General features: G+C 44.4%; 2 protein-coding genes across 3 annotated transcripts in view; both read left to right on the top strand.

Annotated features, from left to right (window-relative positions):
• The first annotated feature begins 405 nt into the window (after window positions 1-405).
• LOC137436463 (actin nucleation-promoting factor WASL-like) lies at window positions 406-36853 on the top strand. 2 transcript variants are annotated; one of them, XM_078786448.1, is made up of 12 exons: window positions 406-700; window positions 11088-11222; window positions 15723-15806; window positions 17933-18023; window positions 18507-18672; window positions 21430-21472; window positions 23045-23201; window positions 24148-24348; window positions 24563-24792; window positions 28811-28910; window positions 31538-31615; window positions 33006-36853. In XM_078786448.1, the coding sequence occupies exons 1-11, from the start codon at window positions 596-598 to the stop codon at window positions 31594-31596; spliced, it is 1371 nt and encodes a 456-aa protein (XP_078642574.1). In that variant the 5' UTR covers window positions 406-595; the 3' UTR covers window positions 31597-31615; window positions 33006-36853. The 2 variants fall into 2 exon arrangements, with proteins under 2 accessions (XP_078642574.1, XP_078642573.1); XM_078786447.1 differs by having other exon boundaries at window positions 24563-24816; window positions 33006-33049.
• Window positions 36854-45814: 8961 nt separating this feature from the next.
• The window catches only part of LOC137436465 (mitochondrial import inner membrane translocase subunit Tim17-A), a 28986-nt gene continuing 13852 nt past the window's right edge, over window positions 45815-60948 (top strand). The window contains exons 1-4 of the mRNA XM_068130277.2: window positions 45815-45913; window positions 46305-46404; window positions 49740-49803; window positions 50543-50671. Of these exons, the coding sequence (XP_067986378.2) occupies window positions 45888-45913; window positions 46305-46404; window positions 49740-49803; window positions 50543-50671 (319 nt within the window). The 5' untranslated portion in view covers window positions 45815-45887. The remainder of the gene's footprint in view (window positions 45914-46304; window positions 46405-49739; window positions 49804-50542; window positions 50672-60948) is intronic.

Genomic DNA, 60948 nt, shown 5'->3' with positions numbered 1-60948 from the left:
AGTGTCAATTTGTTTTATACCATGTACCCCCTCCACTCCCCCCCACCCCCCACACATTTCAGCCCTCCCCCTTCCACAGATCTACCGACGTCCCTGTTCTCTACTGTTGTTGTACTGGTGTGCTTCCCTCTCGCTCCTCATCTTGTCTGCCGCTCCCTTTATTATATGTCTTATGTGTCCGTTTATGTTTTTTGTGTTTAATCATACATGAGCTCTTGCATGAGCCTCGATCTTGTATAAAAATAAAAATAAAAGGTGTGGATATTTCTCGAAGGATAGGATATTTTAGGTGACTCAAATCACATTATACACCATACCCAATCAAAGGAGTTGGCAAGCCAACCCATGGCAACATCGATAGTAGGACTACAGACCTTTGGTATGACATAGTTGTAAATTACCTGCAATCAAAGTGTGTGGGAGGACCAACCTTGCATTGCCCTTTGCCTCCTCGTTGCTACGCGGGTGGATGCTTGGTGGATGGTTGGTTTTTCTTTTTGTTTTCAAACTGACCCGTTTTGAGCATACAGGCCGGTAACTGGCTACCGGGTAACTGGCTACCGGGTAACTGGCTACCAGGTAACTGGCAAGGCGGATGGCTGCACCTCCTCGGAAGAAAAGGGAAGGGAATACCTCCTCGAGCCTACTCACGGCAGATGAAAACGATCTACTTTTTCGCTTAGCAGGGAAAGGGAATGTGGTAAGATTTCATTCTTATACAATACACATAGATGGGTCATTTGGAGATTTGATTTTGCTTAACTTCCATCAATTTTTGTGTTACATTTCTTTTTCAAGTTTCCTCAACTTCCATCTATTTTTTGTTTTACATTTCTTTCTCGAGTTTTCTCAACTTCCATCAATTTTTGTGTTACATTTCTTTTTCAAGCTTGCTCAAATCCCATCCTTTTTTTTACCTTTCTTTTTCAAGTTTGCTCAACTTCCATTCTTTTACCTTTCTTTTTTCAAGTTTTCTCAACTTCCATCTATTTTTGTGTTACATTTCTTTTACAAGTTTTCTCAACTTCCATCTATTTTTGTGTTCCATTTCTTTTACAAGCTTGCTCAACTTCCATCCATTTTTTTACCTTTCTTTTACAAGTTTGCTCAACTTCCATCTATTTTTGTGTTCCATTTCTTTTACAAGCTTGCTCAACTTCCATCCATTTTTTTACCTTTCTTTTTCAAGTTTGCTCAACTTCCATCTATTTTTGTGTTGCATTTCTTTTAAAAGCTTGCTCAACTTCCATCCATTGTTTTTACCTTTCTTTTTCAAGTTTGTTCAACTTCAATCTATTTCCGTGTTACATTTCTTTTTCAAGTTTACTCAACTTCCATCCATTTTTTAACATTTCTTTTTCAAGCTTGCTCAACTTCCATTCATTTTTTTCTCTTTCTTTTTCAAGTTTGCTCAACTTCATATATATTTTTTACCTTTCCTTTTCAGGGTTTCTCAATTTCCATCTATTTTTTGTTTTACCTTTCTTTTTCAAGTTTGCTCAATTTCCATCTATTTTTTGTTTTACCTTTTTTTTCAAGTTTTCTCAACTTCCGCCTATTTTTTTAAACTTTGTTTTTCAAGTTTGCCCAACTTCCATCTATTTTTAAAAACTTTTTTTTCAAGTTTTCTCAACTTTTCTCAACTTTCTCAAAGTTTCTCAACTTTTACATTTCACGTGCCTTCGATACGGTCTGGCACCCTGCTCTGCTCTCCAAACTCTCCTCCTTTGGTATCCATGGAAATCTCCACGCATGGCTGGCGGACTTCCTCTCTGGTCGTAGTCAACGTGTGGCCCTGAATGGGTTTCTCTCATCTCCTCTTCCTGTTCAGGCTGGAGTTCCCCAAGGTAGTGTTCTGGGCCCTGTGCTTTTTCTGGTCTTCATCAATGATCTCTCTGACTCTCTTGAAAATCCTCTCTATCTCTTTGCTGACGACTCTACTCTCTGTCGCTCCATTCCTCATCCCTCAGATCGGCAGTCTGCAGCCTCCTCACTCTCTGCAGACCTGGACAAAATCACAGACTGGTCAAACAAGTGGAACATGTCTTTCAATCCTGACAAATCTCACACTCTTACAATGTCTCTCCGAAAGGACCGACTGGACAACCCTCCCATCTACTTTCTCAACAATCCTCTCCAAGAAGTTCTGTCGCTCAAGCTTTTGGGTCTCACTATCTGCCATGATCTTTCTTGGGAAAACCACATTTCCAAGCTGGCCTCCAAAGCCAGTCGCCGACTGGGCATCCTCCGTCGTGCGAAGTCCTTCCTTGGCACACCTGAGCTCCTCACCACATACAAGGCTTTCATCCGCAGCTCAATGGAATACTGTTCCCCCCTCTGGGCTGGTGCTCCTGCCTCACACCTTGCTCAGCTTCACGCTGTTGAGGCCAAAGCTTTCAGAATCATTGGAATCTCCTGCGATGTAGTCAACGCCGAGGGCCTTTCACTCACTCACCGCAGGCAGGTTGGTGGTCTTTCTGTCTTCTACCGACTCCTCTCCGGCCTTGCTCCCCCAGCTCTCTCTGTGCTCTGTCCCCCCAATATTCCTTCAGGTCGCACAAGATCTGCCTGCAACCCTCTTATGGTTCAACTGCCAAAGTCTAGGCTCTCTGCTCACCTTCACTCTTTCATTCCCCTTTTCTCCCGCCTCTGGAGCAAACTCCCCCACTCCCTTCAATCCCACTCCTCCCTCCAGGTCTTTAAAACAGCTGCTCACCACCATCTCTTATCTTCCCCCATCGAAAACCTTGATCTTTTCTACCCCCGGTAATTCACCCCAGAGTCCTTGCAGTGTTCATATGTTTTAATCCTCTCCCACCTCCCCCCAAGTCCTCCCGATGTCCCTGCTCTCAAATGTTGTGTTTGTGTCCTTCCTCCTCTTCCCCCTCTCTTTTGTGTCCTTCCCCCTCTCTCCCCATCTTGTCTGCCGCTCCCCTTGTTTTTTGTGTTTTGTGTGTCGGTTTGTCTTTTTGTGTGATTAATGTTAGCTCTTTCACGAGCCTCGATCTTGTATACAAAAAAAAAAAAAAACTTCCGTCTATTTTTTAAAACTTTTTTTTTCAAGTTTGCTCAACTTCCATCTATTTTTTTAGTTTACCTTTCTTTTTAACGTTTGCTTAACTTCCATCTATTTTTTTTTTTACCTTTTTTCAAGTTTGCTCAACTTACATCTATTTTTTGTTTTACATTTCTTCCAAGTTTTGTCAACTTCCATCTATTTTTGTGTTACATTTCTTTTTCAAGTTTGCTCAACTTCCATCCATTTTTGTGTTACATTTCTTTTTCAAGTTTGCTCAACATCCATCTATTTTTCTTGACCTTTCTTTTTCAAGTTTGCTTAACCTCCATCTATTTTTTGTTTACATTTCTTTCTCAAGTTTTCTCAACTTCCATCTATTTATTGCTTTACATTTCTTTTTCCAGTTTGCTCAACTTCCATCTATTTTTTGTATACTAAGTCGAGGCTCATGTAAGCTAATATAACACATAATAAAGGGAGTGGTAGACAAGAGGGAGATAGAGAGACTGGACCACAACAACAATAGAGAACTGAGATATTGGGAGATCTGTGGAAAGGAGAGGGTTGGTGCAGGTTACAAAGGATAAACATGATGGACATTACAATGACTTTCAGGAAAAAAAAAAACAGAATTGGAGGGAGGTGGATTTCACTCGACATACAGACATACACACAAACATACAGACATGCATACACACACGCAACACTTACATACATACACACATACATATGCCCACATACATACATAGTACATACATACATACATATACTCATACATACACAAATACACATACATAGACACATGCATACATACATACATACACATACATACATTCATACATACATACATACATACATAGTACATACATAAATACACATACATACATACACATACACACATACACACATGCATACATACATACACACATATATACATACATACACACACATATACATACATATATACGTATATACATACATACATAGTACATACATAAATACACATACATAAATACACATACATACATACACACACATACACACATACACACACATATATACATACATACACACACATATATACATACATACACACACATATACATACATATATATGTATATACATACAGACATACATACATACATACATACACACATACGCAAATACACACATACACAAATACATACATACACACATACATACATACACACATACATAAATACACACACGCACATGTATATATACAGACACACACACACAAAAACACACACACGCACACACACACACACACACACACACACACACACTCACACACACACACACACACACACACGCTCACACACATACACACACACACACACACACACGCTCACACACACACACACACACACACACACACACACACACACACTCACACACACACACACACACACACTCACTCACACACACACACACACACGCTCACACACACACACACACGCTCACACACACACACACACACACACACACGCTCACACACACACACACACACTCACACACACACACACTCACACACACACACACACACACACACACTAAATCTTATCTCATACTCTCACTGCTCTTTTCAATAACAATCTCATTTCTTTCTTTAACAAACCACTTGAAGAGTTTTAGTCCCTCAAACGTTTGGGCCTCAACATCAGCCACAATCTCTCCTGGGCAAAACACACATCATAGTTGCCCTCCAAAACCAACCCCCAACTGGGCATCCTCTGACGTGCCAAGTCTTTCCTTGGCAAAATTCCAACTTCTAACAATGTACAAGCTAGGCCTCATTTGCAACTCGATGGAGTACTGCTTTCCTCCTTGGGATGGAGCCCCTGTCCAGCCGTCGAATTAACACCAGGTGGGTTGACTCGGCTTGTCATCCTTCCGAGGTCAGCAAAATGAATACCAGCTCACTGGTAAATTGGAGCACTGCATCAGCAGCACAGCTGCGCTTCCAGAATAATGATGCAACCAGCAGCCACAGGGTGCCTACAAAACAACAACTGTGAAATTTATAAACACTTTGCCATTGTGTAACTCAAACACCAAATATCTACACTACCGGTCAAAAGTTTTAGAACACCTAAATTTTACCAGTTTTTATTGAAATTTACGTAGTTTAATGTCTCAATGTAGTCTGAAATTAAGCATAGAACAATTAAACAATTGGAGATAAAAAAGAAATCATAGAATCATTTTGTTTAACAAAATTTAATTTTTTGACTCAGCAAAGTAGCCACCTTTTGCAGATATAACCGCCGATCACACTCGTGGCATTCTTTCCACAATGGAAATCAAATATTGTTCGGGAAGTTCTTCCCAACACTGTTGCAGAAGTTCCCACAAATGTGTTGCACTTGCAGGTTGCTTTGCTTTCACCCTTCTGTTCAGTTCATTCCAAACCAGCCCGATGGGTTTTAAGTCTGGAGACTGTGCTGGCCATTCCATGATTTGAAGCCTATCGTCTTGTTCTTTTCCTCGTAGGTAGTTTTGACATAGCCTGGAGGTGTGTTTAGGGTCATTATCTTGCTGTGGGATGAACCCCTGACCAATGAGGCATATACCAGAGGGTATTGCATGGCGCTGCAAAATGCTGTGGTAGCTCTTTTGGTTCAGGGTGCCAGTCACTCTGTGCAAGTCGCCGACTCTGGGTCCAGCAAAAGAGCCCCAGACCATCACGCTTCCTCCTCCATGTTTGACAGTTCGTGTCACACACTGAGGAACCATCCTTTCGCCTACTCGACAGCATCCAAAAACCCTGCGTGATGAACCAAAGATTTCAAATTTTGATTCATCGGTCCATAAAACCTTCTTTCAGTCTTCAGAAGTCCACTGGCGGTGCTTCATGGCCCAGGCAAGCCTCTTTTTCTTATTTTGGCATCTTCACAATGGCTTTCTTACTGCCACTCAACCTGTCAAACCTGTAGCTCGAAGTCTTCTCTTCACAGTTGAAACTGGGACTTGCTTACTTCGACCAGCGTTAAGCTGTGCTTGAAGCTGTTGTCCTGTGAGCCGCCTATCACGCAAGCTGTTGACTCTCAGAAACTTGTCTTCTTTTTTTGTTGTGGCTTTGGGTCTGCCAGACCTCTTCCTGTCAGAGTTTCCTCCAGTTTCCAATATACTACTTCCTGCAGTGCAATATTGTCCAAATAATGCTTCAGAGTGTGTAATAACAGTCTGTTCCAAAACTGCTTTTATACAGACAGGGGGTTTGTAATCAAGTAATCAGCAGAGGTTGGGACACCTGTAGGAATTGTTTGCATCAACTTTCAAGGCTTAATTTACTTACATTGCTGCAGAACAGCTGTAAGTTGTTAACCCATTACTTGTTCCCTGAAGAAGGCCTTTTTTAGCCGCGTCGCAGACGCTGCTATTAGAGTGCCCTCTGCTATTGTTGTTGTTCTTCTTGTTCTTCTTCTTCTTGTTCTTCTTGTTCTTCTTGTTCTTGCAGAGAAGACAAAACCTCAAAGCTCCACCCATTCTGGGAACCATAGCTCCACCCATTTTGGGAGAGGCTTCATATAAACAAATATCCACCATTTTATTAACTCGCATAGCTTTGAGGCCTGTTTTGTAGGCCCGTGGTGTCTTCCTCTCTCACACAGTTTTATTTCAAATCAAATTCGATATATCATTTCATTTTTCACAGTCGCTAACATAGTTTTAGACTCGGTTGAAAAAAAACGGGAAGAAAATCCGATGAAAGTTGCCCTTTATAGAACGAAATGAATTCTCAAAGGCCTGTAACTTCAAGTCCATTGAGATATATTTTTTTACAATCACGGCATGGTCAGTCATACACCGCCCGAAATAACAGACGGGAAAATGCCGAGATATATTAAAAATTCGTCCATTTGATGACAATCGTCACGATGAAATATTTAATTTATACGTCGTCAGAATAATGTGGAGAGAGGAGCATAGCTTCGTTCACGTGTCGCTACACACGAGAAATTGCCGAGATATATATTTTTTTACAATCACGGCATGGTCAGTCATACACCGCCTGAAATAACAGACGGGGAAAATGCCGAGATATATTTTCACTTTGCACAAAAATAACATCAAGTAATCGAATCAATAGGAATGTCCTGTGCCTATAACATCGACGTTATAGGCACAGCTGCATCTAGGCATTGTGTAACATCGACGCGGCTTTTGTTTTAATTAAAACTTTTTGTACTTGTTTTACAATATAACTGTGCAATTTACATTATTTTCCCGTTTTTGCTAACCTAAACTTTTTAAAATCCTCGAGCAGTTTACTGCTTACCTTTGTACCATTTCAGGTTATTCACTGGACTTGAATTGCTTAAATTTCAAAAAAACTGGAAAAATTGAGGTGTTCTAAAACTTTTGACCGGTAGTGTATGTCCTTGATTTCGGCAGCAGCCTCTCAGCTGTTTCTTCAAGTCCAGCTGCCATTTTGGTTATTTCTTCCCGAAGGAACAGTTTGCGCTGCAATCGAATGGCTGCCATGTATGCACAATTAATTAAACATTCAGGTGACACCACAAAGTCTGAAACAACCACTACATTGTGAATCCCTCTACGCAAGGAAAATACACTTTTTAACCCTTTAATTGTTTTCTTCATTTGATTATCATGTTTTTGTTGACCACAGACTCCTCTCCGAAAGCCCTGCAAATTGACATCATCAGCGCACTACTCTACACTCATGATATTTGCAATATGCTTTGCTTTTATACATCTAGTTGGATTTGAATTTTTCGTTTTCTGGGAAAAATGCTACTTCCACATAAACTATAGTTTGAAACTTTTTGAACGTGCACTTCAGAAAATTGAGGAGTTCTGGAGGTTCAAAGCCCACCGAGATTTCTCATTCATGGTTGTATGACCACTGAGGCTGAAACGCAATGCTTATGCGTGCCAACACCCGGGGTCTTTACTTGAAAAACAAAGTATAGAATTCCATCAACTGAACTTTCATTTCTCTGTTGATGCAACTTGTCCAAAGAGTGCAGAAATGGTAAATATTGCTCCTTGCTAAAGATCCATTTTATTAGTGTGGTTCATACATTTTGGCGTACGTGAGTCCACCGATGTCATATGTTATTGGCCATTTTAGCGCAGAAAGGGCCTAAGTTACAAGCCGGTGAATCTTGGGTAGATGGTCATACCAGTTTGCGTTTGACAATGTTTTCATACCAACACCAAACATATTCAAATAACCAACCCAAGATGTTTCAACCTCCTCTAGTAAGAGTTACAGTGACTCATCAAGTCACATTCTCAGACCTATTCTCTTCCTGGTTTACCTATCAATCTCCATGAAAAACACACAATCTATTTTGCTGACAACTTTGCTCTACCTGTCGTTGTACAGTGTGGCCTGAAAGTCGCTTTACCCCTCCCCAGTAAAGCATTCGTTCTTAAACTTTAAATATACAGTTTTATTGTGCAGTAATTACAAATTATTAATCAGTCATAAAGACGAGTTGGGGTAAAGCGACTTTCAGGCCACACTGAACAATCCTGCATTCAATAAATACATACCGTAAAAATGGGGGGAATAGGGACAGCAAGGTGAATAGGGACACAAACTGAAAAAAAGTTCGGAAACTCTTTTCGCTGAAAATTGATAACCATACTGATTTGTTGATATTTGGGTTGAAAGTGTTCTCTTGTTTTTAAAAAAAGCAACTTATAGTCCCTATTAACCCCATATATGGGTTAAATAGGAATAAGTAGGATTTTTATGGCTGTCCCTATTCACCCCGTTTTATGGGTGAATAGGGACAGTCACTAATACAAAAAAATAATAATCAAGAAACCATCCTGAGTTTCCAACTTATTGCTAAATTGATAGCTCAGATGGATACACATAATGTGCACCCATAATATAAACCACGGTGCCAATGAAAAAAAATATGGGATAAAAAGTTTCTCCAAACTGTCCCTATTTCTTGTTTCGGGAAACTGAGTAGCGTGCTGACGAGGAGGGGAGTGTCGTTGAAGCTGAAGGGAAAGGTGTATGCTGCATGTGTGAGAAGTGTTATGATTTATGGGAGCGAGACATGGGTAATGCACGTAGAGCAGCAACGAAGGCTGGAAAGGGTGGAAATGCGAATGGTTCGGTGGATGTGTGGAGTATCGTTGAGAGAGAGGAAGACAAATGATGAATTGCGAAAGATGATGGGAATAGAGCCTGTGATTGATGCTGTGAAGAGGAACAGTTTGAGATGGTTTGGTCATGTGTTGAGGAAGGATGAAAGTGACTGGTTGAGAAGAGTGATGGAAATGAATGTAGAAGGAAGTAGAGGACAGGGAAGACCGAGAAAGACTTGGCTAAAGATGGTCGAAGAAGAAATGCGGACAAGGAGGTTAACAAGGGGAGATGCAGAAAATAGGGCACAATGGAGAAGATTGTCATGGGGACCGCAAGGCTCACCCCCGCTCTTGCAGGGAAAATGGCCTTAAAATGGCTGTTTTGTTTTTTGTTGTATGGGGTTAATAGGGACTATAAGTTGGTTTTAAAAAAACAAGAGAACACCTTCAACCCAAATATCAACAAATCAGTATGGTTATCAATTTTCAGCGAAAAAAGTTTCCGAACTTTTTTTTCAGTTTGTGTCCCTATTCACCTTGCTGTCCCTATTCACCCCATTTTACGGTAACCCTCCCAAAACCCATTGCATCCCCTCCTTTCCGTGTTACTGTATTCCCCCTCCTCTCGGCTGCTTCTCTTTCCATTAGTATTCGCTGATGGACTAATTAGTCGACCTATTTGCCAAAATTAATGTATCCGTGCTAAGAGTGCTTCAACCTCAGCGTCGCCCAGGTAAAAATGGAATTGTAACACCATCTGCCACCACCACCAGGGGGCGATACACGGTATACATTTACATAGAGAATTATGCCTCCCGCCCGCCCTTCATACACCCGCGTAAGGCCGCGGCCATATAGCCAATGTTACCCTCCACGCAAAGTTGTAGTTGCACCCCAAGTTTGGAGTTTGTAACTTAAAAGATGTGGCTGTGCAGAGAATGTATACATACAGAGAGAGAGAGAGAGTTTTTTTCCTTTTAGAGGTACAGATATGAAAAACTGGAAAACCTTCACATGTTAAGTTTCGCATGCCCACTATGTGTTTAAAGAAAATTACCTAGACATTCCATCTTTCTTTAATTGAAATCAGCCATTTGTCAAGTTACAACTGCTGGAACTCATCATTTTCTTTACCAGCCACAACTTGTCTGGAGCTGCCCACATAGCAAAGAATCTCGTGCTTGTCCCAATACTGTGAAGAATTTTTTGTAACACCAAATATTTTCTCAATCCTCACCGTCAGCAGGAAAGATTGTCCCTCGCTGTATAATAATATTTTCCCTTACAAGGAATGCCAATTCAGGAGGAATCCATTCAGCCCATCACATCATGCCAACGTACAGTTGTTTGTCCTTGCTCTATCTTTTTTTAAATGCTGAGTATTAAGCAAGTGAGCAGCATGTACCATTTTTAAGTCTTTGGTATGACTCGGCCTGAGTTCGAACCACCGACCTCCAAAACTCAGAACAGATGCTCGAAGCATGACGCCAGGGAGTGTCAGTTGTCACGGACATGTCATCATGAGGATATGCCTATCATGCCAAGATAACAATTCGGTATCTCACAAGTGCAGGGTCATTGAAATCTCAAGCCAAAAGGAAGTGCCCCCACTTAACAACTCCTCCTTGAAGAGTTGAATAAGACAGGAGATGCGGTTATAAAGTTTCGCGCGGAGCAAGGGGAGTTAAATTCACCTCTCCATGACTATGGGCTGAGGACATCCCACAACCCAATTGGTGTTCTTTGATTATTGACTATTCATCCTGTAACTTAGCTCTTCAAATTACATTTTAACCATCAAACACATCACAGTGTGTTCATATTTACCAGACCAGTGATACATAGGTACACACTGTATACCTATATCTCAGACCATGCTAGGATGCTTTTCTTAGTTCACTGTTCTTGCCCAAGTCTGTCTAAGCTTTGTCTCTGTGATCTTTTTTCTACTTGTGCTCATGTTTTCAGGTTATTGCCTCCAGCATCGTGCAGTTACTGCAGGGTAACGCATGTTCATGGATAAAAAAGGACTGTGGGGTGGCATGTCTGATCAAAAACAATAACAAAAGGTCCTACTTCATATCTTTATTCAGCCTGTTCCAGGTAATGCTTTCAATCATATTTAATTAAGACACACATACAGAATGCCCCGCCATACCCGCACTTTATCACCTGCATGTACCTATTTCCTCCCCTTCCTTTATCCCTATCCACTCCCAACATCTTTCCGATTTTCTACTATTCATTCTCAATTACTTAAGTAATTGGTTCACTCTGTCTGTCTGTGTGTCTGTCTGTGTGTCTGTCTACAAATGCCAGTTTATGATCGAGGAACAACTTGATTTCAATTGAATGTTATATTTTGAACATGAACAGGAAAAGGAACCCGTACTGGTTTAGCCGTACTTTGGCTCTGAATCTATCCCGATCGTACATGTGCAGAGAGAGGAGTGAGATTATTTTTTTAGTCTGTCGACCTGTCTGGCAGTCAAACAAAATTGAAAATCATTCCAAACAGGAAACCTACTGTTAAGGACGTCATAAAGGACACAAACATCAGGCACAAATAACTAATGTGATGTGTTAAGTAAGATGGTGTAAATGATGCTGCATCAATGGCGGTAAACTTCCCAAAAAATTATTACAACCTACAAATTATTTTATTTCAATTTAATTACATTCTATGCTTGAATACTGTAGAACACAAATCGGCTTTTTACTTTCAAAATCCTTCCCTTTCGCAGCACTAAGAATAATATTCATGTACTGAGGGCAGAATAACTATGAGAAAAGCTATGAGAATCAGCGTTCATACCATCATGCCCTGAGGGCAGAATAACTATGAGAAAAGCTATGAGAATCAGCATTCATACCATCATGCCCTGAGGGCAGAATAACTATGAGAAAAGCTATGAGAATCAGCGTTCATACCATCATGCCCTGAGGGCAGAATAACTATGAGAAAAGCTATGAGAATCAGCATTCATACCATCATGCCCTGAGGGCAGAATAACTATGAGAAAAGCTATGAGAATCAGCGTTCATACCATCATGCCCTGAGGGCAAAATAACTATGAGAAAAGCTATGAGAATCAGCATTCATACCATCATGCCCTGAGGGCAGAATAACTGAGAAAAGCTATGAGAATCAGCATTCATACAATCATGCCCTGCGGGCAGAATAACTATGGGAAAAGCTATGAGAATCAGCATTCATACCATCATGCCCCGAGGGCAGAATAACTGAGAAAAGCTATGAGAATCAGCATTCATACAATCATGCCCTGAGGGCAGAATAACTATGAGAAAAGCTATGAGAATCAGCATTCATACCATCATGCTCTGAGGGCAGAATAACTATTTGAAATTCTGCATTCTGACAAATATGACGGCACATAGCACTGTGTGGTTACCATCACCCTTGTCATGCGAGGTTCACCAACAAAACGAACGTCGATCGTCCTCGGAAATATGAAGCAAGAGGTTAAAAGACCCCACCTATCTTTATCAAAAACTCTCTTCCTCACTCGCCCTGCACTGCACTCTCTCCACCTCACCCCCAGGAATACCTCTGGCTACGGCTTCCCCATCGCTCCCACCTCTTGTTCATATGTGTGTTGTACCGTCCACCAAACAGTGATGACTCCATCTACATCTCGCTGTCTGATGATATGGACCAACTTCTATCTACTCATCCCAACTCTCTCTTCCTCATATGTGGTGATTTCAACTGTCATCATGCCAGTTGGCTGGGTGTGGGTACCTCTCTCACCAGCCATGGCTCCTCAGCAAAGGACTTCTGCGACTCACTGGGACTGACACAATCTGTCAATTTCCCGACCCGGATCTCAGTCAACGGAACATCTTCTCTTCTGGACTTGGTTATGACTAACTTCCCTGGAAATGTCTGCTGCTCTTCTTCTGCTCCGATCGGATCATCTGATCATGTCCTTGTTAAAGTGGACATCTCTCTGACCATCCTCAGGGAGCCTGCTCAGCGTCGACGAGTCTGGCATTTCACTCAGGCCAACTGGCACGGTCTTCAAGCAGCCATCAATCATCTGGACTGGTCTCCCATCTCTACCACCTCTGACATCAACTCATCCTGGGAATTTTTCCAAAGTAAATTGCTCTCTCTCATGCACAGATTTATCCCATCTCGTCTTCAGTTGTCATACCCTTCCTCCCGTCCATGGTACGCGGAATCTTGTGGTGAGGCTGTTGCCCAGAAACAACTTGCCTTCGTCTCCTGGAAAGCAAATCCAACGGAAGGAAATCTCATTTCCTTTCACAAAGCCCGAAACAAGTGTGTGTCCACCCTCAGGAGAGCCAGGAAACAATATCTCTCCGTTCTCAAGACCGAACTCTCTTATCTGTCTCCCTCTTCCAAATCCTGGTGGCGTCTGGTCAAATCCGTTTCTGGTGTTTGTTCCCCCTCCATCCCCCCCCTTACCTCAAACGGCTACACAGCTGACTCCGCACGTGAAAAAGCTGAATGCCTCAACTCTGTGTTTGCCTCTAAATCTTGTGTCCCAAACCCATCCCTCTCTGTACCCACCATACCCAGTCGTACCCTGCTGCTCCTGGACTCCGTGTCCTTTCCTCCTGACAAGGTGGAAAAGTTTCTGTCAACCCTCGACTCTGATTCTGCAACTGGACCCGACGGCATCAGCCCACGGGTCCTAAAATCCTGCTCTGCTGCTCTATCTCACCCTCTCTCTGTTCTCTTCACCCTCTCTTTTGCTCAAGGTCAACTGCCATCTGCTTGGAAATCAGCCAACATCACCGCTTTGCACAAAAAAGGTGCAAAAACAGATCCTAGCAACTACAGACCAATCAGCCTTCTCCCAATTATCAGCAAAGTCATGGAATCCATCATTGCTTCGGATATGAAATCTTTCCTCTTCTCCAATGGCTTGATCTCTGATCATCAATTTGGTTTCAGACCAGGCCACTCTACTCTGGACATGCTGCTTCTGCTGTCTCAACAATGGATGGAGGTCCTCAATGCCAAACAGGAAATTAGAGCTGTCTCCCTCGACATATCACGTGCCTTCGACACGGTCTGGCACCCCGCTCTGCTCACCAAACTCTCCTCCTTTGGTATCCATGGAAATCTCCACGCATGGCTGCCGGACTTCCTCTCTAGTCGTCGTCAACATGTGGCCCTGAATGGGTTTCTCTCATCTCCTCTTCCTGTTCAGGCTGGAGTTCCCCAAGGCAGTGTTCTGGGCCCCGTGCTTTTTCTGGTCTTCATCAATGATCTCTCTGACTCTCTCGAAAATCCTCTCTATCTCTTTGCTGATGACTCCACTCTCTGCCGCTCCATTCCTCTTCCCTCAGATCGGCAGTCTGCTGCCTCCTCACTCTCTGAAGACCTGGACAAAATCACAGACTGGTCAAACAAGTGGAACATGTCTTTCAATCCTGATAAATCTCACACTCTTACTATGTCTCTCCGAAAATATCGACTGGACAACCCTCCCATCTACTTTCTCAACAATCCTCTCCAAGAAGTTCTGTCGCACAAGATTTTGGGTCTCACTATCTGCCATGATCTTTCTTGGGAAAACCACATTTCCAAGCTGGCCTCCAAAGCCAGTCGCCGACTGGGCATCCTCCGTCGTGCGAAGTCCTTCCTCGGCACACCTGAGCTCCTCACCACATACAAGGCTTTCATCCGCAGCTCAATGGAATACTGTTCTCCCCTATGGGCCGGTGCTCCTGCCTCACACCTAGCTCGGCTTCACGCTGTTGAAACCAAAGCTTTCAGAATTATTGGAATCTCCCGCGATGAAGCTATCTCTGAGGGCCTTTCACTCACTCACCGCAGGCAGGTAGGTGGTCTTTCTGTCTTCTACCGACTCCTCTCCGGCCTTGCACCCCCAGCTCTCTCTGTGCTCTGTCCCCCAAATATTCCTACAGGTCGCACAAGATCTGCCAGCAACCCTCTGATGGTTAAACTGCCGAAATCTCGGCTCTCTGCTCACCTTCACTCTTTCATTCCTCTTTTCTCCCGCCTCTGGAACAAACTCCCTCACTCCCTTCAATCCCACTCCTCCCTCCAGGTCTTTAAAACAGCTGTTCACCACCATCTCTTATCTTCCCCCATCCAAAACCTTGATCTTTTCTACCCCCGCTAATTCACCCCAGATCCACCTTGTTTGAAATTCCAACTTCTTTCCTGGAAGTCCTGGCAGTGTCCATATGTTTTATACCTCTCCCACCGCCCCCTTCCCACGCCCCCCCCCCCCCCAAAGCCCTCGCCCTCTCTCAGATCTCTCGATGTCTCCATCTCTCTCGGTCCCTGCTCTCAAATGTTGTGTTTGTGTCCTTCCCCCTCTCTCCCCATCTTGTCTACCGCTCCCTATGTTATATGTTTTATGTGTCGGTTTGTCTTTCTGTGTGATTAATGTTCGCTCTTTCACGAGCCTCGATCTTGTATACAAAAAAAAAAAAAAAAAACCATGTCCTTCTTCTCAAGATGTGTGTTATATCAACGGAGTAAGGTGTTCAACAAAACTGTGATCAATTTTATAATATAGGTACCTCCAACAAAACTGTGATTACAAAAATGTTCTGATCTTTCTTGTTTGTTGTCAGAGAAAATGCCTCTGGGAACAGGAATTCTACTTTGAAATGACGTATGGTACACCTCTACCCTATTTCCACACTATCGAAGGTGATGTAAGTATCTCAAGGATAACTAGAAAGCATCTGAAAATGCAATGCCAGTCCATGTTTGTTTGTATTCAGACGTCTTCTTCTTCTCCCACTTCTTCTTCTTCTTCTTCTTCCATAAACTCAAAATAACCAAAACAGTTTTAAAAAAATACAAAATGAAAATTGATGATTTTATGCAGTCTTGACCTTTGAGCTTTAAATCTAAAGAAGAATCAGCTTCTAGATTTTGATTGGTGAACCAATTCTGCGACGCAATATGCAAATTCTTAAAATTTCAGGTCATTTGGACAAAAATGGACAATTTTATGTAACATTCACCTTTGACCTTTTGATCGAAAAAGAAAAAACATATCGACTACTACCTTTTCATTGGTGAACCAATCCAGTGACCCAATATGTAAATTCTTAAAATTTCAGGTCAATTGGATGAATATTGACGATTTTATGTGATGCTGACATTTGACCTATTGACGAAATTATTAATTTGACTTTTCCATATCTTACTATAATTCACCAAATGTCCGTCCGTCTGTCTGTCTGTCTGTCCGTCCATCTGTCTGTCCATTTGAAGGTACCGCAAAAATGGCTGAACCGATCGCAACGATATTTTGGGTGGGTAATCGTGGGATCACATAGAGTAAAATAGGCTATATTGTTTTTCTAATTTCAGCTTTGGCCTCCAGCATTTTCAGGTTTGGACTCCCGCATAACGTCATTTTCCCGGGTGCCGCACAAACGGCTGCACCGATCGCTGCACGGCTGCACCGATCGGACTCAGTGACCTCAGACAAAGACCTTTCATAAGGACATGGGTTGAATCCCTGCTTGAGTGAATGCTAACCCCCTCCCCGCCATCACGTTCGTCTCTCCAACTCACAATCCCATGAGATATGCAGAAAGGACGACCCAAAACCAATTATCTTCTTCGTATATAAACATCATTAAAAGTAAATAATGATCTCGGCCAAAGTTCAAACGACGTCAGTTTAATCTCTACATGAGAGAATTCCACATAGCTATTTGGGCAGTGTATAAGCTAACAGATCGCTGTCTCCATTGATCTTGCCAAGGCCGTAACACCTATCGGCTCAAAATCCTTTTAACTGTTGACTTGGTAGTTTTTACAATGAAGGAAACACGTATCGGGAGTACATACAATATAGCGATTGTGAATGTGACAGCTCTGAGGCGTCTTTCGCTTCGCATCGCAGTGACGGCGAGCACCAACATGGCGGCTGTAAGATTAAAATATGGCTTCAAACCCCCTCACCTCACCGCCCAAAGCCTTCAACCAGACATATTAACACACTCCTCCCCCTTCATTCCCGTTCTTCAAAGCAAAGCGGTAAAAATTGTTGTATCGCCATTATATTTGACGAGCAACGGTACCCGCCCTAAGGGCGGGGCTTCAATTGGGAGGCGCGATTATATAAACATCCGTTAAATATCACACGCAAATCATCAAAATCTAAACAGTATTTTTAGAATTTCAATGACAAAAACCACATCACTGTTCATATCGGCAAATATTATTCCATCGTGTTTCAAATCATGATATCAACTGTACGCTTTTCTTTAGGGAAAAAAAATGGAATGATTTTGTACCTCTTCTTCAGCTTAGAACTTCAGGATAGACGACATTGCTGATAAAAGTTCCTTTTCTCTCTTTGAAGTTCTTGGCAAACATTTTTATATTGTCACTGCTGCCAACGCGACGCCATGGCATTATTCATAACATTCATTCATTCATTCATTCATTTAAAATAAAATCGTTTAATCGTTTAAAATAAAATAAAAATGCATTCAATTTCTGATATTTTGCCTTTTCATTTGGGCCTCCCAATTGAAGCCCCGCCCATAGGGCGGGTACCGTTGCTAGTTATCATAATAAAGCTTTGTTGAAAATTTGATGACAAAACTCAAATGGTAAAAAAAAATATGGCCTGAACAGACAGACAGACAGACATCTGATTGCAAATCCTCTGACAGACCTCTGACACACAGAGGTGATTGCAAAACCCCGTCTCCTGCTGCGCACGGAACGGGATAATGAACAAGCATTTTCTAACTGTTGAACACAAGGGTTTCAATGGACGACAGATAAGCCAGTCGTGTGTCCTTCATTACAGACCTGCTTGTACGGACTCAACTTTGCAGAGGAATATGAATGCAGTCGCTTTGCTCAGAAGGTACAACAAAAACTTCATCTCCTTATTAAAAGTAAGGATTGACTTAAAACTCCAGGTGGATATTGAATGGAAAGTGGAAAAATTTCCAAGAACTGAATGATCCCTTGAAAAACAGATCATAATGAAACGTGTTTGTTCATCTTGATCAATATACCATCTATGATACCTTGTGTGTGTGTGTGTGTGTGTGTGTGTGTGTGTGTGTGTGTGTGTGTACTGTTCATCTTGATCAATACACCATCTATGATACCTTGTGGGTGTGTGTGTGTGTGTGTGTGTGTGTGTACTGTTCATCTTGATCAATACACCATCTATGATACCTTGTGGGTATGTGTGTGTGTGTGTGTGTGTGTGTGTGTGTGTGTGTGTGTGTGTGTGTGTGTGTGTGTGTACTGTTCATCTTGATCAATACACCATCCATGATACCTTGTGTGTATATACTGTTCATCTTTATCAATACACCATCTATGATATCTACCACGTCATAACATGATTATTGATTGTTCTGTTGCAGGAAGAGCCGACATGACCACGTGTGAAACCTTTTCAAGACACATTGAGGGACCAACAATCTCCCAGAGTCGGGCGAAAGGTCCTACCAAACTTAACCGTGAAAACGCGATCAAAACTCCTAAAAAGAAAGTCACCAAATGTGTGATTGGACATCCCCATAACTTTCAGTGAGTTTCTTCAATGTGTATACAGACTCTAATGAAGATATGTGAACCACTGAATCGATTGTCAAAAGTATCCAAAACAGCACACATTCTAATGAAGATATGTGAACCACTGAATCGATTGTCAAAAGTATCCAAAACAGCACACATTTGATAATTGTACAGTAGTACAGAGAAAAATACCTGTGTTGAATAGAAAGGGGGCATATACATATTACATAAGCATTAGGGAGTTGTGGGAGGGTGAATTGATACAATAAAAAGCAAGGGCGAGGAATAACAGGAAAGATAACTTCTGGATTTTGTATTACTCAGGTAAAAGATGGATGATGCTGTTTTTCCTTTTTCTTTTTCTAGAAGAGCGAGGCTCATGGAAGAGCAAGGCTAAATTGGCTATCCTGACCAATGGGTGGCAGGGGAACAATTGGGCTAAACTGGCAAAGGGGATTAACTAACAGGATTGGAAAAAGAAAGAGAAGCAGATGAAACCAGCAGGTAAGAATGTTGGGTTATGATGTTTTAATGGGGGTAATAAAGATCATGGGTCAGGATAGGATGCAATGAGGTTGCGGTGCACTACGTTCTTGAAGCCCGCCTGGAGGGAGGAGCAAGGTGAAACAGCCTCTGGAAGGTGGATCTATAGACGGGAGAAGTGAGGTACAAAAGAGTTAAGGTGTACAATCAGCCTGGTTTAACCAGGAGGGGTTACTGGAAGAACGCGTGATTCCTGGAGTAGATCGGGAGGATCAGAGGATTGAGAGAGCAAGAGGAGCAGTGACGGAGAATAGATGGTAAAAACAGAGAGACCACCGGCCTGCTTAGCATGTGAAAGCAACAAACCACGTGTTTCAGCCCCATCATGGGATATTCCCATAATTAGTCTCACCCCGAAGGAGTTGCGAGACTGACTGTTGTAACGCCCCTGTGTGTGTGTGTGTGTGTGTGTGTGTGTGTGTGTGTGTGTGTGTGTGTGTGTGTGTGTGTGTGTGTGTGTGTGTGTGTGTGTGTGTGTGTGTCCACATCTATATATTTTTGCATCAATCTTTTTTTCTCTGCAACCGCTTTTCCGATCGATGTGAAACTTTAAACCAAGGATGGACTTCCCATGGAGAATAATTTATTGATAACTCTAATGTCATAGGTCACATGGGATGGCAGCTATATTGGATTAAAGGGAAAAAATGTGGACATCCTCTCCGAAACCACTCAACAAACATAATTGAAACTTGGCACATGTCATCAACTACCCACAGGGTATAAAGAGTGAGAACGATGATCAGTGAATTGGTATTTCAGCCAGAATTGGTTGAATTGAAATCTTTATCGAAAAAATCTGAAACATCATATATCTAATCTACGACCCGGTGTGAGTGAAGAATTAAATTTATGACGTCATCAGTAAAATCATTCATCATCAGCAAAATAAAAATGTTAAAAAAAAATCTTCTCCAGAACCGCTTAACAGATCGATGTGCCTTAATGTGCACAAAATTGGTCATTAAATATCCAAATAATGAATGAATAATCAAAAAAGCTACAATAATGGCAATTTTTGTGACATAATAGGGTGCATTGATGATACGGGTATATGGGCCATAATAGCAGTGGGCCATAACAGTGTTCAGTTAATGTTGGTATTTTCGTTCAGAATGAGTGCGAGAAGGAAGACTGCACTCTACCCAGTGCCATTCGAGTTTTTGAAATCTTTAGATTCCGCAGAATCCAGGAGGGAGAGAGCAAAATATGATACTGGGGCGCCTGCCCATAGGGGAGAGCAGTACTCCATTGAACACTGGACAAAGGCCTTATAGACTGTGCTTAGTTGTGATATTCCAAGGAAATTTCTGGCTTTGGAGGTCAGCTTCGCTATGTGGTTGACCCAGGAGCGGTTACTGCTGGTGTTGAGGCATAGTAGTTGAAAATACTGAACGTCTTCCAATGGATGAACAAGGAAATAGATAGGTGGCTTCGTTAGATGATCATTCTGGAGTGATATGTTGAGACTGGGATTTTTGTGGATTGAAGGACATGTTCCATTTATCATACCAGAGTTTAATCATTTTCAGAGAGAGAGAGATAGAGATAGAGAGAGAGAGAGAGAGAGAGAGAGAGAGAGAGAGAGAGAGAGAGAGAGAGAGAGAGAGAGATAGAGAGAGAGATAGAGATAGAGATAGAGATAGAGATAGAGAGAGAGATAGAGATAGAGAGAGAGATAGAGATAGAGATAGAGAGAGAGATATGGTGCTGCAGTCTGTGAGCAGAAGGACAGGGTACTGATATTTATTTAACAGATTGAATTTATATGCTTATCACAGCTGCCCTGAGGACATAGAGAGTCGGCTCCATTATGTGGACTGACATCACATGGAGACTAGACCGAGAGGAACAGGAAGATTACCCCCTAGCTGGTCATGATGGAGGCAGCTTGGTTTTTATTTTTCAAAACTGAAAATAACTTTGCAATTCTTTTTAGACTAACTTTGTAGTACAATTGCTTTGAAACTAAATCCTGAATCCTGCTTCCTTCAGCTGTATTGGAACATTGGAACGTCCTAATCTTCCTTTGTCATGTTTCAAGATATGCAATCAAAGGAAGTGGGAATATTTAGACGTTCTCAAGTTATCTAAAAGCAATTGTTATGGAATCCATGAGATGCAATATACAACATTGTTAAACAGCTCTGTACTTGGAAAGTTTGCAGCACTGTAGGCCAACTTTTCATGGCCGTTTCTAACAAGTTTGTTTGAATGTTCTTTCAGGCATTTGACGCACTTCGGATGGAACCAACAAGCCAAATTTGATGTAAGTGTGTCTTGTTTGTTTAATGAGTTAGAAGTTGAATTCCCAGCAGTCATCCCACTTGATTAGGGTCCGGATCTATATATTCCATGTTGTGGGAGGAGTGAGAGCTAAATTAATAAAATTACAATGGAGAAAAAGAAAGAAGGTTGTGAAGAAAGGGAGGGTAGGGGAATGTGCCAGGAGTGAAGGAAGAGAAGGGAACTATGGTTGGTCGGAGAGAAGGAATGGCCATCATGTATGAAGTATTTGGAGCCATGATGAAAATTTCCGACATCATAAATAGATGGTCCATTAGGAGGAAGTCATCCTGGGGGCAAACAATATTTTTGGGCCGGTCTCAACATGAGTGCAACCCATGAAGCACAGGTTGTGTGAGGTTGAGTAAATGAGGTTCTGAGGTTCTCGTCTCTCCGGCTTATTTAAATTTAAAGTTGAAGGGGTTATATTAATAAATGTGTTTTTTTATTTTGCTTATTTAATTGATTAACCCCACAAATATAAACACAGAACTCATGGGTCCCCTTTACTCTGTTCACTCACTCGGAACAACTCACGGCCCTCCTCACACTATTCACTCACTTGGAACAACTCATGGCCTTCTTTACACCGTTCACTCACACAGAACAACCCATGGCCCTCCTTACACCGTTCACTTACACTGAACAACTCGCAGCCCTCTTTACACTGTTCATGCACACAGAACAACTTACAACCTTCTTTACATTGTCCACTCACATGGAAGAACTCACTGCCACCCTTACACCGTTCACTCACACTGAACAACGCACGGCCTTCTTTACACCGTTCACTCACACAGAACATCCCATGCCCCTCCTTACACTGTTCACTCACACTGAACAACGCACGGCCTTCTTTACACCATTCACTCACACGGAACATCACACCGCTCACATGCAAGATTCACTCCACAGTTTTCTTTGATCGCTCCCTCATACATCACTATTGTAGTAAGAACAGAACAGATTACCAAGTTTGGACCATATCCAGACAGCTATTTTCGATTGGAAAAAGAAAAACTACATAAAAACATTTTATTCACTTTATATTTTTGGGCCGGTCAAGATCTGAGGCTGGGAGCAAATACCCCATTTTCCCACGTTATAATCTGCCATTGCCTATTGTTCTGCTATGTCCTGATCCGTTCTTTGTTCTAGCTCCTCCACGAGCCTCGACATTGTATACAAAGAAAAGAAAAAGCCTATTGTGTCATCTGTAACACAAAAAAGGAAGCTACGTATTCAGTGTAGATGCTGATGGTATACAAAGTTTACACAAGGGGTGTTCAAAATGTCCTGGGCCAAACAAGCACATGCAACATGCATCCCAATTGATGTACTCCATTTTCCCAGCACAACTATCCCAGTTAACAATGGATGTTTAATTAATTATTTTTTTATGCACAATTGCTTTTGTGTTCTCCCTACTCAAACTGAAAACCTTTTGAACTCTCCTTAGTGTGAATGTGTAGTTAAAGAGTGTGTTCGTTAAACTGAAACAAAAAGGATTTTTCACGAATACAAATGATTTGGACTATTTACTCTCTTTGCACAGATCGCCAAACTCGATCCACAGCTGGAGTCCATGTTTGCCAACATCGGCATTGAAAGGTTTCACCTTCAGGACATGCGAATCAGTCGAAGGATTACGAAAGTCATTTCTGATTTTGGAGGAATTGAGGCTGTAAAGGAACAAATGAAGAAACAAAATGGTAAATCAACCAACCCATGAGCGTTAAAATCCCAGCTTCCTGCCAAATTCTCATCTCAATGTCTTCGGTATTTAGGGGACTTTTGTCTGGCAGGAATCTGAACCCAGCTATAAACTGTCATATTGCTGCGTTACAGGTAGAGCGAGGCATCAATGTGTGCGTCCCTCAGATGGACGTTAAACTTGGCGTCTCATCTGGCGGCATTATTGGTGGACATTAAAGATCCCACAGTGTCTTTTGCAAAGAGTAGGCGAGCTATCAAAACTCTACCATATAAAACACAGTCAGTTTGTGTGTTTGTCTGTCCCCCTTCATAAGGGTAGGTTTTAAAGGCCAAACTTTTAACATAACACGAATGTGTGTTCACTACTGTCTGTTTTTGAGGCTAAAATAAACTCTAAAAATTTTTCCCATAAAAGAGTAATTATATGTCTCTTCTGTTGGAAATGTAGACGCTGGCTTGCAAACCGAGTCTCAAGGGCGGTGTACAAAAGCGTTTTTTAAAAAATAACAATAAATACACGGCGTAGGGAGGTGAAACTCGCCGCACGTGATGTGCAATGCACGCAGAGTAAAACGAGTGTTCATTTATATCTGTATGATGTCGAATAAATAAAGAAGATATCAGCACACCTGACACTAGGCCGAGGTTTCAGACTTTGGCACGCACCGTCAAATAAACTGTTCCAACCTGTCATTTTTGACGGGCTTTTTACTGGTATAGGAATAATTGTGGCTGTTAAAGTTGTAGTCATGGGAGTTGACTGCAGTACTTGTTTGGGTGATTCTGGCAAAGTTGTAATGGATGAACCCCATCTGTTTTATGATAGGCGTGGGTTTGTTTATCCATCATTCATCTTTGCGGAAAACAACTATGAGCAATAATCCATCGTGCACGTTTTCATCGCCATCTTACAAGGAAGTGTTTTTCTGTTTCGACTCCCAGGTAGCAGCAGAATGACAAAGTCGTTACCCCAAGGTTTGGCAGTGAATTCAGCTGGAACATGTTCAAGATCACAGCCCAATCAACCTCCAAGGTGTCCACCACCACCACCACCACCTCCTCCTCCACCACCACCACCACCTCCTCCTCCTCCACCACCACCACCACCACCTCCTCCTCCTCCACCACCTTTAACAACACCAGGTCATAATTCATTGACTCATTTCAGTCTTCTCTAACTCATTTGCCTTTCTTTCATTCTCATCAACATTGGGAGTATTGTGCAGGTTTTTCAGAAATCAGTTGTTGACCAATGTTCATGGACCCGAGTTAGTCACTCATATTTTAAGTGCATTATTTCCCCTATCCATTGACTGTCCTCCATTATAAATGAACCTTGAAGTTTTAACGTTTTTAGGACTGCCATCAGAACCAGATCCACAGCATTCATTTGCAAAAGCTTCACATCAGGCTCGCCTTCCAATTCCACCACCGCTTCCTTCTCTACCCGTTGCACCGCCTTTTCCACCGCCTTTTCCACCACCGACCAAAGCACCACAACCTGAACCTTCAGCACCTGAACTGCAGAGTCGGGGCAAACTTCTGGATGAAATTCACATGGGTATCACACTGAGGCCAATAAAAAAGGTGCAAAAGACATCATCTTCATCCGTGAGTCTCCATGTTGTAACACCATTCCATTTGGATGTTTTCCATTGTGATGTTTTCCATTGTGGTGTTTTCCATTGTTCTGCTTTCTATAATATTGATATATTGAGGTTCTTCAGTGTAATTCACTCATTTACTGAGTTCTATGATATCTGCTGACAGTACTATAACCCAAGTGAAGGACTAGCAGGAGAGCTTATGGTTTGAATACAGACCGAGCAATAAATTACTGTCCTGGCATCCACACACACACACAGGGTGAGGCATCGATTTGTGCAGCGTTCCTCAGATGGACGTTATGGTGAAGGATTCATGTGCGAGTATGGCTTGGGTTACCATGGTGTATTTCCACAGTTAACCAAATCTTATTTTTCCAATCTACAGCATACCTGCATGGCTAATCACGTCATCACAATTTGCTAAAAAACTTTACAACTAATATACGAGTATATTGTCACGGTTTTCCGTTTTTGGGCATCGCCTCTGGATAACTCCGAGAGGACGGCATGTCTATAAGACCCGGACGCCGTTTGAAACTATCAACCTTAGCTGGATCCTACCACCCAAGGTCGGTTTACCGTACCGATGATCCGGATCCTCTCGCCCAATGTCAGTTTACCCAAAGCAAATAGGGACCATCCCGGCGGTTATGTGACAGACCCTAGTCAGTCGGCCGAGTGAAACCAACATTACGGAACCGCACTTGAGGTCGAACTTAGATAACAAATCCGAGCTGGCCAAACGCCTCAGCAATCTTATGCCGCCATTAAAATGGACAGAATAAGGCAAGACCCGGTTTCTTAAAGAAATGGCCTTTATTGCACATAACCAAGCAGGTATTTAAAGGCAGTGTTACGGATTTGTCACTTCCGTCTTTATGGTTTTCATCCACTGGAAGCATTTTTAGTTTCATATACTATTATTGTTACAGTTTGAGTGTGAAATGGAGATAACTGTCTTCAAAGGTAAAAATTAGTGTTTCAAAAGAAAAACGAAATGGATCAGGAGAAACCGGAAGAGGAGAAAGAAGAGGCTTGAGTGGATCAAGTGAGATCGGGAAAGAAAGGCCGATCTGCTTCGAGGTGTCGAGCGGACGCTGGTGGACGTTGGTCACGAGTGAATATTGGTTTCCCCGGGAAAGGGATTCCTGTGACAGTGTCGTTATTGCTGGGGCAGATAAACCTGCGTGACGGGTTTTGCTGTTGGTTCCGAAAGTGAATCATCGCGGGAGAGCCGGTACGCCTCCATTACAGGCCCGCCCGCCATTTCACCTTGCACCAGCCATTTCACCTCGCACCAGCCGTTAGCCTGGTTCTCGTGTGTGTCGTGGATTTCGCTTGGGAATTCGCGGTTCTCCGCTTGGGAACTGCTGCTCGTTCATGTCAGCGTCATTGTCTGGTGAACCGAAGGTGTGAATTCCCAGTCGCGTTTTGGGTGAACGTTTGCCTGACCGATGTCGGCCCGACACCTCAAGCGGCTCTTTGGCAGCGTCGACTGTCGGCCGTCCTGGGTTCAGGTCTCGGTGCGACTTTTTTTCTTGTAATCACCGGAGCGTGGATCGACTTTGGCCTGGTGTCGTGACAGTGACTTTGGGGGTGTTACAGTTCGCTCACGTGGAGTATCATGAGTTATTGAGTTAAGAAACTGGTGGTACCATCATAGGAATTATATGGTGTTTGCTGTGCAATTGAGGTTTTCTTGTACTTGCGCAAGTGTTATTATTGTGCGATTTTAATACAATACTTGGGTTTTGTATCGATTGATTGGTGTGGTTTCACCATTGGTCATTGGCACACATAATAGCATATCTTTCTGCCGTGACTCCTTTTGGGGCTCGGAGGTACACCGTGACCGGGGTTTGGGGAGGAGCACATAACAGCAGATGGAACTAGAACGGGCACTCGGTAGAGCGCATACCTTCGCCGCAGCTACTGTTCTGTACTTGGTAAAAATACGATTTTGACCTTTTCGTGACCTTGACCTTGACCTTTGACCCGATTGCTCCCAAAATCTAATCAAATGTGTCGCGTATAATAACCAATCATCCCACCAAATTTCATGCAATTCGGTTGAATACTTTTTGAGTTATGCGAATAACATACACACACACACACAGACATACAAATAAATACACAGCGATCAAAACATAACCTTCCGCTTTTGCGAAGGTAACAATGAAATGGCATATACATATAATAATTGCAGTACTCATACATTTCCCTTATCCCCTACGTGAACATTCCCACCCTTATCCCTTATCTCCAATGACGTGACACTTTACAGTACATATGCCGGCATCATGCATCTGATCTGGAAGGGAGAGATTGGTGATTGTCAAATAATGATGGGCTGAATGATTGGCAATGGAGATGAGCTGATAAACAAATAAATAGATGGGTAAACGACAGACCTCCTGCACACATTCCACTCGTTAAGTCTGGCTCCCACATCCTGACTGAAGCTAGGACCCTTCAAGCTCCTTCCCCTCCTGTACCTTAAACAGCCGTGGCCTCGGTGTTTCCCCATGTTTCTGTGACGTCACTCACGGTACTTATGGAATGTGTCTCCTGACAGGGAGCCCGAGTTTCATAAATGGGGCAGAGGGTCCATCGGTGGAGCAAATCGGACGTGGGAACGCAAAAGTCAAGGTGTGCGTGGATGGGAGGTGAAGGTATAAAGAAAGAGTGTGAAAGTGCTGACCCGGAAGATGCAAGAAAAACAACGCCAAAGACGAAACATGCACTATAACCAACGTCCAGCAAAGCATGGAGAATGAAATAATAATGTGAGAGGACCGACAAAGCAAAAGGAATGATAGAGGAAAGGAAGCAAAATAGGGAAACACGAGAGAAGAGAAGGACAAACGTAGACTCTTGGTGTGCGAGTAATAAAAAAATAATCGATCGAGCCCCGAACAAGGTCTGTGATCGCTTAAATTCACAAAGCTTTTAATAAGTCCTTCTCTCCGTCCATGTCTTATATCCCTTTAGGCAGCACCCTTTTATAACTCTCCGAATTGTCTCACCCTTTGCTTCTTCCCTCCCCTCATTTATGGGCGGGGCTGCTTTCTTGGCGCAATTTCTTTCGTGAAGCGCTTGTGAAGCGTGCTCAAATACAGCCCCCAGGGCACTTGGTTCCGAGAATCGGTTCCGAGTTTGTGATTATGGCACAAACATTTGTCAGAGCCGCTCGTCAAATGGAAAATATTCACAGACGATCCCCAAAAATGAATATGGAGTAAAAAAAAAAAAAACACCTTTAGAGGCCATTTTTCCCCGCAAAGCAGGGGTTGGCCTTTTTCGGGAACTGTGGTTGTTGTTGTTTTTCGGTCCCCTTTTTGAAGCAATGTTTTACGGCCGGATGCCCTTCCTGACGCCAACCCTTTTTGCCGCCTTTAACGACAAGCAGGGAATTACCAGTGAACTGGTACTCAAATTTGCCGACCTCGGAAGGATGACAGGCTGAGTCAACCCCCCTGGCGTTAATTCAGCGATTGACCGGGATTCGAACCCAGGATCCTAGGATCCTAAGCCGGCACCCTAGCCGCTAGCCCAACACCAGGGACTATGGAAAAATGAATATGGAGTGATAAAAAAAAATTTATTTGGGGTTTCCTTTTACAAAATCGCAATGCAGATCTATCAACATGGACTTCAGACATTTAAACTAAACAATATAATTATGAAATAACTGCTTAACTATGAAAGGACTCATTTGGTTCTCATAACCATGACAATATATATGATGCAAAATCAAACTCTGCCAATAAATTTTCTATAAATGAGCTATTCAGTCATCTACAAGTTCTAAGAGTGAGTTGTTATGGCTTCCAGTCAGTGTCGATGGTAAACTGAGCTGTATATTTTCATTCCTACATCACATTCAATTCACTAATCTTCCACTTCAATTCCGCATCTCATTGTCCATATTCCATTCCAAACTTTGGCAGTGCTGAAAGATGAAAGCCATGTATATTAACATTACATGATCTCCCAAGGATGGTGAAAATGAAAAGGAAGTTACATCTGAACAACCTTCCTTGCAAGATGCACTCCGCAATGCTGTCCAAAAGATCCACAAAAGCATGTATGACAGTGGTAAGTAGAACTGTACAACACTAAATTCAGAATGCTTTGTTAAAAAAAAAAAGGATCTTACCTGAAGGCTTCAAATTACCGAACACTCAAACAACTCGATGATATTCATAGAATACTTTCCCCACACAGTCTTACAAATTTGTAATTGCATTTGTACACGTTTACATCAGAAATGTAGATAGATAGATTATTCCAGTTCTTGAGTGTTTTCTTAACTACCAAGGCTGATAAAGTTGCCAGAATACATCGATAAAGTATAAATCAATAGATTGCTAAAAGGCCAAATTGGACTTCTTGTTCTTCGCTTTTTTTTTTTTTTAACCAGCTGAGCACAATAAAGGCTGAGGTGATTACAATGATTCTAATTTCACACGGTTTCTGATGTACGCTCAATATGCACTACATCAAATAGTCATGTAACATGTGGTAAAGTTTCAATTTCCTCCATTGAATTGTTTTCAATGTATACTCAATATGCGCTGTATCAAATGCTCATGTAACATGTGTTAAAGTTTCAATTTCCTCCGTTGAACGGTTTTCAATGTATACTCAATGTGCGCTATATCAAATGGTCATGTAACATGTGGTAAAGTTTCAATTTCCTCCATGGAATTGTTTTCAATATATACTCAATATGCGCTGTATCAAATGCTCATGTAACATGTGTTAAAGTTTCAATTTCCTCCGTTGAACGGTTTTCAATGTATACTCAATGTGCGCTATATCAAATAGTCATGTAACATGTGGTAAAGTTTCAATTTCCTCCATGGAATGGTTTTCGATGTATACTCAATATGCGCTGTATCAAATGCTCATGTAACATGTGTTAAAGTTTCAATTTCCTCCGTTGAACGGTTTTCGATGTATACTCAATGTGCGCTATATCAAATGCTCATGTAACATGTGGTAAAGTTTTAATTTCCTCCGTTGAACGGTTTTCGATGTATGCTCAATGTGCGCTATATCAAATGCTCATGTAACATGTGTTAAAGTTTCAATTTCCTCCGTTGAACGGTTTTCGATGTATACTCAATGTGTGCTATATCAAATGCTCATGTAACATGTGGTAAAGTTTTCATTTCCTCCATTGAACGGTTTTCGATGTATGCTCAATGTGCGCTATATCAAATGGTCATGTAACATGTGGTAAAGTTTCAATTTCCTCCGTTGAACGGTTTTCGATGTATGCTCAATGTGCGCTACATCAAATGGTCATGCAACATGTGGCAAAGTTTCAATTTCCTCCGTTGAACGGTTTTAAATGTATGCTCTTACCAAAATGTACGCAACCGATTGCTTAATCCCGCTTTTCGCTTTGTGAGCACGGGGTAATAATCAGATTCAAAAGTATAACACACAACAAATGAGCCACTCAAATAATAGTTATATATTATAAAAACTATTACTACTATTACTACTACTACTATTTTAATGGCCTTAATTATTCCGATCCCTGTCAGGTAACGTTTTTGGCTCAAGTATTTCACGAACTTGCTGGCCAGGACTGGCGTTTGACCGAAGTTGACATGAATTTGTAACTTGGCCAGGGTGCTGGCGATAACTCCCCTGCTCTTTACGAATGACAGCACGGGATATTTAACGTTCACCAACTAATACCAGCAGAAGGGACGCCAGTTTAAAGCCAATCTGAGGAACCGAGTACTGAGGGTGTGGCTGTGCCACTGATGCAGTGCCCCCTGCTGGGTAGGGCAGGAATTTGTAATTTTCTCAGGATGCCAGCAATAGCTTATACTGACTCTTAGCAAAGACGGAAGGACACCATGGGATATTTAATGTCCACAAACTAATTCTGGCAGACGGCAACTAGGATGACAGTTTTGTAGCTGGGTCTGGATTCTAACCCAGGCTAGACAGCTTAGAAGCGATTGTGCATACCTCTAGGGCACCCTGCCAGCTCCTATTTGGGGAAGTAAAGGACATGCATGGTTTAAAGGGGATAATGGGGGTGGGGATTAAATGTTCTGCCATTGTGTGTATGTAATAAATAGACAGCCCTTCTAGCATCTATCTATAATTCCAGTAATCTCTGTACGTTTGTACGTTTGTCTGTGACCGCTGTTTCTCGACAACCACGGGTCCGATATACTTTTAACTTGCCAGGTATATTGCTGGGGACCCGAGGATGTGCCTTTTCAAGGTTTCATATTTATCGGACAATTACTTACCGAGCTATGTCCAAAAAACGATTCAACCAATCAGAGAGCAGCGAACTATCGCGTGTGCCGAACGTGGCGGACACACTCTGCCTCGGATGGCACATTTGAGAGCGTATTCATTTATTTCACGTTTGCAAACTATGTTGGCGTTAAACTATGTTTTAAAACTAATAAAAACGAATTTGCGATTCATTCGCTTTCCTGCGCGTTTGTGCACGCGATGGCGATTTCTTTACCAAACTCCGGAAGCCGTTCGCTTTGGACCAAACCATTTCATGTAAATAGAGGGGGGGGGATTGTCACCACTCGCAAGCCGTTCGCTTTGGACCAAACCATTTCATGTAAATAGAGGGGGGGGGATATAATTTTAGATATATATATAGTACGGGCATGCCCTAGTTTCTCCTAAAGCACATTATATTAACCATTAAATTATGGTGTCTTGTCCAGATGAAGACGATGATGATGACGAAGATGATGATGACGATGATGAAAGCTGGGATCCCTGATTAATGGATATATGAAAGAGTTTGTGTTTTTTTTTATTCTCGAATGATGGGAAAATGTTTTTGTTGGATTATTCATTCATTCTACTTCTGTGGTCTGTGTGCTCTTTTGTGAACGTTTTCTTCTTTACGTTTAAAGAAAATATCGATGAAAATATTATGACAACACTATATTGTTAGTGTAGTAATATATAATGGATGTAAGCATTTTAAAAATTAACATTGCAAATTGCAAAATGAGGACCGTTGTATGATAAAATGTCTCAATGTGCTTTACATAAAATGGAATATAAGAGAAAACACAATTTACAGGAATAAAACAAAAATCAAACACTTGATCCACGCTATGAAAAACGGGTATCACAAGTATGTTTAGAATTGTGTGGGTAAGTTACCAAGAATATGGAACGTATGGATGCTAAATGAGGCCTTTTACGCATTCGCTGTATGCTTACAGACTCCGTTTGGCTCACCGGACACTTTCAACTTGCTATTACTTGCACAAAATCTGAAATTCAAATAATGTTTTTCACATAATTTTCAGCATTTAGTTGATAGAGTGGCAATTTCAAAATGGTTACGAGAAATTAGGAAATATGAGAAATATCTGTGGATGAGAGGTGTCGAGTTCTGACCTTTTCCTGTTCATACATTTATCGATCGGCGGCAGTGTATATAACACACGCACACACATACAATAACATGCACACACACACACACATACACACACGTATGCATACATACACACACAGATACAATAACACACACACACACACACACACACACACACACACACGTACACACACACACACACACACACACACACACACACACATGCACACACACACATGCACACGTACGTATGCACACACACACACACACACACACACACACACACACTTCTCGTTTTACCAATAGATGCAAAAATCTAGTATAATTTATCTTGTTGATTGAGAACCAAACAAAAATATATATGTGTAAAAGCTAACAACACTCACAGCGCATACATGTCCTACACCCACCTCCCAAACCTGATTAATAGAAAACATCATTTTAAACTTACCTTGTGTGTTAACAAGCCCCACATATTACCTCCCCATCGGTCTTAAGAAGCAACCAACCAGATACGATGTCTGAATGTTAGTAAAGGTCTGCCTCAATGTTGGTAGTGACAGCGTCATCTTTCCAAATGCAGACGTCCATTAAATAAATGGCCAAGCTTGCCATGTTCACACGAAGTAATCCTGCAGGGTTTAACGTCCACTCACTGACGGGGATGGTTGATAGACAACTCTTGTATGGTGCTGTTCTCTATTGCGTTCTCATCTTGTGTAATACTGCGCATTGTTATTTGCATATTCTGAATCTATTATCTTATTCTAATATCTACCATCGCTTTCTTTGTCTTGCAGATTGATTGTTCATCGTTGTTGCTAATAAACCTGCATCCAATTGATACATTCTTGTTTATGATCAATCAATCCTCAAGCAGTACCAATGTCCTTGTGTCCATCACATCACAGACGACACCTGCTTTCTGAATCCCGCCATCCCAAACAAGGCCGCAAACCCGGTTTCCTCAAACCATTTTCCGCAAACCCATTGTTTATGAACAATCAACTCATCTGAAGATGCCTGCTGCAGTCTGCCCCTTCCCGAGCTGTGTCTACGTTACTGACAGCACTGACAATGCCGTTGCTGCTATCCAGCTCTCCATCCACGCCATGACTCACACGTCCATTGCACCAGCCAAACCGGACAAAGTCAGCCGTCCTCGTATCCAAACCGGCGGCACCAGCGAAGATTGGCAATATTTCACCAGAAGATAGGATGGTTACAAGGCAGCGACCCAGATAATCGGCAATGATGTTCGCGTTCAACTCCTTGAATGTTGTGATGCTAACCTACGACGTGACCTCCACCGCAGCAACCCACGCATTGAAATCAAGGACGAGGCAGCTATACTACAAGCCATTCGGTCCCTTGCTGTCCGAGAGGAGAATACTATGGTGTCCCGCGTCAACCTCCACAACATGCGACAGGACCGAGAAGAACCAATTCGTACCTACGCAGCCCGTCTGGCTGGTCAAGCTGAGATCTGCAAGTTTTCTGTTGTATGCTCATGCAATCCCCCTACTGATGTCAACTACACCAAGGACATGGTTCGCGACGTCCTATGTCGGGGACTCGCCGATCAAGATATACAACAGGACATTCTCGGCGATCAAAATCAGAACATGAGCTTGGAGGAAGTCCTCACTTTCGTAGAGGCCAAGGAAGCAGGGAAACGCTCCCAGAATGCCTTGCTCGATAGCGAAGGCGCTCATGGCGCAAGCCAATACAAAAACTGGAAGAACAAAAGAGCCCTGATCACTACCGACAAGGAGGCGGCCATTTGTAGTTATTGCGGCAAAACTGGTCATGGCAAACAGCCGAACATCGATCAAAGGCGTCAATTCTGCAATGCCTACGGGAAAACATGCAGTAAATGCGCCACTCGCGGCCATTTTGCACATGTCTGCCAGGGAGGCACGAAAAAGGCGGACAACAAACCTACGGACAAATCAATGGATGCTCATGATGTGGAAGAAAGCAGCCAGGTCCACGATCTCCTCTGCTCTGTCACGGAACGAGAAACGGCCATTTGGAAGCCGCAAATTAAAAGGGCCATGGCCACCTTGTCAACTCCACTACACCTCGACCACCATATATTTGACCACCTCTCTGGCTGGACCAAGAAGAAGTCTCAACCACAACCGTACATAACACTTATAGCACGGATCGATAAGGAAGCTTATGACCATTTCGGCCAGCCACTGTCATCCCGACCAAAATCGGCCAGGCTCCAGGCCATGGCCGACACTGGCTGTCAAAGCTGCCTCACAGGACTCAATATTTTCCACAAACTCGGGCTGCGTAATGAAGACCTGTTACCTGTCAACCTGAAGATGAATGCTGTTAACAGTGGAAGGGTCCGGATTATCGGCGCCATGCTCCTACACCTGTCTGGTCGCACAGCCAATGGCGACATTATTGAAACCCGACAAATCTGCGAACATCTCACCTGACACACGGAACATGTATCTCAGTCGTGAAGCATGCGTCGATCTAGGCCTCGTGTCTAGTAGCTTCCCAACCATTGGCGAATCCAACACAGTTGGTGCTGCAGTGGCAGCAGTTATCGATGCAAATTGTAACTGCCCGGAAAGATCGCTTCCCCCTACACTGCCTACATCTATCCCATTTCCGGCCACTGACGAGAACCAAGAGAGGCTGGAGAAATGGCTACTGGAGTACTACAAAAGCAGCACATTCAATGTCTGCGAACACCAGCCAATACCCCACATGGAAGGTCCGCCTCTCACACTGATGGTTGACCCCGAGGCAACACCAAAAGCGGTGCACACCCCAGTGCCTGTCCCCTTACACTGGCAGGCAGAAGTCAAGGCTGGTATCGATCGCAACATCAAGTTAGGGGTTCTGGAACCGGTGCCAATTGGTGAACCAGTGACATGGTGCAGCAGAATGGTCGTCTGTCCAAAGAAGGATGGGACCCCACGGAGGACAGTTGATCTGCAACCACTGAATGCGCACTGCACACGTGAGACCCACCACACCCAGTCACCCTTCCATCAAGCAATGGCGGTGCCACATAACACCAAAAAGACGGTAACAGACGCCTGGAATGGCTATCACAGCGTTCCAATCAGAGAAAGTGACCACCATCTGACAACGTTCATCACACCATGGGGCCGATACTGTTACTGCACCACTCCCCAAGGTTACATCGCTTCAGGTGATGGATACTCCAGACGATTTGACGAAATTGTATCGGACTTCAAAAACAAGTCCAAATGTATTGATGATACCATCATGTGGAGCGACACATTGGAAGAGAGCTTTTTTCAGACATGCACCTGGCTCGACCTGTGCGGCCGTAATGGGATTACGCAAAATCCGACGAAATTCCATTTTGGTCAGGACACGGTCGAATTCGCTGGATTCGAGATCACCATGGACAGTGTACGACCATGCCAAAGGTATCTCCAAGCGATACAGGACTTCCCCACACCAAAAACAATTACTGACATCCGCTCCTGGTTTGGGCTAGTCAATCAGGTAACATACTGCTTCAGCATGACCGAGAAGATGCGACCTTTTCGGGACCTCCTAAAACCATCCACCCCCTTCTACTGGGATGCAACACTACAATCCCTATTCGAAGAATCAAAACGACTCATCATATCTGAAGTCGCAAATGGGGTCCGGATCTTTGACAAGGAACGGACAACATGTCTCGCAACTGACTGGTCGAAGGATGGGATTGGCTTCTGGCTCCTCCAAAAACACTGCAGATGCCCTGGTGAAACCCCACGAAAATGGGACCGGACCGGAACCGTGATTGAGGTAAAACAATTCGATCAATACGTTGTCAAGGTGGATGGCTCCGGAAGAATCACTCTCCGGAATCGTAAGTTCCTGCGACGTTTTACGCCTTTCAGCATGACAACTCCCACTACGACTGGCAAAAGTGGCATGCTGCCAAGCGTTATGCCAAGTGTTATGCCAATCGTACCGAAATACTTAATGTCTGATGCCCAACCCATCGCCGCTCCAAGAGTCTGTCTCAATCCTGTTACCACTCCCCAGAAGGGTGAACCCCAACATGTCATTGCGCAGGGCTTACCATCACAGACACTCCGCTCCACTACCGCGATGACACCACCCGCGAGAGTCGCTAACCAACCACATGTGCAGACCACCGCCACACCTCCACAGTCACTGCCTATTTCTGCCCCCTTGACGGTTCGGGTGATGATGGACCAGCTGGAGGGGACTCCGGCGTCGGACAGGGCGATAGTGAACCACCCACCGGAGACTCCCACAATGGACCAGGAAATTACGAACTGCCCTCAGAGGACTCCGACGATTGATCGGGTGGTGACGGGCTGCCCGAAGCGAATTATCAAACCACCAGCCCGATTCAATTCAGAAGAATATCAATTATAAACTCATGTGATCCTTTTTCTCGGTCTCCAGTTTTCGTTCTATTCTGTGTCACAATTGAACGTTTTTGGGGAAGGGAGATAGACAACTCTTGTATGGTGCTGTTCTCTATTGCGTTCTCATCTTGTGTAATACTGCGCATTGTTATTTGCATATTCTGTATCTATTATCTTATTCTAATATCTACCATCGCTTTCTTTGTCTTGCAGATTGATTGTTCATCATTGTTGCTAATAAACCTGCATCCAATTGATACATTCTTGTTTAGTTGAAGGTTTGAGTCGAACGCATCTATCTATGAACCATCGGGCCTTGCACCAGTCCACGTCTTTGGGAGTTTACAGATACGAGGAGCTGCAAAGTGCAACTATCAGGTTTTTAGACGAGTTTAGAAAGTTCTCCAACTCTTTTGTTGTGCCGAGGCACACCCCATTCTCACAGGTACATTTCCAAGTAATTTTGGTTTCTTTTAGAAGCTTTGTGAGCAATTTTAGGTAACAATTCTTATCTCACACACACTATATACTTTATAATGCCCCGAACACTGCCATTTTTCTGTGGTTTATGCTTTGCGCATGCGCACTGAGCATTCTGGGATGGATTACGTCATTTTTAGGCAAGAGGGTTATACAATGTGAAACGGAGTTACTGCTGTGTTATAGGAATCGATTGAAGCCTGGTATTGCCTTAACGGTTAAGGTGGCTTAAGATCTTAGGGTCTTGAGTTTGAGCCCATGTCATGCCGTTGAAATAACATCAGGTGGGTTGACTCGACCTGTCATCCTTCCGAGGTAGGCAAAATGAGTACCAGCTTACTGGTAACGGGTGGCACTGCATCAGCGGCACAGCCGTGCTTCCAGAAATATGAAACCAGCAGCCACAGGCTGCATATGAAACAGCAACATGGGAATTGATGAAGAGGTCCAACAGGTAGGTGCCCAGCCATCTGTTGAGTAATTCAATGATGAGCTCACCATGTCCGGCCCACAATGATGTAACACCTCAGGACTCCTACTCTCTCGGTTTCCTCGAAATTGATGGTGATGAACATGATCCTACCACTCCCACCACTACTAATACTACTACCACTTCTAATGCCACCACTACTACTACCACCACTGCTATAACCACCACTAATACTTATTTTGGGGTCAGCCGAAGGGGAGGTTTTAACTCAAGTCTTGCACGAACTGGTTGGCTAGGCCTGACGTTTGATTGGAGCTTTTTTGGGCAGGTACAGTACTAGGATTTGTAATTTGTTCATGGTGCCAGTGATAACTCGCCCACTCTATGTGAAGGAGCCCATGGGTTCGTAAACGTCCAAAAACTAACGCTGGCAGATGGGACGCCCGGCTTAACGACCATCTGAGTGATGTCACACACATTGATGAACCACCCTATCTCTCATAGGCTACACGGTTGGGCCAGCCACCTGTGATGTAGGAGCGCAGGGTGCAGAAAAGTGTGTTCTCCGCTGATGCCTGCTGGAGTTCGGGAAGGGAAATCACAGCCTGGAGAGGGGTGTGCAGCATCTGGATCAAGTCATCCTCCATGTCCGCTGGCTGGCCGGCAGGTTCGGGATAGATGATAGCTCTGGAAAGCAGATCCGCCACCACGTTCTCCCAGCCCGGGGTGAAGTGAAGTGAAGCTTGAAATTGTAGTGTTGAAGTTGCAGGTGATCTGTCCATCTCTACAGTCGCGGTGGTCTGTGTCCCATGCCCGAGGTGGACATCAAGGCTCTCATAGCCTGGTGATCCGTGCGAAGCGTAAACAACTGGCCATGCAGATATGTACATGTATCTGCCAGCGTTCGCATGCCCAGATGCAAGGAAGGGTCTCACGCCCCCCTACCGAGTATTTCTGTTCGGTGGGACTCAATGCCCGAGAGGCAAAAGCGATGGGCTTCTCCGTCCCATTCTTCAATTGCGTGAGGAAAGCCCCCAATGCTGTGGCAGAGGCATCGCAGGTGACCAAAGTGGGACTGGTGAGGTTGAAATGTGCGAGGATGGGTGCCCTGGTGAGCTGACTCTTGGGCTGGTGCACGGCATCTCGGGAGTTTGCAGTCCAGACCCAGGGAGCCTCTTCAGCAGTTGATGCAGGGGCGATGTCATGGCTGAGTACTGCGACAAGAAGCGGATATAGAATGCTGTCATGGTCAGAAAGGAGTCAAGCTGTGCAGGGAATGTAGGCTCTGGAACATGGTGGATCGCATCTGAGTTAGATTGTAGTGGCAAGATGCCGCAGGCTGACAGGTGGAACCCCACAAACTCGATCTCTGGCACGGCAAAGACGCACTTCTCCTTGTTGAGCATGAGGTTGTGCTGGGCAAACTTGCAGAACACCTGGCAGAGACACTCATCATGGATGGAGGCATTGGGCCAGGCATCGCAGGTGACCAAAGTGGGACTGGTGAGGTTGAAATGTGCGAGCGAGGACGGGTGCCCTGGTGAGCTGACACTTAAGCTGGTGCACGGCCTCTCGGCAGTCTGCAGTCCAGACCCAGAGAGCCTCTTCAGCAGGTTTTTTTTTTTTTTTTGTATACAAGATCGAGGCTCCTGAAAGAGCTAACATTAACCACACAGAAAGACAAACCGACACTTAAAACATATTGTTGTGGATATGAGGATTGTGTTTTTTTATTGTGTTTTTTATTATTATTGCTTTATTCTGGACCCTCCTCACTCCAGTGTTGTATAAAGGTCAAAGGGCGTTCCCGTAGTTAATTCCATAAAGCATACACATCAGCCAATCATAGATTTCCCTCTTGTTGATAGTTATATCTTTATTATGTGTATTAGGGTAAGGCCTTGTCTTCCATTAAGATGACACTCCATTGCACCAAGTGAAACAAGATAGATCCCCTTTCATTCCCATTCCCAAAATCTCCATTTCCAGTTACATCCCCTCCAAGTCTCCATTGCCAACCGCACTGGGCAGTTTGCCAGGTTTGTTACAGCGGTGGGTTGCTGATTTCGCCCCAAAGCCGCCATTAAGCATGTGCTCAGCTCGGGGAAGAAGGGCGTGCCCGCCCATCATCATCAAGGGTGGAGTCAGAGGGCCTGTGCCCACCAACCAGGGCCGAAGCGAGCTCACCGGGGGGCGGGTCCTGAAGGCCGGCGGCTTGATCGCCGGAGGCGCTATAAAAAGCGCGCGCGCAAGAGCCGAGGAGTTGTTGGACCAAGAGAGAAAGGGTTGTTGGACCAAGAGAGAAAGAGTTGTTGGACCAAGAGAGAAAGAGTTGTTGGACCAAGAGAGAAAGAGTTGTTGGACCAAGAGAGAAAGGGTTGTTGGACAGGGAGACGTGCGTTGTTGTTGACCCGATGAGCTTGGACAAGACGAGAGAGACGAGTCCTAAAAAGAGCACGCGACGTCCAAACAGCGGCAGCTTCAGCAGCAACAGCGGCAGCCACAGCAGCAACACAGCAACTTGGGGCCTTGACGGCAGTTTTGAGCGGGGCCGCGAAGGAACGGCGGCTACCAAACGCGCCGATCGTGCTGAAGGTCCGTTGGACCTTCCTCTCCCTCCAGCCATCCACCTCCTGCCTTTCCATCCTTTTGTGTACATGAGTTTGTTCTGTGTGTCTTGTCCCTGGGTTAATTAAGTTTGTATAAGCTAGCGTTGCACTGTGTCTCTGAATTCTTCTGTAAATTATTTTCTTATCTTTCCTTCTTCCTTGGTTACTTTTGAGCATGTAAATAGTAGGAATAAATTTAGTAGTATTTCCAACCTTTTTGTCTTCTTCTTCTTCTTCTTCTTCACATCCTTCGTTTTAGTCTTTTCCCCATTGAATATCTGTGGCGCGATCCGGCCAATGTTCGGGAATCGGGTTAGTCGGGGTAACTGTTCGGCCGCGGTGCCATCCGCTCGGCAAACACAACATCTTATCCGCGGTCCGTAACAATATAATAAGGGTAGCGGTAGACAAGATGGGGAGAGAGGGGGAAGGACACAAACACAACATTTGAGAGCAGGGACATCGAGAGATCTGTGGGAGGGGGCATGGGAAGGGGGGGGGGGTGGGAGAGGTATAAAACATATGGACACTGCAAGGACTTCCAGGAAAGAAGTTGGAATTTCAAAAAAAGTGGATCTGGGGTGAATTAACGGGGGTAGAAAAGATCAAGGTTTTGGATGGGGGAAGATAAGAGATGGTGGTGAACAGCTGTTTTAAAGACCTGGAGGGAGGAGTGGGATTGTAGGGAGTGGGGGAGTTTGTTCCAGAGGCGGGAGAAAAGAGGAATGAAAGAGTGAAGGTGAGCAGAAAGCCTTGATTTCGGCAGTTTAGCCATAAGAGGGTTGCTGGCAAATCTTGTGCGACCTGTAGGAATATTTGGGGGACAGAGCACAGATAGAGCTGGAGGAGCAAGGACGGAGAGGAGTCGGTAGAAGACAGAAAGACCACCTACCTGCCTGCGGTGAGTGAGTGAAAGGCCCTCGGAGATAGCTTCATCGCGGGAGATTCCAATGATTCTGAAAGCTTTGCTTTCAACAGCGTGAAGCCGAGCTAGGTGTGAGGCAGGACCACCGGTCCATAGGGGAGAACAGTATTCCATTGAGCTGCGGATGAAAGCCTTGTATGTGGTGAGGAGCTCAGGTGTGCCAAGGAAGGACTTCGCACGACGGAGGATGCCCAGTCGGCGACTGGCTTTGGAGGCCAGCTTGGAAATGTGGTTTTCCCAGGAAAGATCCTGGCAGATAGTGAGACCCAAAAGCTTGAGCGACAGAACTTCTTGGAGAGGTTTGTTGAGAAAGTAGATGGGAGGGTTGTCCAGTCGGTCTTTTCGGAGAGACATAGTAAGAGTGTGAGATTTGTCAGGATTGAAAGACATGTTCCACTTGTTTGACCAGTCTGTGATTTTGTCCAGGTCTTCAGAGAGTGAGGAGGCTGCAGACTGCCGATCTGAGGGAAGAGGAATGGAGCGGCAGCGAGTGGAGTCATCAGCAAAGAGATAGAGAGGATTTTCCAGAGAGTCGGAGAGATCATTGATAAAGACCAGAAAAAGTACAGGGCCCAGAACACTGCCTTGGGGAACTCCAGCCTGAACAGGAAGGGGAGATGAGAGAAATCCATTCAGGGCCACACGTTGACTTCGACCAGAGAGGAAGTCCGTAAGCCATGCGTGCAGATTTCCATGGATACCAGAGGAGGAGAGTTTGGTGAGCACAGCGGGGTGCCAGACCGTATCGAAGGCACGTGATGTATCAAGGGAGACAGCTCTGATTTCCTGTTTGGCATTGAGGACCTCCATCCATTGTTGAGACAGCAGAAGCAGCATGTCCAGAGTAGAATGACCTGGTCTGAATCCAAATTGATGATCGGAGATCAAGCCATTGGAGAAGAGGCTCTGGAACATGGTGGATCGCAACAGAGTTAGATTGTTGTGGCAAGATGCCGTGGGCTGACAGGTGGAACCCCACAAACTCGATCTCTGGCATGGCAAAGACGCACTTCTTGTTGAGCAAGAGGTTGTGCTGGGCCATCTTGCAGAACACCTGGCAGAGACACTCATCATGGATGTAGGCATTGGGGCTGTGCACCACAATGTCATCCAGATAGAGGGACACTCCTGTGACGCCGGCAAAGATAGAGGACATTATCTTCTGGAAACAACTGGGCACCGAGCTCAGACCAAAAGGCAGGTGGGTCTAGCGAAAAACGCCAGCATGTGTAACGTCTTTGCTGCTAGGGTGTCGGGGAACCTGATGGTAACCTTGTCGCAAGTCCAGTTTACTGAAGACCATGGAGCCATAAAAGTGTGTGGTGAGCTCTTTCATTGTCTGAAGTGTATATTTATCCGGGATCATGGCTGTGTTCATGGAGCGCATATCCACGCAAATTCGGAGTCCCCCTGACTTTTTCCTTGCTATTACCAGGTTGGAGATCCAAGGGGAGGCATTGATGGCCCCAATGATCCCAGAGCAGGGCTTTCAGCTTGGCTGTAACTTGACCCCACAGGGCAAGGGGAATGTGATGCAGCAGCTGGATCACCTGGGTCACTTTGGGCTGGTGAATGAATGTGGAGAGGCATCCCAGGCCCTTAAACAGTGCCGGCCATCGTCGCTGCTGGGGTGAAGTAACCTGCAAGATCTCCGTGCCGCAGTTGTCGGTCAAGGAGAAACCGAACCCCATGAAGAGCCCGAGACCCAGGAGGTTGGCCCCCTTGCGAGTGATGTGGAACGGAAAGGCCGGCAGAGACCTAGTACCATAGCGCACTGGCAGCTGCAGTGAACACAAGACTTCAATGATGGCCTGGCCAAAACCACTCAGAGTGGTAGAAGGGTGGTGTGTAGTGTTAGGTGCGAAAATAACCCCTTGTAGGAGTCGAGATTGAGCAGAGATACCTTGGCTCCAGTGTCCAGAAGCAAGGGCAAGCAGACATCCCTGAGGTACACAGTGCATGTCTTAAAGCCAGTCGGGTTGGAGAGCACAGTGTGGATTGTGGCTGGTGCTGGGTGTGGATGCTGTGTCGGAGCTGATACTGGGGTGGAGTGACACCATCTGGCAAAGTGATTCAGCTTATTGCAATTTATGCAAGTTTGCCGCTGTGCCGGGCAGTCAGGCACTCTGGTCTCATGTCTGGTGGACCCGCAGTTTCCACAGCACTATATAAAACGGGCAGGGCATTGCTGCGCTTGCTGAACAGGGGCGCAAGGGTTCATGTCCTGTTGCGATGGGGCAGGTTGAATCTTCTGCACTGTAGGTTCAGTAACTGCAGTAAGTGAGGGAGATTCAGCAATTTTAGGCAATTTTTTTTTAGGAAGATTCGCAAGAAAAGCACGCATGAAGCAGTGAAGTCGTAGTTAATGACAATGTCAGCAAGGAAGGCAGAAATCGGACATCTCAGTCAGTGCGCGCTCTGTATGGTCATTGCACAGTGCACCCTCTGTATGGTCATTGTACCGTGCGCTCTCTCTATGATCATTGCACAGTGCACCCTCTGTATGGTCATTGTACCGTGCACCCTCTGTATGGCCATTGCACAGTGCACCCTCTGTATGGTCATTGCACAGTGCACCCTCTGTATGGTCATTGTACTGTGCACCCTCTGTATGGTCAATTTCACAGTGCACCCTCTGTATGGTCAATTGCACAGTGCACCTTCTGCATGGTCATTGCACAGTGCACCCTCTTTATGGTCAATTGCACAGTGCACCCTCTGTATGGTCATTGCACAGTGCACCCTCTGTATGGCCAATTGTACCGTGCACCCTCTGTGTGGTCATTGTACCGTGCACCCTCTGTATGGTCATTGCACAGTGCACCCTCTGTATGGTCATTGCACAGCGCACCCTGTGTATGGTCATTGCACAGTGCACCCTCTGTATGGTCATTGCACAGTGCACCCTCTTTATGGTCAATTGCACAGTGCACCCTCTGTATGGTCAATTGCACAATGCACCCTCTGTATGGTCAATTGCACAGTGCACCCTCTGTATGGTCAATTGTACCGTGCATCCTCTGTATGGTCAATTGTACCGTGCACCCTCTGTATGGTCATTGCACAGTACACCCTCTGTATGGTCATTACATCGTGCACCCTCTTTATGGTCATTGCACAGTGCACCCTCTGTATGGTCAATTGCACAGTGCACCCTCTGTATGGTCATTACATCGTGCACCCTCAGTATGGTCATTGCACAGTACATCCTCTGTATGGTCATTGCACAGTACACCCTCTGTATGGTCAATTGCACAGTACACCCTCAGTATGGTCAATTGCACAGTGCACCCTCTGTATGGTCAATTGCACAGTACACCCTCTGTATGGTCAATTGCACAGTGCACCCTCTGTACGGTCAATTGCACAGCGCACCCTCTGTACGGTCAATTGCACAGCGCACCCTCTGTATGGTCATTGCACAGTGCACCCTCTGTATGGTCATTGCACAGTACACCCTCTGTATGGTCAATTGCACAGTACACCCTCTGTATGGTCAATTGCACAGTGCACCTTCTGTAGATGTTGCCTTGTAATGACCATAAGCTCGGATACCGATACCGTACATGTGCACCTCTCCCTTTATCAAACTGCTCACTAGAGGGCGTTGTTACATTTTGTTCATGACGTAATACACAATGCACAACGTCATGTTTGAAGCATTATAAAGTAAAAGTATGTTTGATCGACTGGGAAATACCGGGTGCGATTACAAATTAGACATTTTGGAGAGGAGCTAGAGGGTACTTAGTGCTCGATTACTCCATCGTCTGGTCCTGCATTCTCCATAAACTTCCTCCATGGTGCAATGCCGCATTGCGGAGCATGCAGTCCTTTTATCTCAATATGACCCGACATGTGGTCCCGATGTGTCCGGTAAGGTACGGTACTCCTTTTTGAAGTGAAGCTGTCTGTACTGTCTGCTTTGACATCGATGTAATCTCATTGTATCTTGTACAATTCACCATCATTGCTTGTTCGATTTAATATGTTGGTTTCATGGGTAATATGGCTGTCTTAAAATCCTAGGGTGTTGAGTTTGAACCACTGATCTCTATATTAACCGGATAGGGAACCTAATAATAGGTCCGACGGTCCTGAAGCCACATAAAGCGCCCCTGAGGCCACCGGAAGCGCTGCTGAAGCCACCGGAAGCGCTACATCCGCCATATTTCTTATCCCACAACACAGAAATCCTCGTTTGCGTCAATACAATTACCTGATTCAAGGTGCATATTTCCGATGAAAATTCCACCTTCTTACTTGATTTTTCTCCTTCCCCACTTGATTTTATTCCATTGGTTTTATTGCATTCCCGGGTTGAAAAGAAGCGTTGTTATAGTATTTATAAAATGCCATCGTGTGCTGCTTACAGTTGTAAAAACCGCGACGGTCGTGGTCAAAGAAGAAGAGGAATCACATTTACAAGGTATGTGACACTCATCTTAGTAACGAACAGATAACACTCCCATTCATTCGTTTTGGGAACCCATGTGAGAGAAATGATGCAACCAGCAGCCACGGGCTGCATAGGAAATAATAAGTTATGCTATGGAGTATAACCTATGTCTTAGATTTGTTAAATTCTATAAAATAATTGGACCGGTGTATGTTGGCCATGGCAGTATTGTTGGTGCAGTTTCGTTTCCTCACACGTTTTGTGCAAAACTATATTCTGTCATTATTTAATTTAGTTCTCATTAGTACGTGACATGGTTGGCGTTTATTATTATTATTATTATTATTATTATTATTATTATTATTTTTTAGTGAGAAATGAATTGGAACCTCAACTTGTGGAGGGAAGTTCATTTGCGGTTGCGGATGCGCAGAAGGGTCAGGCGGACATGGAGGAGTACACGAGGGAACCATGGTAAGGTTTTCCTAATGAACACCTTGACAGTTTCGTTCGATGCTCAAAGCGTCGTTACTCTCACACAGAGAGACCATGTTTATGTTTATATTCCCACAGGAAGACGTATCCGTGTTTTAAACGGAAGTGTTTCGAGGATCGGACGTTATGTCGACTCGTCAAGGACGATGGAACATTTTAATAATTACCGCGGATTTATTTATTTTTGGGATGGATGAGCCTTTCTGATTCAAAATGAATGTCTCATTCTTTAAAAAGCCGATGTGAGGATGTTATCTGATGGTTAAATTCATTCATTGTTTGTCCAACATGGCCTATGGTGCTCGGTTGTGCGTTCCCTCGAGTCTGACCCCATCCATGACCGGCTCTTCCCTGTCCCGTTGACTCACAGCCCATGGCGCATTGTGGACGACTGTGGGGGAGCATTTACCATGGGGGCCATTGGTGGAGGCGTCTTCCAGGCCATCAAGGGCTTCAGGAATGCTCCTATGGTGAGCTTGGTGTCCACCAGTGGTTACCTGTGAGCGAAAGGTCAATGGAGGAGATTGTACTGTATACTGTATATGACATGCGAGACAAAAACGTTAGGACATGTGAGTGTGCTTTTAGATGATTTACAGAGATCTTGATAATCGATGGGGACGAACACGTCATAATATATATATATTATATATATATGAATATAAATATAACATGGGATTTTAACCATATAAACCTGCATCCTGGGAAGGCAATGGCAAACCACCCAGTATAACCCTTGCCAAGAAACTGCTTTGGCAGCACCGACGCTCCGGTACATCAGAGCAACCTGCATCTTGAGCCAAGGGTTCCCATGGGAACACGAACAGGCAAATTTATATATATATATATATTTTTTGTATACAAGATCAAGGCTCGTGTAAGAGCTAACATTAATCACAAAAAGACAAACATACACATAAAACCTAAGATAAAGGGAGCGGGAGACAAGGTGGGGAGAGAGAGAGGGAAGCACGAAAGTACAACATTTGAGAGCAGGGACATCGGGAGATCTGTGGGAGGGAGAGGGCTTGGGGGGGAGGAGGCATGGGAAGGGGGTGGGGTGTGGGAGAGATATAAAACACATGCTAGGACTTCCAGAAAAGAACTCGAAATTTCAAAAAGGTGGATCGGGTGAATTAACGGGGGTGGAAAAGATCAAGGTTTTGGATGGAGGAAGATAAGAGATGGTGGTGAACAGCTGTTTTAAAGACCTGGAGGGAGGAGTGGGAATGAATAGAGTGAGGGAGTTTGTTCCAGAGGCAGGAGAAAAGAGGAATGAAAGAGTGAAGGTGAATAGAGAGTCTTGATTTTGGCAGTTTAACCATAAGAGGGTTGCAGGCAGATCTTGTGCGACCTGCAGGAATATTTGGGGGACAGAGCTGGGGGAGCTAGGCCGGAGAGGAGTCGATAGAAGACAGAAAGACCACCTACCTGCCTGATAGAGTGAGTGAAAGGCCATCGGAGTTTGCTTCATCGCAGGCGATTCCAATGATTCTGAAAGCTTTGCTTTCAACAGCGTGAAGCGAAGCTAGGTGTGAGGAAGGAGCACCAGCCCAGACGGGGGAACAGTATTCCATTGAGCTGCAGATGAAAGCCTTTTATGTGGTGAGGGCCTCAGGTGTGCCAAAGAAGGACCGCACGACGGAGGATGCCCAGTCAGCGTCTGGCTTTGGAGGCCAGCTTGGAAATGTGGTTTTTCCAGGAAAGATCATGGTGGATAGTGAGACCCAAAAGCTTGAGTGACAGAACTTCTTCGAGAGGATTGTTCAGAAAGTAGATGGGAGGGTTTTCCAGACTATCTTTTCGGAGACACATAGTGAGAGTGTGAGATTTGTCTTGATTGAAAGACATGTTCCACTTGTTTGACCATTCTGTGATTTTTGTCCAGATCTGCAGAGAGTGAGGAGGCTGCAGACTGCCGATCTGAGGGATGAGGAATGGAGCGGCAGAGAGTGGAGTCATCAGAAAAGAGATAGAGAGGATTTTCCAGAGAGTCGGAGAGATCATTGATGAAGACCAGAAAAAGCACAGGGCCCAGAACACTGCCTTGGGGAACTCCAGCCTGACCAGGAAGGGGAGATGAGGGAAATCCATTCAGGGCCATACGTTGACTACGACCAGAGGAAATCAGCAAGCCATGCGTGGAGATTTCCATGGATACTATAGGAGGTGAGTTTGGAGAGCAGAGCAGGGTGCCAGACCGTATCGAAGGCACATGATATGTCGAGGGAGACAGCTCTGATTTCCTGTTTGGCATTAAGGACCTCCATCCATTGTTGAGACAGCAGAAGCAGCATGTCCAGAGTAGAATGACGTGGTTTGAATCTAAATTAATGATCCGAGATCAAGCCATTGGAGAAGAGGAAGGATTTGATGTCAGAAGCGATGATCCATGACCTTGCTGATTATTGGGAGCAAGCTGATTGGTCTGTAGTTGCAAGGATCTCTTTTTGCACATTTTGTGTAAAGCGGTAATGTTGGCTGATTTCCAAGCTGATGGCAGATGTCCTTGAGCAAAAGAGAGGGTGAAGAGAAAGAGAGGGTGAGATAGAGCGGCAGAGCAGGATTTTAGGACCCGTGGGCTGATGCCGTCTGGACCAGTTGCAGAATCAAAGTCGAGGTTTGACAAAAACGTCTCCACCTTGTCAGGAGAGGTGTAGCTAGGTTCGACTGGGTAAGGTGGGTACAGAGAGAGATGGGTTCGGAACACAATATTTTGAGGCAAACACAGAGTTGAGGCATTCGGCTTTTTCATGTGTGGTGTCAGATGTGTAGCCTTTTGAGGTAAGGGAGGGGATGGAAGGGGAATAAACACGAGAAACAGATTTGACCAGACGTCACCAGGATTTGGAGGAAGGAGACAGGTTTGAGAGTTCATTCTTGAGTGTGGTGAGGTAGTGCTTCCTGGCACTCCTGAGGGTAGACGCACACTTGTTCCGAGCTTTGTGAAAGGAACTGAGATTGCCTTCCATTGCATTAGCCTTCCATGAGGTGAAGGCAAGTTGCTTCATGGCAACTGCCTCACCACAAGCTTCAGTGTACCGTGGACGGGAGGAAGGGTATGACAACTGAAGACGAGATGGGATAAATCTGTGCATGTGAGAGAGCAGTTTACTTTGGAAGAATTCCCAGGAAGAGTTGATGTCAGAGGCAGTAGAGATGGGAGACTAGTCCAGATGATTGATGGCTGCTTGCAGACTGTGCCAGTCAGCCTGAGTGAAATGCCAGACTCGTCGGCACTGAGGAGGCTCTCTGAGAATGGCCAGAGAGATGTCCACTTTAACAAGGAAATGACCAGAAGAACGGATTGGAGCAGAAGAAGAGCAGCAGACATTTGCAGGGAAGTTTGTCATAAACAAGTCTAGAAGAGAAGATACTCCATTGACTGAGATCCGGGTCGGGAAATTGACAGATTGTGTCAGTCCCAGTGAGTCGCAGAAGTCCTTTGCTGAGGTGCCATGGCTGGTGAGAGAGGTACCCACACCCAGCCAACTGGCATGAGACAGTTGATGTCACCACATATGAGGAAGAGAGAGTTGGGATGAGTGGATAGAAGTTGGTCCATGTTGTCAGACAGGGAGATGTTAATGGAGTCATCACTGTTTGGAGGACGGTACAGAACACATATGAACAAAAAATGGTTGTATGGTTGTACTACGTTTTATGAGAGGGTGCAGTCCGTTGTTAGCAATCGATGGTATGCCATACGTCATAAGTTGTATAAAAAGGTATAGTCCGCTGTGAGCCATTTTGTGTCATGTTCAGTTGATGATGTTATTTTAATTTCTCACATACTTCCTTCCAGGGAGCCCGTTATCGTTTCCGTGGGAGTCTGAATGCCATCAGGACTCGAGCCCCTCAAGTTGGAGGTCTGTCGTGGTTACACTTTCCACTCTAATCACATGTCACATGCATACCTGCCATCCTTTGTTTCCTGTATCTGTTTCCTGATTACCTCGGTTATGTTTTCACTCCTGTCTGTCTGTCTGTCTGTCTGTTTGTTTGTTTGTTTGTTTGTCTGTGACCAGGATATCTCAAAATGCCATGGATGGATTCGGACGAAACTTGGCGGACAGGTTCCGTGTGTTACAAGGAAGAATTGATTCGATTTTGGTGAAGAGTCAAATCCGGATCTGAGAAAATTTTAATTTTTAACGAAATCTTCACCATTGAGAGATGGGACCAAAAACGATACATAGCAGAATATCGCAAAAAGTTGGAGACAAGTTATGAAAAAACTAGGTGGATGAGTTCGGGTAAATGACAAGAGTTATTTTGTTTGAGGTCTGAATCCAGATCCGGCCTATCAGTAGGATACAACGCGTACAATGTTCAGCCTTGCTGAGGTATGCTCTCGACCGAGTGATGTTCTAATTTGTCATTGTTTTTGCAACTTGGTAGATTATCATTTTACATTCCCATGTTCATGCATCTGGATTCCTCAATGAGGGTGTTGGCATACATGTGTATTAGCAATGATTTGTCAACAAATAAAGTTGCATAAAGCCCCTCCCAATGTCTTTATTATGTACATGTTTGGATGTATGGAAAAGGTAATGAGATTGAGAGTATACAGAGCGATTGTAATACCTGTTCTGCATCCGTTAGGTAGTTTTGCTGTGTGGGGTGGCCTTTTCTCCACCATTGACTGTGGTCTAGCCAATGTTCGAGGCAAGGAGGATCCGTGGAACTCGATTTCGAGTGGGGCCCTGACGGGGGCTTTGCTCGCTGCTCGAAGTAAGTGCTTCTTTATCGCGGATGGATGTTCCCCGGCCGAGACCGAGGTTATCCAGATCTCATGTTTGGGGGTTATTTTGCCTGTTTTATATTTTCTATTCACTGCTTTAAGGCATCAAGGTGCAATATCACCACCACCCACAGATATTTCAACTACTGTTGCAGTAAAATCTGTGCCAGAGGCCATCTACATATTACAATATGCAAAACGGTGAAATCTCCATATGCCTCGTTCATCCTTCTCTTCACTTTAACCACGGTTCCTTTTTCTCTCTCCTGCATTTACCTTACTCTGCCCTTCCACAACTTGTGTTGAATCGTCCCAATAACTTTCCATTTGATTCCACTTTTCATTTCAAAGTTCCCCATCCTCTCCCTTTGCTCTGTACTCTCAGTCGATCCTTGTGTGCACGTGTATGTGCATTTGAAGTATCACTGGACAAACTGCTTTTTGCAGTCTGACTTACTTTCTGAAAACTCCGAAATCACTGGCTGTGATAATAACTTGAATCGTCGCTGTTTTCATAATCACTCGTGCCCTTTATCATTGTCGACATTAAAAAAAAATGCTCATGAAGGAAGGTGGCAGGAGGCATTATGTTTTCGGGTTGTCCGTCCGTCCTTCCGTCCATACAAGCTAAACCTCGTTTTTCTCAGCAATCATATGTCCGAATGAGACGAAAGTTTCAGGGTAGGAGTGACACCCATGCAGAATGTTTTTGTGATAATTGTGATGTCATAGATCACGTGGTATGGCAGCCATCTTGGATTAAAAGCAAATAATTAAAAGTATTTCTCGGAAACAGCAGAATGGAAAAATGGGAAACTTGAAAATTTGAAACTCCCAATGCGGAACAAAAGCATGATAATGATGACATCACAGGTGAAGTGGTATACCAGCCAAAAATGTTTTAATCGAATTCCTTATCCTAAAAATCTGAAATTGCATGCACATTGTTACGTGCTCCTCCCCAAACCCCGGTCACGGTGTACCTCCGAGCCCCGAGAGGAATCACGGCAGAAAAATGTGTTATTCTGTATGTCAAAGATCAATGGTGAAACCACACCAATTGTTACCAACAAACAAGTATTGTATTAAGGTCACACAAGAATAACAGTACAATAACAATAGTAATCAATTGTACAACCAATATATCATTTTCCTATGATGGTACCATCAGTTCGTACAAGGTAACTCACTGTGCTCCAAGTGAGTGAAACAAGAACATTCCCAATGTCTCTTTCCCGGCTTCAAGCCAAAGTTCATCCATGCTCTAGTGATCGTCAGAACAATGTCGAATCGAGACCAGAATCCCGTTCGGTTGAGTGACAGTCACGCTGCCAAAGATGCGTAAAGGTGCCCTCCAGGCGACTGGGAAATCACACTTTCGGGTATGGACATTCCACGGCTCCCAATCGGCGAACCGCAGATTTCCCACTCAAAAGCCACGTTACACACACACCAGGTTAACGTCTAGATGTGGTGAAAATGGTTGAAGCGAGGTGAAAAACCTGGAGCGATGCGAAAATTGGGCGCGAGTCAAAATGGCCAACGGCCCGTTCTCGAGACGTAATGGCACTCCAACGATTCTCTTCGGAATCGACCGCAAAACCTGTCACGCAGGTTTATCGGTCACAGCAATAACAACTCTGTCGCAGGAATCCCTTTCCCGGGAAACCCAAAGTTCACTCGTGACCCTCGTTCGCCAACGTTTGCTCCAGACCTCAAAGCAGCTCGGCTTTCTTGTCGAACTCACTCGCTCCGCCCTCTTTTTCTCTTCTTCCTCTTCTTCGTCGTCCGGTTCCGGTTTCATTTAAAACATTAACTGTTTTTAACCTTTTGAAAATAGTAATCTCTATTTCACTTAAACGATAACAATAATAGTACATGGAACCAAAAATGTTTACAGTGGATGAAAACCACAACATCGGAAGTGACGTATCCGTAACACTCCCCCCCCCCCCCCCTCAAGAAAGAAAGTTTGAACATCGTGAAAACTTTCTTTTCCTGCAAAAACCCTTTTAACAAACAAAAGTAAAACTCACACCCAAATGATCAATTCACGTGAGCAACAATAATTAATATTCCCCAAAATAAAGCAACAAAACTTCCAAACAACCTACAGGAATTTCCAAAGTTAGTTCACTCTGGATAAAGCATCCGCAACGACATTGTCCCTGCCATTTACATGCTCAATTTCCAAGTTGAACTCCTGCAAAGCGAAACTCAATCTCATCAACCTCTGATTTTTATTTTTCATTTTTTGAATGAAGATTAAGGGGTTGTGATCAGTGAAGACTTTTATAGGAAAGGTAGTAGTTCCTAGATACACCTCATAATGCTTAAGCGCTAGCAGGAGAGCACGGGTCTCTTTTTCCACGGTGGCATAATTTGCCTGGTGTTTGTTAAACTTTTTGGAATAGTAGCACACCGGGTGATCCACTCCATCCTCATCTTCCTGTAATAGAACTGCCCCAGCCCCCACATCACTTGCATCAATGGCCAACTTGAATGGTTCTTGAAAATCCGGGGCTGCTAGGACAGGAGAGCTCATTAATATTGCTTTGACGTGGGCAAAGGCAGCCTGACATTTGTCATCCCAAACAAACTTGGTCCCTTTCCTCAGCAAATTCGTTAAAGGGGCTACCACATCAGAAAAATTCCTGCAGAACCACCGGTACCAACCAGCCATACCCAAGAATCGCACAAGCTCCTTTTTTTCTTTCTTTTTTTTTTGTATACAAGATCGAGGCTCGTGAAAGAGCTAACATTAATCACACAGAAAGACAAACCGACACATAAAACATATAACATGGGGAGCGGTAGGCAAGATGGGGCGAGAGGGGGAGGAACACAAACACAACATCTGAGAGCGGGGACATCGAGAGATCTGTGGGAGGGAGAGGGCTTTGGTGGGGGGAGGCATGGGAAGGGGGGGGGGGGGGTGGGAGAGTTATAAAACATATGGACACTGCCGGGACCTCCGGGAAAGAAGTTGTAATTTCAAACAAGGTGGATCTGGGGTGAATTAGTGGGGGTAGAAAAGATCAAGGTTTTGGACGGGGAAAGATAAGAGATGGTGGTGAACAGCTGTTTTAAAGACCTGGAGGGAGGAGTGGGATTGAAGGGAGTGTGGGAGTTTGTTCCAGAGGCGGGAGAAAAGAGGAATGAAAGAGTGAAGGTGAGCAGAGAGCCGAGGTGAGACAGGTGAGACGGGAACCATTTTCTCCACAGGCTTCCTCTCATAATATTTCTTCAGTCGGTTGACATGACACAGTCCTTCTTCCCTTTTGGAATTTGGAAGCGATCAATGGCTTCTATCTTGGCTGTCACCGGTTGCACCTGACCCTGACCTACTACATGGCCTAGGAACACCACCTGTGCTTTTACAAACTCACTCTTAGATAAGTTGATGGTCAACCCTGCCTCGGTCAATTTCTTGAAAAATGCATGAATTTGTTTAATATGATCTTCCATGGTCATGGTGTGGATGATGACATCATCCAGATAAGCCTCCACCCCCTCAAGGTCTGCAATGAGCTTATTAATCAGCCGTTGAAATGTAGCAGGCCCGTTTTTCAATCCAAAGGGAAGAACCTTGTACTGATACAACCCATTTGGTGTGACTAAAGCTGAGATTTCCTTGGCTCTATCAGTAAGAGGAATCTGCCAATACCCTTTCAGCAAGTCAAACTTAGTTACAAATTTAGCTGGGCCTATTCTATCAATACAGTCATCAATCCTCGGGATGGGATATGAGTCGGTCTTGGTCACTGCATTAACCTGTTTTAAATCCGTACAACAGTGAAAACTGCCATCGGGTTTTGGAACCAACACACATGGTGAGCTCCATTCACTGCTGCTTGGTTCGATGATGTCATTCTCCAACATATACTGAACCTCCTTCCGAAGATACTCCATCTTCACAGGGTTCATTCGATAGGTGTGTTTTGTATACAAGATCGAGGCTCGTGAAAGAGCGATAGGTGTGTTGCTTCACAGGATTGGCTTCCCCTACCTCAATATCATGATATACCAGGTCAGTACGACCAGGTACATCTGTGAACAAATGTGCAAACTCAAAGATTAGGCTGGATAGTTGTCCTTGTTGTTCCCTCGTCAAATGACCTAATTTCTCATCTAAATGACTCAACACTTCCGTGTTCGTCAATCTGGGACAAGCCTGGTCATCAAAGTTATCAAACTTCACACCGGCCTCAACCTCTGGATTCTCTTGCACCCCGACTGCAGGTGAGACAGGTGAGACAGGAACCATTTTCTCCACAGGCTTCCTCTCATAATATTTCTTCAGCCGGTTGACATGACACAGCTGCCGCTTTTTCCGTCGGTCGGGAGTTGTCACCACGTAACCTGTTTCATTAACCCTCCTTTCGATTGCATCGGGACCGAAATACCTAGCCTGTAGTGGCTGACCTGGAACAGGAAGCAACACTAACACTTGGTCTTCAGGACTGAAATTTCTTGTCTGAGATTTCTTGTCATGTCTCACTTTCATTTTATCCTGTGTCACTTTCAAGTTTCTCCTCGCATCTTCACAAGCCTTTGCCAATCTGTGCCTAACCGCTGACACATACTCCACCACTGTTTACTGTGACTCCTCCTGTAGCCACTGTTCTTTCACCAATTTCAATGGTCCTCGCACTGCGTGTCCAAACACAAGTTCAAAAGGACTGAACCCCAATGACTCCTGAACAGATTCCCTCGTAGCAAACAACAATAAGGGTATTCCCTCATCCCAATCCTTGTCACATTCAAAACAATACGTTCTGATCATATTCTTCAATGTCTGGTGGAACCTTTCCAAGGCCCCTTGGCTCTCGGGATGGTAAGTACTTGATCTTACTTGCTCCACTCCCAACAGGTGTACCACTTGCTGAAAAAGTGTTGACATGAAATTGGAACCCTGATCAGACTGTATGACCTTAGGTAGGCCAACCAAAGTGAAAAATTTAATCAAGGCCTTCGCAATAACTGCCGCAGCAACTTTTCTAAGAGGCACTGCCTCTGGGAACCTTGTGGTCAACAAATACTGATGTCCAGCCTTAGTTTAAGGTAAAGGGCATACACAGTCAATAATGACACGGCTGAATGGCTCTTCAAAAGCTGGAATTGGTTTTAAAGGTGCGGATGGGACTTTCTGATTAGGTTTTCCCACCAGCTGGCAAAAGTGGCAAGATTTACAGAACTCTGCCACATCACGTCGCAATCCTGGCGAGAAAAAAATGTACCAATATTCTGTCACATGTCTTGTTCACTCCAAGGTGCCCGGCCAAAGGTGTCTCATGCGCCAAACTCGATATCTCCTTCCGGTACGGCGGTGGCACCACAATTTGGTAATGAACTTTCCACTCATCATTTGCTGGCACCTCCAGTGGTCTCCATTTTCTCATGAGTATTTCCCCTTTCATAAAGTAACCAACAGGTATCTTCATAGCCTCTTCCTCTGTAACGGCTTTATCAATCAAACTCCGGATCTCCGAATCTCCGTGTTGTTCTTCAACAAGTCTCTTTCGGACCAGCACCGTTTGTTCAACCTCGTTCCCAGGTGTCTCCGACGGACACTCCATTTCCTCTTTTGTTCCAGATGCCACCTTTTCCTTAAGTTCCTTGATGTCACTCCCTTTCCTATTACCTCTTTCAGAATTTTCCTCCAATACCTCTAAGGAACCCAAATCCACATCGCCTTCCTTCTCGAACTGTGCAGTGTTATTTTCCATACTGGGCTTTTCAACCATCATTGGATTGGAGCCTGGTGTTGGATCATTGGAGCAACAACCAGCTCCAACAGACGGTTGGAGTTGGATTGGAGCCTGGGATCATTGGAGCCTGGTGTTGTCTTAGCGGTTAGGGTGCCGGCTTGGGATCCTAGGATCCTGGGTTCGAATCCCGGTCGATCGCTGAATTAACGCCAGGGGGGTTGACTAAGCCTGTCATCCTTCCGAGGTCGGCAAATTGAGTACCAGCTTGCTGGGATGAATGATCACGGTGTGTACCCCGATTTAGAATAGGCACACCGTATCCCTGCGCATCTTAAGAGCGTGACCAAGGGTGGGTGTCAGGAAGGGCATCCGGCCATAAAAACATTGCCTCAAACAGGGAACCATGATTGTCATGGGGCCCGCAAGGCTAACCCCCGCTCCAGCGGGGAAAATGGCCTTAAAATGATCATTCATTCATTCATTCATTGGATTACCAGAAACTCGACCATCGGCCAAATCATTCCCGATAATAAGAGATTCCATTTACAGGAAGAGTGGCTTGTAAACCTACGGTAACCGGTCCTGACACCAAATCAGACTTTAAATGGATGACATGAAGTGGAGCTTTAACATAGCCACCAACCCCCTGTAAAAGAACACGAACACCAGTTGCCGTCTTCTCTGACAATGGCGAAATGCCCTCAAGCATCAAAGGTTGATGTGCTCCTGTGTCCCTCAACACCCTAACAGGTTTCTGGTTAGTCAAGTCCCCATCCAGTGACACAAACCCCTCTGAAATAAAAGGTTTGTAACCCTCTTGAACAAGGTCGTTCTGTGATGCCGTAACTTTGGCACGGGAACCTTCACAAGGCACTGTCCTCAAAGGACGATTTCTCGCATTGGCCAATGCATTCGGAGTTGTACTAGTTTGACTCCGCTCCTGATTTTTCCTTTTCAGGGCGTAACATTGGGACATCAAATGTCCAGATTTCTTGCAAAAAGCGCAAGTAGGCCCGGAGGAAAAACTCGTGGTCTGCCTCGGGCCCCCCGGAAGATAAGTCTGTCTTGGAACTGTAGTCTTCTGATCCCTAAAAGTTGCGGTATCAGATTTGTCCCCATAGTCATCTCGAGGCCGCCGCCATGAATATTTGTTCTCCGCACCTGATTTACCATAACTCCCCTGGCTAACTCTAGGCGGACGTTAGGTTTGTGGAACCCCATCCTGTGTGTCAAGGCATAGTCATCTGCCACGGTTGCTGCCTCATACAACTCTGGTACCTTCCTTTCCTCCAGATGTACTTTAATGTCCACGTGGACACACTGTTGATTTCCTCCACCAAGATCAATTGTCGTAACAGGTTGAGGTTTTTCCCAATCTCCTTCGAGTCACACCACCTATCAAACATGGTTTCCTTCATTCTGGCAAACTCCACATGGGTCTCACTCTCCCTCTTCCTTGCGTTCCTGAATTTTTGTCAGTAAGCTTCACGGACCAATTCATAGGCTTTGAGAATGGCTTTCTTCACTTTCTCATAATCTGCACATTGGTCAATCGGTAAAGCCGAATAGATATCTTGAGCTTTACCCACCAAAACACTTTGCACTAACATAGTCCAGGACCCCACAGGCCATTTTTGCATTTGAGCCACTTTCTCAAAGTGTAAAAAAAACTTGGCTACCTCCTTTTCATTGAAGGGTGGAACCAGCCTCACGTGCTTACCAACATCCCAAGTGTTCTGACTAGTTGTCGAACTAGCTGGCATGGATACTACTTCTCTCCGTTCTCCCAGTAATTCCAGCTCTTTGAGTTTAAGTTCCTTCTGATACTCCATGTCACGTTCCTTTAACTCCCTTTCGGCTCTCCTTTCCTCTGCTCTTTCCTCTGCTCTTCTTTCTTCTTCAGCTCTCCTTTCCTCTGCTCTTCTCTCCTCGAGTTCTCGTTCCTGTTCTGCTCTTCTTCCCTTGAGTTCTCGTTCCTGTTCTGCTCTTCTTTCCTCGAATTCTCGTTCCTGTTCTGCTCTTTCCTTTTCTGCTTTCCTTTCCTCTGCTTTTAACCTTTCCTGGCTCTGCAGTTGCATCTCCATTTTCCGGAGCTCCACATTTTCTTTTTCCTCAGGTAACCAATCCAAGGCTACCTCTTTCCATGTTCCTTGTCCCACCAGAGATTCTACCACCAATGTCTGCATCTCTGCTTTCTTCATATGAACTCGGACCTCCAAGTTAAAATATTTGGCCAATATCATGAGTTCCGATCTTTTTAACGCCTGGATCTGTGCCTCATAAGGGGACGCCACAAACTTTTCTGCGTCAAACACCATGGTGACTATTAGTTAGCACCTGTTAACCTTCACACAAAAAATTTCAAAATTTTATTTTTGAAAAATTTGGGAATGTTAGAAAAATTCCAAATTTGGGAATTTTGGGAATGTTAGGGAATTCTATCCCAGACAAGTGTTAGGGAATTCTATCCCGGACGAGTGTTAGGGAATTCTATCCCGGACGAGGCCCCCAATTTCTGTTACGTGCTCCTTCCCAAACCCCGGTCACGGTGTACCTCCGAGTCCCGAGAGGAGTCACGGCAGAAAAATGTGTTATTCTGTATGTCAAAGATCAATTGTGAAACCACACCAATTGTTACCAACAAACAAGTATTGTATTAAGGTCACACAAGAATAACAGTACAATAACAATAGTAATCAATTGTACAACCCATAAATCTTTTTCCTATGATGGTACCATCAGTTCGTACAAGGTAACTCCAAGTGAGTGAAACAAGAACATTCCCAATGTCTCTTTCCCGGCTTCAAGCCAAAGTTGATCCACGCTCCATTGATCGTCAGAACAATGTCGAATCGAGACCAGAATCCCGTTCGGTTGAGTGACAGTCACGCTGCCAAAGATGCGTAAAGGTGTCCTCCAGGCGACTGGGAAATCACACCTTCGGGTATGGACGTTCCACGGCTCCCAATCGGCGAACCGCAGATTTCCCACTCAAAAGCCACGTTACACACACACACCAGGTTAACGTCTAGATGTGGTGAAAATGGTTGAAGCGAGATGAAAAACCTGGAGCGATGCGAAAATCGGGCGCGAGTCAAAATGGCCAACGGCCCGTTCTCGAGACGTAATGGCACTCCAACGATTCTCTTCGGAATCGACCACAAAACCTGTCACACAGGTTTATCGGTCACAGCGATAACAACTGTCGCAGGAATCCCTTTTCCAGGAAACCCAAAGTTCACTCGTGACCCTCGTTCACCAACGTTTGCTCCAGACCTCAAAGCAGCTCGGCTTTCTTGTCGAACTCACTCGCTCCGCCCTCTTTTTCTCTTCTTCCTCTTCTTCGTCGTCCGGTTCCGGTTTCATTTAAAACATTAACTTTTTTTACCTTTTTAAAACAGTAATCTCTATTTCACTTAAACGATAACAATAATAGTACATAGAACCAAAAATGTTGACAGAGGATGAAAACCACAACAACGGAAGTGACGAATCCGTAACAACATATATGACCCATTTGTATTGAAATATTCAATTCACGACATCATAGGTCACATGGTTTGGCAGCCATTTTGGATTGAAGGAAAATATTAAATAATTATATCTCTGAAACCACTCACCCTATTGATGCGAAATTTTACAAATATCATCTAACAGCACTGTTGCATATAGTTTGAAAATGATGACGTCATAGTTCACTTGGTTTGGCAGCCATCTTGGATAGAAAATCGAACCCTAATCTGATCAACACGAAACTTCACAAACTGATCCACTACCCATACATATGCAGAGTGATGGCATCTATCCGTTGTGGGACTATGTAGAGGCATATTGGCAACACAGTCGCATTGTTCTAGTTTTTATATAATGTACAATTTGGTTCTTGAAATACTGTTGAATGCAGAGAATGAATGGGATGGCAACATAGAGAGTAACCCAGTTTTAGGACCGGCAGAGAAGATAACCGAGAAGGAAGTTGAGCAAGCGATAAAGGCAATGAAGAGTAGAAAAGCGGGAGGGCCAACGGGAGTTGTGGGAGATATGTTGAAGGCAGAGGGAAATTGGGATGTGAAGAGAATGACAGAGATCTGCAATCTGGTGGTGAAAGAAGGCTGCATTCCAGTGGATTGGGAACTGAGTACCCTCGTCCCTCTATACAAGGGGAAAGGTGACCCTCTGGACTGTGGCTCGTATCGAGCGATAAAGTTATTGGAGCATGGAATGAAGGCATTGGAAAGGGTGTTGGAGAGGAGGATAAGGAAGAAAGTGAAGATTGACGAAATGCAGTTTGGATTTATGCCAGGAAGAGGAATGACAGACGCGCTTTTTATTGTGAGGCAGTTGCAGGAGAAGTACATGGAGAAGAGGAAGAAGTTGTTTCTTGGGTTTGTTGATCTGGAGAAAGCATTCGATAGGGTTCCACGTGAAGTAGTGACATGGGCATTGAGGAAGTTAGGAGTGGAGGAATGGTTGATCAGAGTAGTGATGGCAATGTACAAAAGAGCGCGCACAGCTGTAAGGACGAAGGACGGGAACAGTGGTGAGTTTGAGGTGAA

The sequence above is a fragment of the Myxine glutinosa genome, chromosome 11 (genome assembly GCF_964187855.1).
Source record: "Myxine glutinosa chromosome 11, kmMyxGlut1.1, whole genome shotgun sequence".
Taxonomy (NCBI): domain Eukaryota; kingdom Metazoa; phylum Chordata; class Myxini; order Myxiniformes; family Myxinidae; genus Myxine; species Myxine glutinosa.
The sequence above is the reverse complement of the archived record's forward strand: the minus strand, read 5'-3'. Positions and strand labels throughout refer to the sequence as shown.

Bases quoted from the DNA above. Each gene is read 5' to 3' on its own strand.
- LOC137436463 (XM_078786447.1), top strand. From the start codon at position 596: ATGGCTGCACCTCCTCGGAAGAAAAGGGAAGGGAATACCTCCTCGAGC. The intron at 18,024-18,506 runs GTAAGGATTGAC...GTTCTGTTGCAG, and splicing joins ACTTCATCTCCTTATTAAAA to GAAGAGCCGACATGACCACG. The intron at 28,911-31,537 runs GTAAGTAGAACT...TGTCTTGTCCAG, and splicing joins CAAAAGCATGTATGACAGTG to ATGAAGACGATGATGATGAC.